Below are 60,948 nucleotides of genomic sequence, written 5' to 3' on the forward strand. Positions count from 1 at the left end.
AACTAAATTAAGCAGCACAACATTTTTCAACATTGATAATTATAATGTCAATCTTTCTTGAGCACCAAATCAGCAGATGACATAAGCCACGTTCACACTGTACGTTTTGACAACTGCTTTTACTTACAGGTGTGAGTCTCTAAATGTCCCGTTCACAGAGCAGCTTACAGTAGCATCTCGAACACTGTCTGTATGAATGTGCAACGAGAGTCAAGTATATAGTCAAGTATTTAATAATTTTCAGGACTCACAACCGCATTCTCAGAATATTTGCGCTGTATGAACGGAACCGTACTGGACAACTAGTGTGTCACGTCATACAGTGCGAGAGAGCCGCTCTGTTAAAGGGTTAGTTCACCCAAAAATGAAAATTCTGTCATTAATTACTCACCCTCGTGCCGTTTTACACCCGTAAGACCTTTGTTGATCTTCGGAACACAAATTAAGATATTTTTGTTTAAATCCGATGGCTCCGTGAGGCCTACATAGGGAGCAATGACATTTCCTCTCTCAAGATCCATAAAGGTACTAAAAACATATTTAAATCGGTTCATGTGAGTACAGTGGTTCAATATTAATATTATAAAGCGACGAGAATATTTTTGGTGCGCCAAAAAAAACAAAATAACAACTTATTTAGTGATGTCGAATGATGATTCGGATCGTGTGTCAAACCGCCAAACTGCTGAAATCACGTGACTTTGGCGCTTCGAACCTCTGATTCGACACGCTGATTCATTACACTCCGAATCTTCCTGAAGCAGTGTTTTGAAATCGCCCATCACTAAATAATTTGTTATTTTGTTTTTTTTGGCGCACCAAAAATATTCTCGTCGCTTTATAATATTAATATTGAACCACTGTACTCACATGAACTGATTTAAATATCTTTTTAGTACCTTTATGGATCTTGAGAGAGGAAATGTCATTGCTCCCTATGGAGGCCTCATGGAGCCATCGGATTTCAACAAAAATATCTCAATTTGCGTTCCGAAGATTAACGAAGGTCTTACGGGTCTGGAACGGCATGAGCGTGAGTAATAAATAACAGAATTTTCATTTTTGGGTGAACTAACCCTTTAAGGTGTTTTGTGTGTGGTTTCGCTTTCTGTAACTTACTGCGACAGAGATATGAACTGTGCGTCATCTTAAGTTGTTAGATCCAGTCTGTTCTGTTCTGTTCTCCACCAGAGCGGCTCCAGTCGGTTTTGTGTTTCTTTTCCAAATTCAAACGCTGTGTCATGCGCGAGACGTCGCAAAGAACGTTACACGCGAGTGCAACACTTAAAGACTCCGGCTGGCGCGTGTTTACATGCTGCTGTTGCTTAATGAAGTTTTGTTGGATGAACTCGCGGTTCAGTTAGTCTCTTGTCATGTCAAAAGTGATAATACTTTTCAGTTTTATGGACGTCGCCATCTTTGATATTACGTTGGTCATTGTCGTTATGGTTACTAGTAAGAGAATATGTGCTTGACTCTCGTTGCACGTTCATACAGACAGTGTTCCAGACGCTACTGTAAGTTGCTGTGTGAACGAGACAGTTCAAAACTCACACCTGTAGGCCTAAGTAAATGCGGTTGTCAATCCCAAAAACTGACTGTGAACGTGGCTTTAGAAAAAATGAGTAACACAATATTAAAATTCTAGTAACTTTTCACTATTAGCTAATCAGTAGCTAACTACTATTTTTAACCTTACAAAAACCTCAAAAGCTTACAATTATTTCAGTCATTATAAAGAGTTATCATGTTTTTCACTTTAGAATACTGATCCAAATAACTAGTAATTCCTTCTGAAGGTTTTGGTAATACTTGAGTCATTCCTATAGTGGGTCCATGATCTACATCATGCATTATTCACATTAATTATGAATCTGTATATTGTAGTTCAACTGAGCGCTATTACTTAGGCTACTAATAACAGAGTTTCGTGTTAGTTATAGTAGTTACTAGAATGTTAACATTGTGTTTCTCATTTGTTCCTGTGTGGTTATTCATTAATGAACAATATTCTAAAGTGTTACCCAAAATTCATACATTCCTTGGAAATTTAACCAATGGCCTTGCTGTTTTTAGCTCCACACTCTACTGATTAAGCTACAGTAACACTATTTAAAAGTGAATACTATCATTTCGCAGCCCTTCATTCTCTCTTATCATACCACACACACACATACAGGCATTGTGAGTGTGTAGATCAGAACGCTTTGATAAAGTCTGTGTACAAATTGTTTTCTGAAGTCATAGTCCACACGTACATATAACATTACCCCACATTTTCTCATCCTTTCATCTATTTAGTAGGATTTGTCTCTCGAGAATTTATTATTTTTTTCTGCATTCCATGTCTTTTTTCACTAAGGATGTAGGGCATTACTAGTTGAAACTTGTTTGAAGTAGGAAGTCTTTATTGACACAGAGGAGACGCAGAGGAGAAGAAAGAGAGTGAGAGAGTTAGTGGAAGAGATAGAGAGCATATGAGGTAAATCTCTAGAGTGCTAGTCATTTGCAAACACATATCTGTCCCGGTGTCCTCGTTTTCTATGTTTGAATAAGTGTGTGTGTGTTTTGGGTTTATTTAGCTATCCTTTGGAGACATGTGTGTCTACAGCAGTTATTTAAATATGATAAAATCTCTCTTTGAGGGCATTTGAGGATGCCCGCATTTGGAAAATCAGTAACAATTAGCTTTTTATAAAAACAAAAGAAGTCTATGATGTCCTCATTTTGATGTCCTCAGTATATATGTGTTAGTCTCTATATGTGTATGATTAATTGTTGCATGAAAATAAATGAGAAAAGCATACAAGTTCCGCACACATGGCACTTCTTCAGAGCTCTATCTGTGGAGAGGCAGGGGCACTGGGACGCATGACACAGGTCAGCTGTATAAAATAAGATGAGATGGTCAGCTATAAATACATGGCTGTTGTAAGTAAATGCTTTCTTACCAGGGACATTGTTTATCTGAAGAGCAAATGTGTGTTTTGATGTGGAGAAAGAGAGAAGATGGAAAGAGACACAGAGAATGTGAGCTGAAAATTACTGAAAAGCTCTCGAAGTTCATGAATGATAGATAACCTGCAAGATGCTGTTAGTTTTAGTAAACTTTCCTTGTTCTTTCTGATACATAAAAATAAATACAAAACTTTTGGAGTGTTATTTCACTCCTATAAAACTTGTTGTTCTTTGTGTGTGTGTGTGTGTGTGTGTCAGTATAGACCTACTTGGGAAAGAGAATACTTCTATACTATTCTTACTGTATGTGAATGTGTGTTCTCTTTTGTTTGCATGTGCACCGCAAAAAGTTATTTTCTTACTCACTATTTTTGTCTTGTTTATATATATATATATATAGGCATATATTTTTTCTTCTTTTAAAGGGTTAGTTCACCCAAAAATGAAATTTCTGTCATTAATTACTCACCCTCATGTTGTCCCAAACCCGTAAGACCTTCGTTTGTCTTTGGAACACAAATTAAGAAATGTTTGATGAAATCCGAGGGTATCTGATCCACACATAGGCAGCAACTTCATTGCACCTTTTGAGGTCCAGAAAGGTATTAAAGACATCGATAAAATAGTAAACGTGACTACAGTGGTTTAACCTTAATATTATGAAGCGATGAGAATACTTTTTGTGTGCAAAAACAAAACAAAAATAACGACTTTATTCAACAAATTCATCTGTCTCCTGTCATACTGCTACCCTATTTTCATTGCAGAGCTTCAGTGTTTATGTATGCCTGAATGCAGGCTCAGTATACCCCTCGGATTTCATCAAAAATATCTTAATTTGTGTTCCGAAGACAAACAAAGGTCTTACGGGTTTGGGACAACATGAGGGTGAGTACTTAATGACAAAAATTTTATTTTTGGGTGAACTAACCCTTTAAGCCAGTGGTTCACTAACACATTCCTGGAGCCTCCCCAACACTGCATGTTTTCCATGTCTCCTTAATCAAACACACCTGATTCAGATCATCAGCTTATTAGTCGAGACTCCAAGACCTGAAATGGGTGTGTCAGACAATGGAGACAATGTGCAGTACTGGGGAGGCTCCAGGAATGTGTTTGGGAACCCCTGCTTTAAGCTAAAACTTACTTAATTTTTTCAGAAAACAAGACGTAATATTTTAAGACATTTTGCATCTCAGGTAAATGTTTTAGAATATTTAGATATTTGTACTTGAAAACTTTTTGTAATTGAAAGAAAAAAAAAACACATATATGGCATTACAAAATGTGTTTAAAGGTTTGTATGTCTTTAAAAACAACAAAAGCACAGAAAGCTTGACAGTTTAATGTCTGAACATGTACCGTACACATTTCCAGCTGCTAGTCACACACACACACACACACACACACACACACACACACACACAGGTTTGTTTTGCTATCAAAGTGAGGACATTCCATAGATGTAATGGTTTTTATACTGTACAAACTGTACATTCTCTCCCCCTACACTACCATTACCCCTAAACCTACCCATCACAGAAAACATTCTGCATTTTTACATTTTTAATAAAACATTGTTTAGTATGTTTTTAAAGCTATTTTAAATATGAGGACTCATGAAATGTCCTCATATTTCATGTTTACGTCGTAATACCAGTGTAATACCCATTTCATTATACAAATTTGTGTCCACACACACACACACACACACACACACACACACACCAGGTGCTGTAAAATGAGTCCTTCAGTGTGTTTTATTTCATAAATATGTTGTTTCTCAGTACATGCTCTCAGTCGTCTCTCTCCATCTGTCTCTCCGTATCTGTCTATTTGTCTAGTTGCTTCTCTAGTCTGCCTCTGCCCATCTGTCTCTCTTCTTCCCTCCTTCCTTTTCTCATCATATTCAAGCTCTTTCTTTCTCTCTCTTTAGTTCACCTTGAGATGTCTTTCTCCATCCCTATGTGTTTTTCTCCACCCCCTATTTCCACACTAATTTTTCCTCTCTTTCTTGGTATGTAGGTTTGTGCCTGCCCTGTGCCCTTGCTACGCTTACTTGCTCTCTTTTTCTCTCTTTCCCAATATTCCATCAATCATTCCTCCCTCCCTCCTTATTGCTCTCTCTCTCTCTCTCTCTCTCTCTCTCTCTCTCTGGTACAGTGCAGAGTGCTGAGTGGTTCACTATGTGGTTACTATAGTAACGGCAGCAGGGAGTGGGGGATGTGCTGCTAATTTAAAGACCCACCAGGGCCGTTAGCCATTGATACAGTTAAATTAGATATTTTTTTATCCTAATGTAATTATTATAATTGTTATATAAAGGTTACACCATCTGCCGTTTGAACTGAGAAACATCTCTTGCTATTATACAGTAAAGTGTCATTGACTTTGATCAAGAGTCATAACTGTCCTACTTAGCGCAGCGCAAATGTTCACCATATGTCCATTAAAACCAACTAGACAGCACTGTGCTAACATTAGCCTTTCTGATTCAGACTCAGAGCACAAATTATTTCTCATTATTATTTTCACATTCATTTTCTCTAGAGCGATTTCAAAAAACCAAATCAACCAGCTCCAGAATGAATCATATTACATTATAAATTAATTACATTATAAACCTTTATTTGTTCAAATTAAATTTCAGAATATTCAAATATGCACAAATATCAAAACTGGTCTGTTGTGCTCTATTTCTTAACATTTAGCGTTGACTGCCCATCACAATGCTAGTAATGTATAAATAGCTTTGCTGAGGTAATTCTGAAAATGAATTGTGATCTCTTTCACCACTAAGTCCAGGAGGAGGAACCTGTGCTTGAGACTAGAAACTTAAACCTGTTTGCCTTCATCACTCTCTTTTTCTTGAGTGTGCCATCTTGTAAAATATAGTATCATTCAAAAGTTTGCGGTCACTGGGGGAGTTAAAACTGTTAAAAAGTTAAAAAGATGTTACAAATGATTTTTATTTAAAATAAATGCAGTTATTTTAAACTTTCTATTCATCCAAGAATCATGAAAAAAAAAAAAAACACTATTACGTTTCCACAAAAATATTACATTTTTTAGACTTTTTTCAAAAACATTAGAAAATCTTACCAACCCCAAACTTAAACATTAGTGAATATGTATATCTTGTACATCTTAATGTGCCAATTGAATCACAATGATGTAGAATAATCGTTTATTTATAAGGCTGGTGCACATTGTTTCTACAAATTTAATGAAACTTCACTGTAGAATGGCACGTTAAGTTACAAGGACAGTCTCTGTAGAGAAACTTGCTCAAGGACACATACTGGTTATAATTCAAGCATTGCCCCATACAACCTTTTTTTTTTTTTTTTACCAACCCAGATCTTCAACCACTAAGCTACACTATCCAATATGCTAAAAATAAGCTGAGGGACTCGGACTGAGGGCTATATGAATCATTCTTTAAGGATGAACAGAAAATGCCATTGTTGCAGCATTAGTAGCTTAACACATCTGATAGGGCCTAAATTAAGTACACAATACTGAATGTAAAATATATGTACTAGCTCTCACAATGTGTGTGTGTGTGTGTGTGAAAGAAAATGTATGTTCGCATGCATCAAGACCACCCTGCAATGTAATAACGTCATGGCTGGTTCTAGAGCAAGGTTATTGTGAGTGAAGGACGGTCTCAGCACAAGTGTGTGTGCATTTGTGTGTGTGTGTAGGTGTGTGCGAGGATGAGAGTTAGACAGACTGAGGACAATTTGTGTGCTCAAGCTGCATCTGTTGAGAGAGAGAGAGTGTGCGTGAGACAGAAGGGTGGAGATGTTTCGCTCTAAATGGCACACTCACAGGAGACCAGGCTATGCGTAAAGCTTCAAGGTGTTGTACTTCTCATCAGGACACTCACGCTGTGTGTTATATGTCACATTAGTATGCTGCATGTGTGATTGTGGGACTGAACTTTGATCACGCACATCTGCTCTGTTCTTATCTGTCACTATGATTGGATGAGTATTTTTGTGTCTAGATTTGTGTGTATGTTTCTCCATTTATTATTCCACTGAGTACAGATTTAAACTTACAAAAAGCTGATAAGAGAGCAGAGATGGGGATAGAAATGCATACATGCACAGTCCAACACAAACTCTAATGGTCTTGATGCAGTATGCCAGTTATCATCATCATGAAACATATGCCTTCACACACACACACACACACACACAAATGAATGAATGCTGAAACATGAAAGGTGTTCTTGAATGGCCTACACAGATATTTTCAGTCAGTGGCGTGCACAGGGGGTGGGGGGGGGGATCAGAGGGGGCCTGAGCCCCTGCCCCTTTGATCGTGAAAGTGCCCTTTGCGGTCACATCGCGGTGCCCCTGCGTTCCCATTTCTCCCACCCCCCGGAACGCGATTTCTACCGAGGGCAGCCGTCAATTAGGACACTTTTCCGCTCACACTGTGTTGCTTTCTTTATCACAGAAGAAGTGGATAAGATGTAGTATTTTATTTTGATAATCCCTACACAATATAACATTAGGCTCACAAGATTTTTTACTTTTATGAAAACAAGGATTTGTGTCACATTGCACAAATTTTGACTGGATTTTGCAAGATGGGGATAGCTGCAGGTCAGAGTAATGGCTGTGCTGAAAGGGGGCAGGCCAAAAGGTAAATTGCTACAACAGAAACTAATCCCTAATCCCACCCCACACCCTGACAGATAGCTTTCGAGACCTTTCGGCACGCACATTACTCCAACCTGCAGATACCCAAATTTGAATTTTGCTGTTGCAGATAGATTTCCAAGGTCTGTGACCAAACCCCTGGATCATGGCCAAATCGGTGCTCGTTGCAGTCGCCGATGCTCGTTAAGTATGAGCAGGTCAGTGACGTGATCTGAGCAGTCTCGAGCAGTCACAGACACTGCAATATTTTCAAACCTGTTTGATATTATCGCCACGTGATCTTGTAGGGTGTGCAATGCAACGACAAGGTGGACCTAATCCAGTCAAGTGCAGATGGTATAAACGGAAAAATCTTGTAATCATGTATGAATTTATGTGAGAATTTTTTTTTTTTTTGATTAGGACTGCCTCTTGTCTTGACCAAATATCTTGTAGTTTGTGCACCTCATCAGCGTCGTCTTGTGTAGTATTTGCGCTGCTATGACAAGATGATGACAGATGACAAGAAAACTTGTTTAGTGTAGTATATGAGCACCACAGCAATTCAGCTAGTCTTACAGTCCTGTAGTGTAAGCTTGCCCTTAGCGGAACTGAAGCAATCAGAATAAACATAATTCAATGTGTTCATCAAATGTCATTGTTGTTACCGGTGAGTCTAGCCATGGCGTCAGTGCTGTCTCAAATCGGACAAAATTTCAAATCAACATGTACTGCTTGAATTCAAACACACCACATGAATTCGATCACACCTAGTGAATTTTTTCAAACAGGTTTACCCATCTTCCATTGGTTGTACAAACAGATAGTCTCACACCACTGGTTGAACCAGTGTTACAATGTCGGGCTGGTCTAATTAAAAAAATTCTGAACGGTTTAAACTTTTTTTTAGGAAATATAGGAATGGTTTAAATTTTTATTCTATATTAAGCTGAAATAGACAAATGTTTTTTAACTTAAAAAATGAAACATTTCAGCTTTAAATCAGTAGCAGGTAATTTAGAAATGCTAAATACCTGTTTACCTCTGCTTCTTACAGCAATTACTCATTATTTTGTCATGTTTTGTGCATGTGTGTCTGCTTTTGATAGATAGAGGGAGAAAAACAATTTAACAGTGTGCTATTTGTCAGTCTTCTTCAAAATGAAAAAAATGAACACTAATCCTTTTTTATCTTTTCACTTTTCTTCCTTTCTCTCTTCAATCCTGTTTCTACCATTGCCTTTCTCTTCCTTGCCTCTTTCTGTCACTTCCTTTCTCTCCCCCAAAGGATCCTGCTGACAGTGGTGGTGATATTCCGGATCCTGATTGTGGGTATAGTGGGAGAGAAGGTGTATGAGGACGAACAGATTATGTTTATCTGTAACACGCTGCAGCCAGGTTGCAACCAGGCCTGCTACGACAAAGCCTTCCCCATCTCCCATATCCGTTACTGGGTTTTCCAGATCATCTTGGTGTGCACGCCCAGCCTCTGTTTTATCACTTACTCAGTGCACCAGTCTGCCAAGCACAAAGATCGCAGTTACACCCTCCTGCACGGCCCGTACATCGACCATGGACATGGACCGAGCCGCAAGCTTCGCAACATCAATGGTATCCTGGTGCACCCGGAAAGCAAAGATGACCGCGACTGTCTGGATTTAAAAGACATTCCTAACATTCCGCAGGGGGTCACGTACTCCAAAAGTGCCAAGATTCGTCAACAGGAGGGCATCTCCCGTTTTTACGTCATACAGGTGGTGTTCCGGAACGTTCTGGAAATTGGCTTTCTAGCTGGCCAGTATTTCCTGTATGGATTCAACGTTCCCGCCATGTTTGAGTGTGATCGCTACCCCTGCGTGAAGGAGGTCGAATGCTATGTGTCACGTCCCACGGAGAAGACAGTTTTCCTGGTGTTTATGTTTGCTGTTAGCGGGATCTGCGTGGTCCTAAACTTGGCAGAGCTCAACCATCTGGGCTGGCGGAAGATTAAGGCGGCAATCCGTGGTGTCCAGGCTCGCAGAAAGTCCATTTGTGAGATCCGGAAAAAGGATGTTTCCCACCTCTCATCTGTGCCCAACCTGGGCCGCACCCAGTCTAGCGAATCGGCCTATGTCTGACAGCGAATAGGGGAGGGGCTTAGACGAGGTTGGGAGTGGCTGGTAAGGCGACGGCCACGCCCTGTGCTGCAGACTTGACACTGCTAATTTTATGCATAGATCGGACAGGGTGAGAGAGGGGTAGGGTGAAAATAAAAAAAGCAAATGAACCAGTGAGGACTGTAGAAAATCAGATTTGGGATTCTAAACTTTATGGACAATAAAACTGCTTTTTCAGACTTTATGATGAGCGCTTGAGAACAGAACAAGGGCTCATACTTGGTACACAAACACATTTACACCGCAAACATACACACGCACACATACTGATATCCCTGAGCCCCGCTGAACAACAAAAGTCTTCCAACAGAAAAAGAGAAATTTAAGAAACAAAATTGAGTTGCTCAATGTCAAAAGAGATAGAAACAGAAAAAGATGGAGGGAATGTTCAGCATGTGACTCAGAAGCATTGTAAAATATAAACAATTTTCTCTAGGGTCAATGCTGAGACATCCCTCACATTTTGAACAGCCAGAAAGAGAAAAAAGGAGGACAAACAAAAGAGTATAAAAATGTACCTCAGCACAAACTCCTCTACGCCTCTCCCCCAATTGCTTTCTTTCATTTCATTTCTTTCTTTCTTCTTTCTCTGTCTCTTTCTGCATAGTTTTATAGATATAGCTATCAAGTATACAAGGCAAGAAGAGAAAACGAACATTCATCTTCTGATAAGCTACCCCCACATTTGCTGGAGGGCCATAAGAGACTCCATCCGCAAAAATCAACACTGACACACCACAGTCCTCAGTCCAAATTCCTCTGTTTCACCAGCCCCCCAATCATTACTGTACATATCTTAGAATATTGATATTGCAACATCCATGTATTTCACACACTGAAGTGTAGCTTTTGCAATTATTTAAAGAGAAGTACACATTGATTGCCAAAAAGAAAAGAAAGAAAGAAAAAGAAAAAAGAAAAAACAGAAAAAAAAAAACAATAATTGTGTTGTTTATCTGCATTTGTTCTGTAATGAACAAGAAAAATAGTGATTTTATACTATGGGCATTTCCAGACAAAGGCATGTTATGATGCATCATTAGAATGGCTAGATAGTGTTACGAGCTGTGTATAGAAACAGACTGTTTCTTTTTTGCACCCAGTATTTTTGAGGTGTATTCTGAAGCATGCGGGAGGAGATCTATAGCTCTATGGGAATGGCAGAGAGAGTCTATACCAAGTAAGGCTCCAATGCAGCAATAATATATAAAAATATATATAAATTATAAATAAATTTATGTCATAAAAATAAATGAATAAACTATTAAAGAAATAAATGAAATATAGTGCCATGAAGAGTTCTTCTTTACTTGTTTGTGTGTGGATATACGTGTATTTCCATCCAAGTGGGCATACTGCTGGAGGGTTTTTATCCGGACTGCAATTATTGCAGGGATGAAGGCAGTGAAAGCATAAATCACAGACTCTCTCAAACCAATATACACAGCACTGGATCACCTGCATAGATGCATAGATAGTTTAAACCTAGAGATGAAGAGAGTGTGTTTTACTTTGACCCAGTTGGAAAATCAACACACACTAAATAGGCTGACACTAATTGGGTTTCCATCTAAATGTTTGACATTTTTAAGTGAATTACTAAGAGAATGTGCAACGTTACATGTTTTTATCAGCTATGCACTTTATTTGAAGGACCCTCTTCTGTTGCCGTTTTTGTTGTGAGAATCAGCGGAAACGCATTTCCAAACAGTAAAAATATCAAAAACGAATTTCTCCATCAGCTCAATTTTGACATGAGAAAATCCACCTCAGCCTATGAATTTGGGAAGTTCATGCACATATCTAGCTTTTACATTCAGGATTTCTTATTTCAGAATTTGCATACAAATTTATTGTTGGATAGAAAGAAAAGTGTTAGCCATGAATAGCCAAATGAATCCATGATCTTACCTGAATCATTAGCAGTAAAGAGAGAAGCTGCTAAATTAAGACATTTGAAATGAAATGAAAATGAGTATAGATAAGACAGTGTAATAGTCGCTAACTAATGTGGAATGAGTCAGAGCTGTTAAACAAGCTAAGTATAGCTCCTATTGTCTGTGCTGCTGGCATCTCTCTTCATATGGAATACAAATGATCTTGCACTGCAGCTATGTTTTATTCAGGATCAGTGCTGTCCTCAAAGTTATTTCAATTTTAAATCATTAATACTGTTAAATAAATGTTTGGAAATAGGTCTTCTATCATATTTATAGTTTTTTCTTTTAAGTGATCGTAGCCCATTCTCAGAATTCTAAAAAACTTTATGGGGACATTCCATAGACATCATTCTAACCCTAAATCTACCTTTAAATTGGTGGTTCATTATGATTTCACTTTTTTAACTTTAGTTAGTGTGTAATGTTGCTGTTTGAGCACAAACAACATCTGCAAAGTTACGACGCTCAAAGTTCAAAGCAAAGGGAGATATAATTCTTTTCAAAGAATTCTCTCTTTAAGAACTCGAACAAACGGCTGGTAGGGACTACAGCGAGCTTCTTCCCGGGTTGGTGACATCACTAACTCTAAAATTTACATAAACCCCGCCCCCGAGAACACACAACAAAGGGATGAGGCCATGTTATTGCAATATAGTAAGTAACACAAATGAAATAGCATGTCATAAAAGCAAGATGACAACATAAGTTATAACCGTAATTAAGCTAACTATACCTGTTCTGTCTTCATGCTGTATATATTCTCTGGCTCTGTAGGATCTTACAACAGTTCCCACATGAGCGATTCATAGATTATCATGACAGAATATGCTAATTAATGACTTTAAGATATCCCACATCAGCTACATAAATTAAGCAACTAACCATTCAGAAAAGTCTTGTTGCATTCTACATGTTTTCACTTCTTCTTGAGTCTCTCCATGTCCGACTTCGTTTTAAACATAAAAGGCTGAACAGTTTCTGACATTTTCAGTGAGTCTTTGTGAGGTGATCGGCACTGCTACCAGTACTATGTGCTAACACTAGCTCTTGAAACCGTGCCCTGTGCTTAGGAGCAGCAGCTCATTTGCATTTACAGGGACACACACAAAAACGGAGCGTTTTTGCTCACCCTCAAAAAGTGACAAATTTAACATGCTATAAAAAATGATCTGTGGGGTATTTTAAGCTAAAACTTCACATACACACTCTGGGGACATCAGAGACTTATTTTACATCTTGTAAAAATGGCATTATACCACCCCTTTAAACCCATCACAGATTTTTTTTTTTTTTAATTTATAAGCTGTTTTCCTTATGGGGACCAAAAAAATGTCCCCACAAGGACAAGGATTTCCATATTGCCATCTTTGTGGGACATTTTGTCGTCATAATTGGGGGTTTACCAGGACCACACACACACACACACACACACACACACACACACACACACACACACACACACACACATTTGTGCTAACATGGTGAGGACTTTCTGTTGACTTCTGTTGTTTTTATTGAGTCAAACATGTTTTCTTTCCACTACCCCTAAATCTAACCCTCACATGAACCTTTCTGCATTATGTTACTTTCATTTAGACATTATTGTGTTTATTAAGCTGTTTTCCTCCTTTGGTCCCCACAAAATATACAAAACCTGATCCAAACACACGTGCACACAATTATTCTAACAGAACTCTTCTTTAAAGGGTTAGTTCACCCAAAAATGAAAATTCTGTCATTTATTACTCACACCGTCGTTCCACACCCGTAAGACCTTGGTTCATCTTTGGAACAAAAAAAAAGAATTTTTTAATGAAATCCGAGAAGAATGTGACTCGTCCATAGACAGCAACATAATCACCACTTTCAAGGCCCAGAAAGGTGCTAAAGACATTGTTAAAAAAGTCGACATGACTGCAGTGGTTTAACCTTAATTTTATGAATCACTGCGCCAACTGCGTAACAGACTGACAGGGAAGAGGAAAAATTATTTTTGTTTTGTTTTTGCGCACAAAATGTGTTCTCGTCGCTTCATAAAATTAAGGTTGAACCACTGTAGTCACGCCGACTGTTTTAACAATGTCTTTAGCACCTTTCTGGACCTTGAAAGTGGAGATTATATTGCTCTCAGATTTCATCAAATATTTCTTAATTTATGTTCCGAAGATGAACAAAGGTCATACGGGTTTGGAACGACATGAGGGTGAGTAATTAATGAAAACTGGTTGGTAACTGTAAAACAAATCCAAATGAATCCCAAATGTAAACTCTGCAACAGTGTAGTCAGTGAGAAATCCTGTCATAGAAATAGCTGTTAAATTAATTTCAAGCTGTTTTCTTAGTATAAAATCTACTTTGCGTCAACACTGACATCAGTTTATTATTTTGTGACTCACGTCCTTACTAAGAAATGCATGCTGCTGTGATCACCAAGTTGTACTGAGGAACACTTAGCGTTTCAATAATACCAGAAACATCTATTATTTACTCTACTACAGTGATACTGCAATCACACTCTCCTGTACACACCAAATGACTCAGCATTAAAAATTAACTCTTACTGGAAGGGTGAAAGAGAAAGGCAAAGGCAGAGTGTGTGCAGCTGTAAATGAAATAGAGAGAGTCGTGTATTTACCTGTTAAACAAGTGAGAATAAAAGATGCACAGAAAAACATGAACCTATCTGACCTTTGATCCTGCTGACCTTTGACAGTGATGCAAAATCTATTTTGGTCTTTAACTAAAAAGCAGTAAAGCAACAGTAAGCAGGAGGAGCAGTGGAGACTTGGTCATCAATGTCATTTTGCTTTGTGATTTCCTGATGCTTTTTGACAAAAACTCACTTATAATTAATTATAATATATTATAAACCAGTGCAAAAACACACAAGGTGAAAAGTGACAATTAATTTTAATAATATAACCGGGGGAAAAGTTTCACTCATGTGAATATGATGAAGAGTATAATGTTCAGATTTAACTGTAATGAAATTGACCTGAAAATCCATTAATGAAAACATTGATTCACTGAGAACCAGTAAAATGAGAAATCAATATATTGAAATCAATCAGTATATTCTACTCATACGTGAAGGACACACACATACAAACACACACACATACAATGCGGTCTTTCCCACATTTATATGCAAAAGATCACAAAGAATTTATTTCTAAGTGATCTGACAAGAGGGGATTCGCTAAAGAGAGAGAGAGAGAGAGAGAGAGAGAGAGAGAGATGAAGGAAGAAAGGAGAAAAAAGGAAATCAGAAAGAATCACATCAGAGGAAGAAAGCAGACCTAAGTGCTCACAGCTAATCTGCTGCGCTCCAACTCCCAGACAAAACTGCACAGTCATGCATACACACACGAGCGCTTAACAAACTGTCACTTCAGCTTCACAGGTACAGTGCTTTAAGTAATCTAGACTTCTCATGATTTCCCCTGTGAGTGCCAGTGTGCTCTTGAGATCCTGAATCTGTCTGAAGTATAAACACAATCCCTTTCTACCACACACATTAGAACCAAAAACGCAGTGTTTGCTTCAGAAGGCAAACACCAGAAATATTTATTCTCTGGTACAAGAACCACAGAGTGATGAAAGTGTGCTCAGACTGGTATATAATAGCAAACATCATCAAATATTTACCAGAAGAATCACAGTCTCAGCCCAGCTGTACTTGAGCAGCAGAACCAGACGTTACGTTTCTTACATGACTCATGTGAATGATAAAGAGGGAGTGGGAGAGATGATAGATAGAGACAGTAAAGATGTCCTGACATTCAGAAAGGGATCTTAAGGTGAAGACTACCACATACACCCATCAATAACACACACACAACCAACACATACATATTCATTTAAAAACCCCATTAAATCAAAATGAAAGTTGTTTACACTTTAGAATACTGTTCCGTCATTAATGAATAACTACACAGGAACAAATGAGTAACACATTATTAACACTTTAGTAACTACTAACAAGAAACTCTGATTAATGAATTAGTAATAGTGCTTAGTCAAATGTGGTAGTTCACTATTAGCTAATCAATAACTATTTTTTTTCATATCTCCCAGAGAACTACAAGAACTACTATATGTAGGTAAGTGAAAGTCATGGTAACCCACAAGTAATGACTCAAGTATTACCAGAAATCCTTCAGAAGGAATTACTAATTATTTAGATCAGTATTCTAAAGTAAAAAACATGATAACTATTTAGTAACGACTGAAATAGCAGTATAAATCATAGATTGTAGAAAATATAAATCATAGATTGTTATGGAAGTCAGCATTTTGGTACATTATCAGTTTGGAAGATGTGATCCACACTACATCAGGAAAGATGCCACTGCCTATTGGCCTCACTACACTGACAAGCAAATGCTCCAAAAATAATAGGCTAAAATTGAGTTGTGTGGAAAGTGTGGGGTACACTGAAAAAAAAGAATCTTGTTTATTTTCACATGTTCTACAATCATCGATTTGGAATTCCAGGAAAGAAACAATGTTAAAGATTTTCTGAACAGTCTTTTTGAAACACTAAGACATGGTTTCACTATGTGATAGTCAGATAGTGAAAATGCATTTGAATGTGTGTGAAGTTTCAGACAATTTGCCAAAAATAATTTACCCTAATAGGACAAAGTAAGTTATAAATGACGAAGCCCAAAAAAAGGTCAAAGGTTAGATGTAGAAAACTAATTTTGAAAAATGATTTTAGACTTAAATATATAGTTATTTTTTCTAGCTGTGATTTCATAATTAGTCCCAGAGAGGGCTAAAGTGAAAAGCATAACTCTCTAATGACTGAAGTCATTGTAAGCTTTTGAGGTTTTTGTAAGTTTTTGGATAGTAATTCCTTTCAGTGGATGTAGTAACACTTGAGTGGGTTAACATGATCTTCACTTTAGAATACTGATCCAAAAAATTAGTATTTCCTTTAGAAGGATCTATTAAAACTCGAGTCAGTACTTTCCAAAACCTTACAAAAACCTCAAAAGCTTACAATTATTTCAGTCATTACTAAAGTCATCATGTTTTTCACTTTAGAATACTGATCCAAATAATTAATAATTCCTTCTGAAGGATTTCTGGTAATAGTTGAGTCATTCAACTGAGTCATTCACCTCAATCAACTGAGCGCTATTACTTAATTCTTTAATCAGAGTTTCTTGTTAGTTAATAGTATAAATGTTAATAGTGTGTTGCTCATTTGTTCCTGTGTAGTTATTCATTAATGACGGAACAGTATTCTAAAGTGGTACCTAAAAGTCAATATCATACAGTACGTAATGAAAGCCTATTTGTGATTTAGAAAGGAATGAGCCTTTTGATAAGGCCCATCCAAACTTCCTGTCAACAAATGGAACTTGCCATTTCATGCGTTTTTAAATTATATGACTGATTCAATTTGACATAAATTCTCCCTAAATGCCCGTATACTTCAAAAAAAAAAAAAAAAAAAAAAAAGAAAAAGAAGAAAAAAAAGTTTGTTTTCTCCAAATGTGAGGCAGTGGTCTACCCACCTTATTTTTCAACGCATAAGTAAGCTATTACCTGAATGTGTGAGACTTCTGTTTCATTAGACACTATAACTAGAACAACAAAGTGCAGTAAGTGGTAAATCTATTAGTGATACAAATCAGTGATGTGATTGGTGAGTTTTTGAAGAGTAGACTATAGTGGACACTAGTCATGTGTAGCTCATTATCAGTCTTAATTAGGTCACTTCTAAGCTCAGGGGACCTTCGTTGTAATCAACGTGTCAGAGAGAGTAATGTGTTTATTTTTGATTACTCTTCATTTAGCTTCTATACAGGACTGAAGGGTACATAAAGGTTAGCATAAAATTAGCATGTGAAGGTACTGCAGTGGGTTTGCGGAGAAGATATTTAAAACATACTGTAGATAAGTTTCATGATATTTCTAACAATTTAAATCAACTGATTGGTTAAACTTTATTTTGATACTTTAGACATTCTACTAACTATAGTAGCTTTGCATGACCCTGGAAATCAATTTAAGGCAATATATTGGCCATTCAAGTTCATTTCTGTCACTGCTGTGAACTGACCACAGCACAAAAAAATGAGGAATATGAAAAGTTTCAGTGTCAGCAGTCCACGACCAGCCTAAATCAACCATTGTACCAGCACAAAAACACACTCAGCAAAATATTGTGTATCGTTATCAACAAAATCTCTACAGAAAATATCAAAATATCAGTTTTTGTCAATATCGCACACCCCTATTAGGGATAGCAAATATCATTTGCTCAGTATCAAAACAATAGAAGTCAATAGAACATCCCCACCAACAAACATTTGTGTGAGTGTGTATACTTAAAAAAGCAAAGCAAGGGAGAAACGGAGAGAGAGAGAGCACAAGATGGCGGCGTCTTTGTAAATTAGAGAATGGGAGCAGTCAGGTATAACAGCAGCTGGAATAGTTACATAATGCCGATACAGCTCACCTTATCTCACATGGATAAATATGAGCTTTATTATCACTATCAGGATGTGAAACATTGCATGTTTACTAACTGAACGTATAAAGTCCACTAATGCTGCTTTTGTACAAAATAATATTCAACTGGAAAGCAATATCTATGTGATGAGTATTTGATTGTACGCACACCTGGATGATAAAACAATGATTGCTGTTTTCCCGAAGAGAGGGTCTTTATCATAATGAACTTGTTGGGTCTTCTCTGCAGTGCTGTGATGGACTCTGACTGTGTGGGCTGAGCTAGTTTTCCTCTACTCAACATTCACAAGCTAGCACATCGTTCCAAGTCCAGAGGCTTTTTATAGAGTAAACAAACCAAGCAGTTTAAAATATTCTTTTTAAACACCATAAAACCACACTCCAGGCAAGGGGTCCTTTTGTGCAGTCTAGATACAATTCCCTAGTTACAAGGCTGGGATGTTTTTTACAAGTGTATTGTTCTTTTGTGTGTGAATGTTGATTGTATATAGCGCAGTGCAGCACTGCAGTGCTGGTTCAGAGTTAATACATGACTGAGAGTGTAACTGAGATTAGGAGCCTCTTATAGTCTGGGTGTAAAGCGGTATGTGTGTGTGCGTGTATGTGTGTCTTGAGGAATGACCAGAGAAAAGTGCAGTGGCAGCAGATCTGGTCTGCAGCTCAGCATTCACCATCAGCCCCCTGTCAAAGCTCAACCCCACCCCTAGAGAGGGATTCTCCTTCAGCTCCTCGCTTCCATTTCAATAATCGGCATGCTCATGCTGAGCAAATTTGAACAGTACAAGATAATACCTGAACCGCCCATCTCTTCTACATTCACACACAAAGCAGACTTTCACAATCAATTAGTTCTGCGTCCAATTTTACACAATTTTTCCATCCATCCATCTACACATTCACACACACATTTTTGAACGGCCATTGCAGGCAGGCTAAGAATTAAAGATGTGTGAGATAAACATACACATTCTCACACTTAATACTGAGCATACTTTTCTTTCACTGTTATGGGTTGTTGATCAATAAAAAAAACTTTTTTTTTTTTTTACTAGGTAATATGAATGAAGGCCTGTTTCACTGATACCAATACTGATACTGATGCCTAAATTTTTTCTTTAATTTATCTGGGGATAAAATTACTAATTATTGCCAGTATATTACAGCATTTGAAAGCCAGACCTATATTATCAGATTTGTTTATCAGATGTGTTTGTATTAACAATTACAGAACATTAAAGAACAACTTTTAATATAAGTGAACAATATTAACTTAAACTCATTATAATAAATGTAACCAACCCGATCACATGAGAATGCGTATCAATAGTACGCGAGTGTAATCTCGTAGAATATATATACTACGCCAAAATGAGTTTTGGCATGCATATGATACGCAGTTTTTCGCGTGCATATGATAGGCTACGCACTTTATGGCGTGCATATAATACACTTGGTAGTTTTGGGTAGGGAAGTAGTGTGGGGTTTGTACGCCATAAACTGCGTATCATATGCACGCCAAAAACTCATTTTGGCGTATATTCTACGAGATTACCGTTGCGTACTATTGAATAGGTTCAATGTAACATATAGCCTATTTACAGTCAAACCAAAAATTATTCAGACATTTTTTATATATTTTTACTAGTGGGTGCAGGACACTATAGTTAATTTATGTAATTGAGGATAGCAAATTAAAGTAAACTGTGACATATTATACCCAAAAATTCTTCATACAGTGGACTACCAGTAAAATTGATAAAAATTTGGAACCAAAAATTATTCAGACATTTTGACCTGACCATGTTTTGCTTAAGTGTTATCTGACATAATTAAGATTATTTTTTTTCTGACAGTTTAACTCTGAGACCATTTTTTTAAACTAGTGAATAAATTCATGAATGAAATGTTCAAGGTGTCTGAATACGTTTTGGTTTGACTGTATGTGTGTGTGTGTGTGTAGCATATTAAAGATTAAAATGTATTAATATAATTTATATATATTCTGTTTAATCATTTTATATTTGTTCAAAATTATATTATAATATAATTTTATATTATATTAGTTGCACTTCTCTCAGGAAAATGTTGCACACAGCTCTATTCTGAGATCAATAGGTGGACTCTGTAAGGCTGCATAAATTAATTGCAGGGCTAATCTTATTTCCTAATTGCTCTTGACAGAGACTGCAAACATCCATCACAGTACAGACCACAGCACAAAGGACGTCACAGTGAACAGAGCAAAGCACAGTCTACGGTACAGTGCAAAGAGAGGAGACCACAGGCAATGAACGATTGACAGAGCAGTAGAGCACAGCGAGGTGCGGCGAGAACAACTTATAAGTCAAAGTAAAAACATGCCTATCATGCCTCTGTCTTCTTTAACACACACTCCCTCTCTTCTTGAAGGAGATTGATGGGTATGGGAGTGGGTTTCTTATCAGAAGCATAAGGAGTCTGTCTCGCTGAAAAAACTGCAATGCAGATACACAGAGACTGAGAGAGAGAGAGAGAGAGAGAGAGAGAGAGAGAGACAGAGGGAGAGGCAAACTTAAACTCTGTTAGCAATCCCCTCAAATTCTATCAACATCCCATTCAGCCCAACACCTTTTAGGATCCTCATATGCCCATGCACACGTCTGTTTTTCTATCATGGGAGTTTCTATTGACTTCTATTGTTTTTATACTGAGCTAATGATATTTTCTATCCCATAATCCTGCCCTTAAACCTCAAAGATTTTTTTTTGCATTTTTTAAATTTTATTTTTAATAATCACTTTTTATTGTGTTTATTAAGTCATTTTCATTGTAGAGACCATTGGCTACTCTTAATGTAAATGATTTAGGGATTTACTCTTTCTGCTGTGACATTTATTCCTCAAAATGTACACAAAACCTACACACATACACACACACACACACACACACACACACACACACAGAGAGAGAGAGAGAGAGAAAGACCTTCAAAACACCTTTTGTTATATTCAATGACTCTTTCTTTCATTACTCTCTCCAGCTTCATAGTCACTCTGAATCATCCTTCCCTCGATCTACAGTGGCACTTGTGATTAATACAGGGCAAAAAAATTGTCCTTGCCTTGAACCATTTTACAATTTGTGCTGTTTCTGGTGTGGAACATACACACTTTCAAACACATTGTTACACATTAAACATTATCTGCTTCCTAAACACACACACACACACACACACACACACACACACACACACACACACACACAGAGAGAGAGATTTTTCCTTAATAAATACAAACTAGAGCACAAAAAAACAAACAAACAAACAAACAAACATAAACAATGACATCATCCTGTCATTGGTTAGGATTAATTCTTTTGTTTACTAGAGAGAGCGGCACAAATATGAAATTAATAGATACACTGCCACCTGGTGTCTGATATGTTTAAAATACCACTTTCTTGCCCTGTGAGTTTTTTTCATAGCTTTCATGAAAAAAAGGCCAGTAGAGATAATTGACAAAGGTAAATCTAGATAGTGGAGGTCAGGGAGTGTTGTAAGACAGGGGGTGAGTTGTAACACCATCAGTTTAACAAATTAGAAATGAGCTACAGTGATGAAACCACTATCATATGACCACCATCTTCTGAGATGGCGGCAGAAGTTTGAAGACTCTGTGTGAAATATAAACGATATACAGCATAAAAAGTTTCTCATATATAAAAGAATGGACATCCCTTAGAATTTTAACATATCAGAACATAATAAAAATCATCTGGTCATTAGCAGGTCTTAAAATTAGGTAAATACGTCCTCCAATGTACAACAACAAATGACATATTAAACCATGTCATTATTTATTTAACAAAAATAAAGCCAAAATGGAAAAGCCATGGGTGACAAACTAAGTACACCCTGTAATTCATTTGCTTGTAAGCCACTTTTAGCAGCAAAAAGTTGAAGGAATCATTTTCTATATGACAGTATCAGTCTCTTGCATCGGACATTGACTGGGCCATTGCAACACCTTGATTCTTTTCTTTTTTAAGCCATTCTGGTGTAGATTTACTGGTGTCCTAGGGATCATTGTCCTGTTGCATGACCCAATATCGGCCAAGCTTCAGCTGTCGGACAGATGGCCTCACATTTGACTCTATATACTTTGGTATACAGAGGAGTTCATGGTCGACTCAATGACTGCAAGGTGCCCAGGTCCTGTGGCTGCAAAACAAGCCAAAAATCATCAACCCTCCACCAGCATGAGGTGTTTGTGCTGATATGCTGTGTTTAGTTTTCGCCTAACTTGGCACTCTGCATTATGACCAAACATCTCCACTTTGGTCTCTTCTGTCCAAATGACTTTGTTCCAGAAGTCTTGTGGTTTGTTCAAATGCAACTTTGCAAACCTAAGCTGTGTTGCTGTGTTCTTTTTAGAGAGAAGAAGCTTTCTCCTGGAAACCCTTCCAAACATGCCATACTTGTCCATCTTTTTCTAATTGTACTGAAATGAACTTTAACATTTAACATGTAAACTAAGGCCTGAAGAGTCTGAAGTGTAGTTCTTGGGTGTTTTGCGATTTCTCTGAGCATTACACGGTCTGACCTTGGGGTGAATTTGCTGGGACGTTCACTCCTGGGAAGATTGGCAACTGTATTGAATGTTTTCCACTTGTGAATAATCTTCCTTGCTGTAGGACTGTTTGGAAATTACTGTATAACACTTCTCAGACTGATGGCAGCAACAATTGCTTCTCTAAGATAATTTCTGATGTCTTTCCTCCTTGGCGTTGTGGTAACACACACCTGAAGGCTCCGGACCAGCAAACTGCCAGAACTTCTGCTTTTATAGAGTTGGTCACACTTGCTGATGATCAATAAATCCAAGGCATTTGATTAGCAGCGCCTGACTGCTACTTAGCCTCTTAATTCTTATAGAAGCAGTAAAGGTTTACTTAGTTTGTCACCCTTGGCTTTTCCATTTTGGCCTAGTTTTTGTTAAATAAATAATAACAATATTATGTGTAATATGTCATGTGATGTTGTTCATCTGAGGATGTATTTTCCTAATTTTAAGACCTGCCAAGGACAAGATGATTTTTTTTATTATGTCCTGATACATAAAACCTTAGAATTCAATAGGGTTTTTATTTTCACATGACCATATAGGCTATTTATATATATTCGCAATTATCTGAATTATAGTGCTACCTATCTACCTGGCAGACAAAAAATTGGGAACAGGAGAGTTTGAGACGCACAGCGTATTTCCTGGTCTCCCTTATCGTTGTCTAGTACGCTGTTATATTATTAATCTAAGACACCCAGGCTGCATATAATACAAAACAAACAATTAAAAGACGGATCAAATGACCACGCTGTTTATGCGCCTTGCATTTAATGACAGCTCAAATGAATAACCACTTGAAATTCCCCCAACAAATGCAACGCGATGGAATTCCCAAAGAAACTAATGTAACCGACAATTAATTATGTGCGTGCTACGCATGCGCGCCTCGACCCCTACGCATGCGCACTCCCCCACGGTGTCTGGTTACAAGAGTGGCTTTGGGAATTCCCCAGGAAAACACCTACGCATCCACACGGCCTTTTCTGGACAAACTGGACAACAGTAAGCCGCTCACAAGGTGAGCAATCTAGTTTTATAATGCTCCTGACATGGAGGGAATCTGAGGCTTGTGCGACAGCGCTTGCCGCTGTTGTTTGGGAATTTGTTCAGAAAGAGCTCATCTTGTTCCCCTAAAAACGATCCATCTGGATAGAAGCGAAAACGGCGTAAGCAGATAGCTGTTTGTCAAGAAAAGCAGTTTCTCTTATTACAGCTGGCGTCATTTCAACGAATGATTCATATATAAATGGAGGGGACGCAAGATATTCACGGTGAATCCCGAAGACAGAATGCACGGCCTGGACCGAGCTACACTGTGGAGAAACGGGGCGCCGTGGACGCTGCCCCGGAGGACTGGTGTGACAGCGGACTAGACTCCTTAAGCGGGGTCGGACTCGGTTTTGAGGGTCCCTACGGCACGTACACAGAGGCCGAGGAGATGTGGACATCTGGTCGATCTGTGTCTGACATCCCACCTTCGGACGAGTCCGACAACAGGAGCACCATGGATTGTGTGTCGATTGGCGGCGGAGAGAGGCTCGACTCTGCCATCGGGGACTCGATTAATGAGGATGCGGTGGTGGGGTGTCTCTCCGACGGGATCGGCACCATGATCCTAAGCGAGCCTGCAGGTACAGACAGACTGGCGGTCTCAGACACTGAGGAGGGTCGGACTCGGCAGCGGAGAGAAGAACTCTTCAAAACGCTCAACTTTCTGACAGAGGACGGTGACACGTAAGCCTATGTAGTTTTCTGTTGCCTCTGTATGTTTTTCAGGTTGGAAGGCCATTGTATTTAGAAAATGTGTAAATTTTCTTTTTGTCTCTCAGGGTACTTCATTTGGCGCTGATTCATGAGCAGTGGGGTGTTGTTCAGTGCCTGCTTGAAGATATTGTGTTGGACAAGACCTGCACTCCTTACCTAGACATCCAAAATGACCTGGGACAGGTAAACGCAAACCAGTGTTGCCAGATCTCTCTTGAAAAACAAGCAACTTGCTCTGACTGGACAGCACCTATGGATCAAGAAGACTTGCTTTACTTCCAGTAATCTGATTTATTGTTGCATATAATAATGCATATTAAATCAGGCTAAAGTGCATTTTGCACTTTTTTTTTTTTTTCACGTTCGAGAAGACGTTTCACTCATATGTAAAGATGAGTGCAATTTCACTCATTTCATTAAATCCTTCTGCACAGATAATTAAAATTCTCTCACGTACAACCAGTGGCGGATACTCAAAATGGATGATGGGTGGGCCTCTAAAGGTGTGGGTGGGCTGGAATAATTCTTATCACCCTATGTTTTTTAACCGTTTTTTAATTTGGAAGAAAAAAAAAAAGACGGACTGGTCCCTGCGCTGCACTATAAATACATTTCAGAAGACCCCTTGCTCACAAATAGTAAATGCAAATATTTCATAACCATGCCATGGCGGGCCAGACTGAAAACCTACCCATAGCTTACCTTGTATGGCTGATGTCTGTTCTAAACAAGTCAGAGTTGGCTGGGTTTTGCATTTTAAGATGCTAAATATCTTCATAATTCTAATTATCTGTTCTCTTTCAAAAGACAAAAGTGTCAAGTTGTTACGGCGCCCTGTCATCTTTGCTAGATGTGTTTCTTTCTTAAATGCGTCATAGATAATGGTTTAGCCATTTTTGTAATAACATAAAAAGGACGCTGCTAGTTGGAATCCGAATATTGTCGCGAATAAGAACATAGGCTAACATTTACTACTGGCATAATGTAACTGAAGTGACGAATTATTAGCATATTCCTATTAATATTAGGATAGAGTTCCAATACATGACAAAAATCACATTTAAAAAAATTATTATAGACTTGTCAAACGTTAGAAAATTGTATTATTTAAAAAATGTATTTCCCTGGATCTGACAGGGTGGGCCAGCTGTCACCCCTGCATACAACCAAAGACTTAGAAAGACGGAGCTCCTATTAGTTATGAATGGGAGAAACTGCAACACGCAATATGAATACGCAATATGACACGGAATACGTCCCACCTTCTAAGCAAAAGAGCCAATCGCTGATTGATAACAAAGACTATAGAATAACACAAGACGTGTCACTCGTATTGTTTTGAATGGGAGAAAGTGTAACGCGCAATATGGCGGAATAAGTCCCGCCTTCAAAATAAGAGCCAATCACCGACTGGTAAAGTCATCGCGTCACTGCAGTGGCCGTTAGAAGCACCGGTTTCTATAGAAACAGTCAGATGTGCGCCTCCAAAACGAGGCACAAGAGACGCGCATTTAGGTCTGCACATGCGCATTAGCTTGATCCAGCCTAAAAAATACAGTTTTTTTTTTTTGTCATGATTCGAGCGTTTGGAAAAAAAATTTATGAGACAGTTGTTGTCAGATTTCATTGGTGATTTCAAATATGAAATTTAATCGAAAGCTTGGCAAACAGCTTTGGAGAATTTGATGTTTCCCCATTCAAAGAAATAGGAGTTGCACTTGCATGCCCGAGAGGCGTTTCAAAGATGGCCGCCGAGTGAAATGACTTGGTAATGACTTGGTAAGTCATTGCATTATCGCAGCTGCCATTAGAATCTCCGGTTGCTATAGAAACGGTCAGTGTTCTGAGACCCACGCTTAGGACTGCACATACGCATTGGCTCGTCCAGCCTGAAAAATAAGCTTTTTTTTTTTTTAATGCTATTTGAGAATAAAAAAAAAATTCACATTATATGCCAAACATTGTGAGTTCTACAAGCAGTTTTTGAGATTTCAGGATTCCCCCATTCAAGTAGATAGGACTTGGTCTTGGATACCTGAAATAGCTGCCCAGAGGCTTTACCAACCTGGCCGCTGAGTTAACAGACTTTCCTTGATAGGGACTTTGCTTATAGTAAGTGTATGTGGCAACACTGTTGTGCCACCAATGTAATTTTTTCTACCCTCTCTTCGCTCAGACTGCTCTACATTTAGCAGTCATCGTAGACCGGAGTGAGTGTGTTCGGGCACTGTTGTGGAGTGGAGCCAGTGCAGAGATCCAAGAGAGGGGCGGCAACACACCTTTACACCTGGCTGTCCGAGAGCTTCGCACAGAGTGTGTGAGAGAGCTCACCAGCTGCTCCCGGACCCCACCGGCGCACCTAAGTATCACCAATTATGCAGGTACAAACTCAAGCAAACACATTTTCACCCTGATTAATGTTTTAATCTCATTCATTTTATCAATATAAATCTCTGTCCTTTCCATTCATCCATACTATCCCTTTCTCTGTCCATCTGTGTCTTTAAGGTGTGAGTGCACTGCACCTGGCTGTACATAGGGGCAATTGTGACATCATGAAAATGCTGCTGGAAGCAGGAGCAGATGCCAATCAAAGGGTGATTAATTACTGTTCGATTTAAATTAGGGATGCTAATGATTAATCAACGATTGATTAATTGTTGATAATTTAATTGTCAAAACTTATTGATCATCAATTAAGCAAGGTTATGCGCACACGTGCTGTTAAACCGCGAAACAACCGCGAGGAAAAATGAAGCCATTTTACGTTAAAAGGCTAGTTACATCTTAGCACACCTACAACAGGAGTTCATTATTGGCCGGCTCCTGCGTTAGCATCACACGCATGTGTCATGCTGCTCACGTGTTACAGCGTCGGCCAATACTGAGTCGGCGTTCTGACGTAGAACCTGGAAGCGCTGGACGTAAACAGCGTAGCAGTAAGGCAGGAGAAGATATTGTTGAATAAAGTCGTTATTTTTGTTTTTGCACACAAAAAGTATTCTTGTTGCTTCAAAACATTAAGGTTGAACCACTGTAGTCACGTTGACTATTTTAACGATGTTTTTACTACTTTTCTGCACCTTGAATGACGGTAATTACGTTGCTTTCAATGGGAGATAAAAAACCTCTCGGATTTCATCAAAATTATCTTAATTTGTGTTCCGAAGATGAATGAACGTCTAATGGGTGTGGAACGACATCAGGGTGAGTAATTAATGACAGAAATTTCATTTTTTGGTGAACTAACCCTTTAATTGTTCACCACAAGACTAGTAATGTGCACTAACAAAGTAAATAGGGTCAGTTTTGATTTCATGATGACTTAAAGGCTAATGATTAATCAATATTGTGTAAATTGACATCCCTAATTTAAATTCAACCATAATCTTCTTCATGAGTATTATATTTCAGTTTTCAAAGCTTTTTTTTTTTTTTTTTTTTTAAATCATTAATTGTGGCTTTGTAGGATTTGGGGTCAGGTCGGTCTCCATTGCACTGGGCGGTGGAAGGTCAAAGGTCAGCAGTAGTGGAGTTATTATTGAGCGCTGGCGCATCTGTGAATCAGCGCTCGTATGCAGGCCACACCCCATACTACTATGCCCGTTACAGACCCAGCAAAGAGGTGCAGGCCATACTTAGTGTCTATGGGGCCACATACACACAGGACGATGAGGAAGAGGAGGAGTACATTGAGAGCGAGGAGGTTCGAGCCAAATCCACACACATTTACTAACAGGATGCTTAAAAGTATGTTTCTGTACTTAACAATTCTCTGTCTGTCACAGGAGGAGTTTGATGATGTCATCATTAATGGACAGCGAGTGCTGTAGCTGTAAAACATGGACACTACTCTGCCATTAGACCCAGCTCCAGCCGAACGATTGTGGTGTCTGAGTATTTTTGGTGGAGGCTATTATGTGTGTCTGTGTGTGTGTATATTGTTTTAAGGTACAGTATGATGTCAGTATGCTGCTTCTGGTTCAAAGGAATACATAGCTAAATTCTGTTAGACATGGAGGATCTAGGTTATTTAAGCCTGACATCACGCAAAGTCTTTTTAAAGCTATAACAATGGAGGCAGCTTTTTATTTAGTAAAACCTCTCACTGGCTCATCTTGTGTATGGCATAAGTAAAGGGGTAGTTTGCCTAAAGATGAATATTGTTACCATTTACTCATCCTCATGATGTTTCAAACCTGTATGACTTTGTCTTCTGAAGAAGAGAATTTTAATTTTTCAAATAATTTTTTTTTTTTTTTTTTTTTTAATGATGTTTGGACAACATATCTATCAAATCTTTAAGTAAAATATCTTCTTTTGTGTTCCACAGAAGAATTAAAGTCATACATGTTTGGAATGACATGAGGATGAGTAAATGATTTCATTTTAGGGCGAACTATCGCTTTAAGAAATTCCCTGGATGATAGCAAACACCTTAGGCAAGCAGCATGGCTGCAATACTCCCACTAGTGGGTAGATCAGTTATGTCCACAACATGACAATAAAGGCTTGCTTTCTTTATTTTTAAAACTAAATTATTAGCCAGATTTAGCTGAGGAAATCTTGAAGAGAAAATGAATGGTTTTTAATAAACTGTTTACTTACTATTACTGTTAAACCAACTATTGGCTGTGTTTTTTGAGTGGAGTGTCACTGTTTCCATGCATGGTGACCTCCCAGTTGTCTATTGTGTGTTCTCAGTGGGTGTTTATTTCTTCTTTCGTCACATGTAATGGGTGTTAGGGTTGAAATAGGATAGACAAGAGGTGGATATGCTAAATGCAGAGACTGATAGTAGGTCAGACAGAGAGGATAAACTAAATGGATAAAAATTACAGACGTCATAGAATTCTACAATACAAATGGCAACAAACTTAAATCTTTGGATTGAATGCACAGAAATAGAATTGGAGATAAATTCTTGATCTAAGAGACACAACTAACTGCTTACAGTTACACTCATATTATTTGAACTGTGAAGCATTTAACAAACATTCCAAATTACATTAAACGCATGACAACGCAATTACTTTTCTTGTCTTATTAAAGCATTTATTTTAGGTATAATTTAAAAAAATATATAATATAAAAAAAATCAGATCTGATTAAACTGGTTCTGTCTGACAGACTGTTTTGTTTTCAATTGTTACAAAAGTGGAGCATGATCTCTATTCACTCACACTGATGCTATTGGGGCATTATGGTTGTAGGCATTTACAGTCACCCATTTTTAGGCCTATTTTTCAGATTTTCTGTTTGTTGGGGTGAGTGTGAAAATTTCTCGATGATTGGTGCCCCCTGTTGGTAATACAGCCACTCCTTTGGAAATCAGGGCTCCTGATCAACTTGTACTTGTCCTCTGTGAGTTGACTGTATACTGTTGAGCAGATTAAGTTTGTCCTGTTTTAAATTACTATGTTAATGGTTATTCATCCATTGAAAATGTCATTCTAGATGTAAGAAGAAAGAGAGGAGGGAGTAACATTTAGAGATTAATGAAATGTGTGTAGCCATGTCTTAAACATTGAGAGGGAAAATTTATTTTAGGGGAAGCTGGATTTGCATTTGAATGTTTATAATCTATGTGTAAACAAACAAACCGCAGAGTGACGGATCTTTCCTCTCATCTGTACATATTTCTGTTTACTCGGTGATGGGTGAAATGACTGAAAAGCTCTTAAAAACCATTCAAATGGACAATAAACAATAATGACGAGAAGACTTGTTTTATTTGTCTCATGCACTCAATCACTCAAATACACACTTTTCTCTTGATGTAGCTGCATCTTCTGTCTTATCTGAACCGAAATATTGCGGAATGGATATAATGTGTGAATGTCTGAAATGACACTTCATTCAAAAGAAATCATCCTGATTGGATTAGCCTGCTTTGTTTTGTTTTTTTTCCAACATGTCTGCTCTCCTTTTTTATACACACCCTCTAAGAAGTAACTTAATTTTTTTTAAATAATATTTACTGCCACTCAAACAACTTTGTAGTACTTGTCCCTTTTTTAGGACGAATAAGCACATTCTACCCCCATTTCTGTTTTTCTCATTTTTTAAACCATGACTCATTACTGTAATAGAATTTAGACAGGTATTTTTGACAGGAATGAAAATGAGGCTGTGAGGAACAGAAGTGTGTTTATTATTAATTTAAAGTTAAAAACAAAGTATCACATATTAAAAATATTAATATAAGAATTAGAGAATGTATTTAGCATTACAGTAATAAGAATTGCAAGGTAAAATTCTTCTGAAAATAATGTCACAATAATCATCTTACCCCCACCACTCAGTATGGTCTTAAATTCAATATGATTTTTAATTTCATGGTTCACCCTTCCAAGATTCTGTTTGATTAATCTATAAAAGAGCTCAGGGTCAAAGGTCAGCTCAGAACCCTTTAGCGGTATGTTCGGTAGTTTTTCTCCAGCATGCACAGAGTTACAGATGATCCAACACCAAACCCAGCATACAGCGGTTCAGAGAACTTGGCCTGAAATCTGTGGATGAGCTCCATTGTCTCAGACACAGTGTAAAAGGTTACAGATCCTCCAGCGTAATCCAGGTACACACCGATCCGTGTGGCACGAGCTGCACCCGGCAGATCTTTATCCATCTTATTGTGCCAGGCGGAGTATCCAGAGTCTGAACACAGGAGGCTCCAGGATTTATCATTGTATCCCAGAAGGCTGTTGGAGTTCTTACCTTTGCGGCTGATGCTCTTGTAAGCAACTCCAATGGAAAATTCACCACTCCACTCTGCCTCCCAGTAATGCCGCAATCCGCTGAGTGGCTCCTTGCAAAGGATCTGGCAAAACCCATCGAACCGCTCCAGGTGATCTGGGTAGAACTGGGTTGTTCGCTTTCGGATCACCCGACGATTCCCATCTGAAAGAACTAGCTCTTTATAGGCGGTGTTGATATCAAATGTAAGTTTACAAGAATCTGTGAAATAAAATTGTAGAAAAAATAGGTTCATTCAGCATTTAGCACTTATTAATTCATTCATGTTAATTGTCTACACACTCACATCTGAGGAAATCCAGTCTTGATTTAGGCTCTGGGAAGTCAGTTCTTATCGAAGCTGAAAATATAGTATAAGCGATACATAAATGAGTAAAGTTGTGTTATAACATACTTTATTCTAAATAAACAGAAATGTAGAACCTCAAGTGCTCTTACCATTCAAACGTCCTCCAGACCGCGGAATCAGGACATAGACTGAAGTGTCACTCACTGAAAAATCATGCAAAATTAATAGTAGATAAAATATAGCATTATGTACACTATGATCAAAAGTCGAGTTGACTTTTTAAATTTTTTTTTTATTATTAATATTGTACATTTTTATAAGGACACATTAAATTGATCAAAAGTAAGAGTAAAGACATAATGTTACAAAAGATTTCTATTTCATATAAATGCTGTTCTTTTAAACTTTCTATTAATCAAAGAATCTTTAAAAAAATGTATAATGGTTTTCACAAAAATATTAAGCAGCTGCAACTGTTTTTTGAGCACAAAATCAGCATATTAGAATGATTTCTGATGGAGAATAAATTCAATTTTAAGGCCAATTCACACTGCACCGACCAATGCCGACAGACACGTTTTTTGAGTTTTCTCGGATCAGTGTGTTACTCCTCTCTGCATCTGTCAGCACTAGTTTTCACCAAATTAAAATAGAAAACAGTTATTTTAAATTACAGGTATATAATAATATAACAATATTACTGTTTTTACAGTATTTGATATTAAAAAATGCAGTCTTGGTGAGCGGATAACATTTTGTTTGCTCTTGTCTGTGTCTGATGCAGATCAATGCTTTCCACCTCTACTTAATAGTTATTATTATTTTGTGGATTTTAGATGTAGATATTACAAAAGTCAAAAGAGGTCCCATGTCTTTTCTTAGCCTCTCGGTGATTAAACATTATAATCTTCGTGGTTACCTCGTTTGGAGATGTTTCCCAGCTCTTTTTTGCAGATGTCGTCCAGGTGTTCTTTCATGTCAGAGACGGTTTTGGTGATCTCACTGAAGGAAAACTCTGGGTTTATCAGCACTTTGGGCACCATGGGCTCCGGTGCAACTGACAGAGTGGGAAAATTCTGCACAAATAATGAGGACACCTCACAAAATCTGCACTGATAAGTATCCAGAATGATAAAAAAGAAAACTAGTTAAATGTGATTGGCTGTTCTTTACCTGTAGGAAGTGAATGTTGTCCTCTGTGTCAAGTATTTGACGTAGTTCAGCATCTCTCTTCTGAAGCTCCATGATCTCTTGTTCAAGTCTTTCTATGTAACCCTGAGCCTGTCAGTACATGAAATCTATCACAGTCTGAGAGCGGGAACAGCAGCTGTAGTAGCTCTATAGGTACAGTACGCGTGTCTGTACCTATAGAGATGTCTTTTTTTTCATGGCAACACTTAAATTGAACTTAACAACAAAATTGTTTTTCTCACCACAGTTCCCCATTAAGCAACTGGGGTTTTAAATAGATGAAATGAATGCATCACTGATTTTAATTCATTCACATCTCAATGTAATGTGTATGCACCTGAGCCATGGAGGCCTGTAAGTTGGCTTGTATGAGCTGGCTTATCTCAGCATGCCACCGCTCTACCGCCTGTAACATCTCGCTGAAGATTTTATCACTGTCAGTCTGTGCCCGCTGTGCATTTCCCTACAGAGAAAAAGCAAAATAGTTTGAAAAAAATACTATGGAAGTCAATGGGGGCCTATCAACAGTTTGGTTACCGACATTCTTCAAATTTTCTTCTTTTGTGTTCAGCAGAAAAAAGAAATTTGGAACAACTTGAGGACAAAATGATGACAGAATTTTCATTTTTGTGTGAACTACCCTTTTAATTCACACAGCCATTTCATCCGCTTTTTTTTTTTAAGTTAACTACCATAGTACAATGCATCGTTGAAGAAACTAACCAACTAGTAATGACTGATTCCCGAAACCGTAGTAACATGGTCGCACTTCTGTCGTTTAAACCACATTGGTTCAACAATTTAAGACTGTCATATCATGCTCAGGTGGAAAAGGAAAACTTCTGCTAGCTAATTAATCTATTTGAGATCTCCAAAATGCTTCTGTAACAAACATGGCACCTAATGACTACTGTTTTTTGTTACATGTCATTTTGCTTTATTTGATTTTTTTATTTTTTAGCTTTATTTGAAGTTTATTCATCGCAGGTTCCTTCATACGTCATAATCTGGAGTTGCCTTGCATGTTTTACACACATGCTGATTGTTGACACTGATTGTTATATATATTTACAGTAAATAGAATTAAATATAATGTACTGAAGGTTAGCTTGCTTATTGTGCCCAAGATCATGATATATTTAACTCCACATGCCATTTGTCAAGAAACTACGCCTCTTATCACAGCTATGTTGGTAACAACGGAACTTGCGACCATAATTGGCTAACAATGCTTTTCGTGTTTTCCATGTAGGCCTACTACCATGTTCAAATGACGTTTTTACTTTTGTAAATCTTTTCATGGGCAATAATGGATCAATAATAATACATCTCATTGAAATTTGGGTCTAGGTTAGGGTTTGAGTTGTGGTTTTGTCTGAAAAGTAAGAAGTACAGAGCTATAATTACACTTAAACATAAAAGCAAGAAATGTTTCACCCTAAAGCTTCTTTGGGACTCCCCTGACTGGACTAACCTTGAGAACATCCACATTGTGTCTGAGTTCTTGAAGTTCTTTCATTCGATCCTGGATAATGTGCTGAACCTCTGTCTGAGTCACCACCAAGATTTTCTATAATCACACACAAAAATGTAAGAAAAAAGAGAGATCTGAGAGTCTTCATTAAAGCAGCGGTTTGCTAGACAAAATATTTATTCAGGCAGATCAAGAATACAATACTGTTATAATAATACAATAGTCCAAACAATTACTTTAGGTCTGCGTCAAAGAAATTAAAGGATTAGTTCACTTTCAAATGAAAATTACCCCAAGCTTTACTCACCCTCAAGCCATCCTAGGTGTGTATGACTTTCATCTTTCTGATGAACACAGTCGGAGATATATTAATAAATATCCTGACACATCCGAGCTTCGTAATTGGAGTGAACGGGATCAACGAATATGAGCTGAAGAAAGTGTCTCCATCCACATCCATCCATCATAAACATATTCCATGCGACTCCGGGGGGTTAATAAAGCCCTTCTGAAACAAAGCGATGCATTTGTGTAAAAAAAAAATATCCATATTTAAAAAGTTATTAAGTAAAATATCTAGCTTCTGCCAGACCACCTTCTGTATTCAACTTAGGAAGAAAGTGTAATGCCTCTCACAGTTCAAAAAGCTTACGCTACGTCCCACACCTTCCCTATACAACTAACGTAAAAAGCTTAACTGACACGACGGCAGTTCCGTTTTTTCGTAAGTTGAATACGGAAGGCGGTCTGGCATAAGCTAGATATTTTACTTCATAATTTGTTAAATATGGATATTTTTTTTTTTACGCTTCATTTCAGAAGGCCTTTATTAACCCCCCGGAGCCGTGTGGAGTATGTTTATGATGGATGGAGGCACTTTCTTCAGCTTCATACTCATTGGTATCACTGCCATTATCAAGCTCAGATGCGTCAGGATATTTATTAATATTTCTCTGATTGTGTTCATCAGAAAGAAGAGAGTCATATACACCTAAGATGGCTTGAGGGTGAGTAAAGCTTGGGGTAATTTTCATTTGAAAGTGAACTAATCCTTTAATAATTTTATTCATCGAGGAGGATGCATTAAATTGATCAAAAGTGATTTTTACATTGTAAAAGTCATATACCAAATTATTCTTACAATACACACTTTTGATAAGAGTATCGAAACCTGTGACAGTCCATAGAATATGAGGCATAGAGTAGGGCTAGTTGTCGATTGATTTTTTTAAATCTAGAAAATTTCTCTGAATAGGTTAATTTTTCAAAGTCAAGGCAGATACCTTAAAGATTTATCTTCAAAAAGCTATTTCTGTAGTTATTGCCGGGAAACAACCAGGTAAACCAGTTTAAATCAGTTGTGACAACTTTCCCTGACTTTTACAAAAAGGACTTTGACGTTTATGAAAAATATCAATTTTCCTGAGAACACAGTTCAACCTTTCAGTTAAAAATCTTCCTTCAGTGTACAGTTGACTAAAACCCCGAAATTCACAAAATCACAAAATTAAATTTTTAAGATGTTTGAAAGCAACATAAAATTACTGATAGAGAAAATGCATATTTGTTTAATTGGACTTTTGACTCAAAAACTGAATAGTTTCTCAGATATGACCCCTGTGACAACTTGCGACATTGTGATCTCCTCATGTCTCACCTGTTTCTCTGTGCGTTCATCATCTGCACTGACTATGTTGTGGCTGCGGTGTTCTCTTACTGTACACAGCACACAGATGCACATCTGGTCTGAGCGGCAGAAAAGCTCTAAGCCTTTTTCATGCTGTGGGCAAATCTTCCGATCCAGGTGTCCTGTCTCATCCACCAGTTTGTGTCTTTTAAACGTGGCTGATTCATAGTGAGGCTTGATGTGCGTCTCGCAGTAATAAGCCAGACACATCAGACACGACTTCACCGCTTTGCTCCGCCGACCGGTACAGAAATCACACAGCGCGTCACGCTTGAAGTACGGAAACGGGGTGAGCTCACGTGGGGGCGGCCGAGGCTCCGGGTTACCTACATGGGGTGCGTTACGTCTGAGTATGGGCCGAGGAGTGAAGGTCGCCTGGCACTGCGGGCAGCTATAAACGCCGAGGTGGTCAGAATGGTCCCAGTAGATCTTAATGCACTCCAGACAGAAGGTGTCTCCACACGGGATGGTGACGGGGTCTCGCTGGGAGTCTGTGCAGAGTGGGCAGGTGTAGTCCAGGTAGTCGGATTCTGCCATTTTCTAAAAGAAAGCTGTGAGAAAGACAGGTGAATTGAAAGAGCAACTGAAGCAGGAACACACCTGTATTTATAGATTAGAACCGAGGGTGGAGGTGCTGAACTACAAGCACTATGAGTTTAGATGAGGGTTTATGAGGCACATGTATCCTGTTGCAGGAAGTCACTTAGAACACAATTAGAGCAACTGTTATACCAAGCATTAAACTTATAGTTCACCCAGAAATGAAATCCTGTATGATTTTCTTTCTTCTGTGGAACACCAAAGAAAATATATTGAAGAATGTTTTAGTTCATACAATGAAAACAACACTGGATGCTATTGACTTTCATTGTATGGACCAAAAAAAAAAAAAAAAAAGAGATATTTGTTTAAAATGAAGAAAGTGTAACGCCATGAAAACAGAAGTTTCATTTTTCGGCAAGCTGTCACTTTAAGGTTCTAATAGTGCAAATTCTAACAAATATAGTCAAAGATAGCCAATGTGCTCCCTCTCTCTCTCTCTCTCTCTCTCTCTCTCTCTCTCTCTCTCTGCATACATGCACTGCAGCGAAATGTGAAACTGTTTTGTCAGTAAATATGGAAAGAGGTTAGAATAAATTTGTCTAGTCAGTGCTTGCATTCTGTGAGTAAACTACTGTGACATGACAGCACAGTGTGTACTGTACACACAGCCTAGTGTCATGCAGGTAGATCACAAACACACCTACATGCTGGATCTGAGAGCGGAAGAATTTCAAGGTCAAACTGTCTGGTGTCATGAAGGGAAATTCAGCATATTTCTCTGCTCTTGTCTTATGACAATCTTCCTGGCACCTGATAGATCTGTTTTATACAAAGGGAGTACTAAAATGATTGCTGTTATTTTATTTTAGAAAGTAGTCCAAACACTGTTTTTGTGTATTTTTTTTGTGTCAATTATTTTTTTAACAAAAATTATTTTAGAAATGTAATAATTTTCATCTTTACTTAAGCTTTAGTATCCTACTTATTTTTCAACAGAATTTTGATTCACACTGTTGCAGAGTATCTAAGTAATATTAAAGGGTTAGTTCACCCAAAAATGAAATTTCTGTCATTAATTACTCACTCTCAAGTCGTTCTAAACCCATAAGACCTTCGTTCATCTTCTGAACACAAATTAAGATATTTTTGGTAAAATCCGAGAGGTGTATGACTTGTCCATAGACAACAATTTAACCACCACTTTCAAGGCCCAGAAAGGTACTAAAGACATCGTTAAAACAGTCCATGTGACTACAGTAGTTTAACCTTAATTTTATCAAGCGACTAGTATATTTTGTGTGCAAAAACAAAACAAAAATAATGACTTTATTCAACAAGATCATCTTCCCTTTCATTCTCATATGCTGTTTACGTTGTATAAACAGTGCAGGCTTCTGGGTTTTATGTCAAAACACTGACTCATTATTGGTCAGCTCCTGCGTCAGTATCACACACATGCATCGTGCTGCTCACAAAAACAGCGTCGGCCAATACTGAACCGGCATTCTAGAAGGTAGATCCTGGAAGTGCTGAACGTAAACAGCGTAGGAGAATGACACAGAAGGGAAGAAACTGTTGAATAAAGTTGTTATTTTTGTTTTGTTTTTGCGCACAAAAAGTATTCTTGTCACTTCATAACATTAAAGCTAAACCACTGTAGTCACATGGACTATTTTAACAATGTCTTTACTTTCTTACGGGTTTGGAATGACATGAGGGTAAGTAATTAATGAGAATTTTCATTTTTGGGTGAACTAACCCTTTAAAGGGATGAAGATAAAGAAGATGCATACCAATTTTCATGGATTTTTTGCACTATTGCAGAGTTATAGTGGTTTTTCAGTTGTAGCGCCCCTGGTGGATTTTTTTTTAAAACTTGGTGTGTGTCAAAATGTCCTGTTGTCTATGTGTGTCAAGTTTGGTTAATCTAAAAATCCTTACAAATACAATAGGGTTCTAGCACTTTGTGCTTGGACCCCTAATTATAATAATAATATGATAACAAATACCAATATCAAGCTGCATAACATAATGTTTTTGTACTGTTAAAATAACTGGAAGTGGATGTTTAGTTTAGTTTTAGTGAGTACTCTTATATTCATGTCAATATGAAACAGTTTATTTACTACGCATAGACATCTCTTGACGTTTTTAGAGAAAGTACTTTTTTACTTTTTTAATTTGTCATTCACTGTGGCTCATGTGTATGTGGGTAGACATTTCTAAAGCTTCTTGCATCTTAGTTATCTATAGCTTCAACAAATAATACTGTAACCTATGAATTAAATTGATGTTTTTAATAATTTTGACCCACAGGATTCTTCTTCAGACCGTCTTTGCAGCCATTGGATGTAATATGTTAGCAGTTCTTCAGGCATGCTGTAGAGGGAGCTCTTGCAGTTCATACAAAGCAAGGTTATGTTATGTTATGTTTATAATTCAGCAAGGTCTTTTTCCAGTACTGGTTTTAAACTGTTAAAATATATTTATTCAGATACAAATACATAAATAAATAAACCATTTATACTAAGGTTAAATGTTTGAGGAAATACTGGAGATGCTCATTCTCAATCTCCATTAATGCATTTGAGTTATTTTGTATTTTCATTAGCTCATTATTTTTCACTGATTTCCTTAACGATAACACAGCGTGAATTACAAATTATAGGCCATGAGGTTAACTGTAATAAATCTAGAGTCTTCATCTCTCTGAACAGGGAGCATACTGTATGTACAAGACCAAACGAGGAACTAATGAGCTGATTAACGAACAACAGGCGAACTGAATGAAACTGACACAGACTAGCAACTAGGACACACCGGCAAGCAGGGATGAACACAATGAAACATAACATACATGTTACACACATTTACATTAACTGGAATACAACCAAATTCCAGTTAATTTCAGAATTTTCTTGTGCATGTAAACAGTCACTGTTCCTCTGTGTTGTCAGAAATGATGAGTTGCTGTGAGTGATTCTCTGTCTGTGGTTGTGTTGTCAGTAAGTGGTGAGCTGCTCAGAGCCATTAGATAGAGATGCACTGAAGCCATTAAAGCAAATAACATTTAGAGCATCACAGTCCAACAACATGTGTGTACGTGTGTGGGTTCACTGTGTAACATCTGAATGCTGCTCCACTGAGACTGATGGGAAAGGGTGTGGCAGCAGAGAGAGACAAAAACAAAGACAGAAGGAGGAGAGGACGAGGAGGGACAGAAGGTTGAAAGTGAAGGAGTATTTAGTCAGCAAAGTAAAAAAGAGGACAAATATGAAGAAAAGGGTCCAACAGGCAAAGAAAATGTAAATAGCGGGAACACAAGAGGATATCTGGCAGAAAGAGAGAGAGAAGAGCGAGTGAAGTCATCATTTGTGCTGGGCTGTGCTCTCTCCTCCCCTCTGTCTTGCGTCATTGTACACACACACACATACTTAGCACGGGCAGAGAGGAAGACGGAGAAACACACACCCACATTCAGCATCCTTTCAGTAGCATCTTAGCATCAGTATCTAAGATTGTCCACCTCACTGTCAGGTAGGCTGAATCTCTCCTTCTCTTTCATTCTCCATAACACACACCCATCCATAGTCATTTACGTTATACCTACAAGGCCAAACAAGCCCAGCAGGGATTTATGCATGAGACGAGACATAGTTAGCTTGTTTTTATAGTACAGTTTTCAGATAATATAGAGCATCTGAATGTATTCTGCATATACAGAATAAAAGGCTGCATTACTGGTTTACCAGAATCTTTTCATGCATTTTTTGAGTAATTTTTGAGTGATGTAATGTATTTTTACTTTATTATTCTATAGGTTTATAAAGGTACATGCAGATGCAAATTTATGACTCTTTTACGGATTATATAATGTTTTTACGAATCAAAAATACCCAATATTAGAGAGAGAGAGAGAGAGAGAGAGAGCCAGTAAAGAAAGCTGAAGCTAATTTAGTAAAGTGGACTTCATTAAATTATGCCTTTTAGTGTGAGTAATATACATTTGTGTGTGTGTGTGTGTGTGTGTGTGTGTGTGTGTGTGTGTGTGTGTGTGTGTGTGTGTGTGTGTTGGGTCCTGGTAAACCCTACTTTTTCCCCACAAAGATGGCAATATGCAAAATCCTTAACCTTGTGGGGACATTTTTTTGTGATGTTTTTAGAAAACTTAAAACTGCAGAAAGTTTTCTGTGATGGGTAGGTTTAGGGTTATGGGATAGAATATACAGTAATATACATAGACATTATGTCTATGAAATGTGTCCCCATAAAACATGAAAACCCAACATGTGTGTGTGTGTGTTCGTGATTTATGAGGACACAAATTTGTATAATCTGTGATGGGTAGGTTTAGGGGTAGTGGTAGTGTAGGGGGAGAGAATGTACAGTTTGTACAGTATAAAAACCATTACCCTTATGAAATGTCCTCACTTTGATAGCAAAACAAACCTGTGTGTGTGTGTGTGTGTGTGTGAAGTAAATGAGATAAAGTAGTACAGCCTTGAGTAAAACGGTACTATAAATAAAAATAAATTAAAAAAAATCATTAAAGGGTTAGTTTACCCAAAAATGAAAATTCTGTCATTAATTACTCACCCTTATGTTGTTCCAAACTCGTAAGACCTTTGTTCATCTTCAGAACAAAAATTAAGATATTATTGATGAAATTTGAGAGGAATATGACTCGTCCATAGACAGCAATTTAACGACCACACGTCAGAACGCCGGCTCATTATTGTCTGGCTCCTGCGTCAGTATCACATGTATGCGTCGTGCTCTTCACGTGACCATCGGCCAATACTGAGCCGGTGTTTTGATGTAGAACCTGGAAGCGCTGAACATAAACAGCGTATGAGAATGACACAGAAGAGAAGATATTGTTGAATTAAGTCGTTGTTTTTGTTTTGTTTTTCGCACAAAAAGTATTCTCGTCGCTTCATAACATTAAGGTTGAACCACTGTAGTCACATGGACTGTTTTAACGATGTCTTTAGTACCTTTCTGGGCCTTGAAAGTGGTGGTTAAATTGTTGTCTAATATGGACGAGTCACATACCTCTCGGATTTCATCAAAAATATCTTAATTTGTGTTCAGAAGATGAACGAAGGTCTTATGGGTTTGGAACAACTTGAGGGTGAGTAATTAATGACAGAAATTTCATTTTTGGGTGAACTAACCCTTTAAGATGTTAAACAAAATCATTAAATGACATATTTCCGCTACAATATCTAATCCCTCACATAACAAAATGCTGCTTTGTACCAAAGATAAGGATATGTAGTGATAAGATAAACAGTTGTTTATAGATGTTACCATATCAAATATTTCAGCACAGCTGGAACGCTGTATTGACCAGTGTTGTTATTGTTAACTAAAACTAAAATTAATAAAATCTTTTTTTTTTAAGATTGAAATGAAGCTGAAATAAAATTAAAATATAAATAGTAGATAAAAACCTTAAACTTAAAAAAGCCAATTTAAGATATTAGTAAAGATATATTAGTATATAATAGTAAATAATTATAAGTAACTAATAGTGTAAAAGTAACTATAATAGTAGGCTATATAAAGATAAAACTGGACCAATCAAAAGCCAGGACTAGAAAGATCCATATAATGTTGCAATAAAACATCATAATTTTACATTAAAAAAAAAAAAAAAAAAACCTCAAAACATCTTTCTGTCTCTTTCTCTGCTAGATCTGACAGCATGGCTGAGGGTTCAGGTGAGGTGTCCCTGGCAGAGCTGGAGACAGCGTTTCGTAAATTTGCAGTTTATGGTGACACCAAAGCAACAGGGAATGAGATGAATGGGAAAAACTTTGTTAAGCTGTGTAAGGACTGCAAGGTCATTGATGGGAAAAGTGTCACCAGCACGGATGTGGACATCGTCTTCAGCAAAGTCAAGTATGATTATTCACACTACGACTGATAGCAAACAGTTTTATATTTAATCTTGTGCGTTACAATGGATGTATGCATGACTGGGCCTAACTTTGTGTCTGCTTATGTGTCTTAGGGTTAAATCAGCACGTGTCATCACGTTTGAGCAGTTCACTCAAGCCATGGCTGAGTTGGCTACAAAACGTTTTAAAGGGAAGAGCCAGGAGGAGGCAGTACAGCTTCTCTACGGTCTCATTGCCGGCAAAGAACCTGCCAACTTTGGTGTCACTGTGAGTACCAGCCAATCAAAACAGTCTGTTTTCATAGATTAAGCAATAACCATGTACAATAACCATGAATATTTTCTCTCCACAGAAAGTGGCAAAAGCCTCTGCCGTGGACAGGCTAACAGACAGCAGTAAGTTCACCGGTTCTCATAAGGAGCGTTTTGATGCGTCTGGAAAAGGAAAAGGCCGTGTTGGGAGGGAAGACATCCCTGACACCAGTGGATATGTTTCGACATACAAAGGCCAAGGCACCTATGACAGCAAAGTAAAAGAGGACAAATGAGAGCGGAAAGGATGAAAAGATGCTTTGTGCATGACATAATGTGTATGTCTGAAGTCTTCCTGGTTTTATTTCAGCAGCTGGGTCATGGCTTGCCTGCAAAAACAAACCCCTGACTAAAACTTTGCACGGATACCCGTGTATTTATCACTTTTATATCAGCAAATACTTCAAAATTAATAGCGTGCTGCCGTTATAAATCATAAATACCCTTTGGTGATGCTTGTGTTTGTTTTGAAACTGGTTCTTCTTACCACCATGTAGCAACCTGTCTGTCCATACCTGATAGCTACCCAAAAAACATTCATTTGAATCCCACAAATCCCACAAAGCTTTAAACAAAAGCGTTTGCTAAATGTGTAAATTAGTGAAACACTCAACACACAAAGCAACACTCCTTTTTAAAATAAGAAACAGATTGGAGTTGACAGATGAGAAGTCATACAACAATCTGTCATCATCTTACTGATTTTTTCATGTGATAAAAAGCAGTCTCTGACTTTCATAAATTAACATCATTTACATTTTTATGACTAAATAAAACCAAATAAAAACAGTTAAAGGGATAATTCTGTCATCATTTACTCATCCTCATATCTTCTGTGGAACATAAAAGAAGGTTTAGAATTCAAATGTTTTTTTTTTTGTTTGTTTGTTTTGTCCCTACAGTGGAAGTCAATGGTAACCATTCTGATTGGTTACCAAAATTCTCCAAAATATCTCCTTTTGTGATTCACAGAAGAAAGTCTGTAACACTGTATAACTATAAATGATGCATAATTACATTAAACTAACCCTAAACCAAACCCTAAGCCTATAGTCTGTACATGTTGTTAATTAATATTACAAAGTACTTAAATTTTTTATAATTACACTGCAACAAGGACACCTTAAAATAAAGTCTAACCCGAAAGTCTTACAGGTTTGATGAGTAAATGATGGCAAATTTTTCATTTTTGGTTGAACTATCCCATTAAGTGCTTCTTTCTTTCTGCTGGGGTTAATATGTTTGCTGGATAAATGAGCTTTATTGTGTGTTTCAGCTTTGTTGCACTGAGATGTCTATCAGACTGTAAACACTAAACTGAGTCGACGCAAATAAAGTCAAATAAAGAAATGTCATGTGGGAATACTTTACTTAAATTACAACACACATTATTGTGATGTTTTGCATCATTTCTGACAGTCTTGTGTTGTATTGTAGACAGAGGTGTGGTGCGTTCCCTTGAAAAGCTGTTCTGGGGCTTAATTCAATAAGAAACAGAGATCCTTTCCTGGGAAAGCGCCTGTTTGATTGCTCAGAAAAGATAGCAGTTTGCGGTCAGTTTCATCATATTTCATGGCTTTGATACGTGGCTTTGTGTTGTATTGTGTGGTGTTATAGTTTAAAACTCAGTGGGGTTTTGTATTTCAGTGTATCTGAGGTAAGTCACAGTTACACAAAGTGATTTCCCCCTTGTTGTAGTTTTTTTTTAAATTCATATTGCCAATGTAAAGCTCTTCCTTACAAACACACACATACACCTGAATCTCCCTTCCTGAATACAGAAGAAGGAGGAGTGCTGTCAGAATATAAAGCTGAACACAACACAGACTCTGATTTTCACTTGCTCCCACTGAGACTCAAAAGGAAAACAGAAACAGCTGTGAGACATGAAAGGTGAGAAAAAAAACAAACTGTAACAAAATTGGCAGATCATAGGACCTGATAAACATTCAGGGAAAGAATACCATTTAGATGTTGCTTGTGTGTCTTAGAATTAATATAGTTTTGAATAAGATAATATTTATTTTGGTAATATTTTATATAAAATGTTACTTATTTTACAATTAATTCTGAAACTCGTACTGGAAACTCACAGATACTTCAGAAATTATTTTATTATTAATTTAAAAAACAATTTTAACAAAATAAACATCAAGAAATCATCAAGAATGATTAGTACAGATTTTAAACACTAATACACATCTAAAATTTAATAGGCAGAAGCATAATATTGTTTCAATTTGTTTATATTGTGCTGGAATCTGCAGACTTCTCAGATTTTGTAGGAAAAAATATGTGGAATTCTAAGGAATCGATTTTCATAACGTGTTTAATGGAACTGAAATGACTGCACTCTTATTGGTAGCTGAAAGAATGATTAAATTATGCTCAAGAGGAAGTCTGCAGATGTAGTTTCCATGTGGGCTGAGTTATAAGTGACAGATTTGTATACACTTGGTCTCATAGTTCTGTTTTCATGAGTTATGAGGCTTAAAATAAACTGACTCGGAGCCATACAGTGTGTATAATGGTATCACAACAGTTATGACAGAATGCGATTATACCCTTTGTGAACAATTTAATCAGGAAAAAGTGTTGTGCTGTTGTTTGTGTTGCCGCTGGTGCTCGGCCAGCAAAGGACCTACAACTGGGACGCGCCAGGACAAACCCTCCCTCCAGATCCCATCAACCGTAAGAATCATCACAACTCTCCTTGAAAGTCTTAATAATACTGTAATAATGTATAAATTAACAGCATAGATAGATACCTTTTGCGACTAATATCTTTATTCCTCTCTACCTAGCGTGCCTGACTGACCAGGACTCATGTGGTTGTTGTGTGATGCAGAGGAAAAAATGGCAGTTAGAAGAATATTTAAACTCTAGTATGAATTCACTGGAGGATTCGCTGGCCAGAGCACAAAACACACTGAGAAACATTAGAGGTACACACACACACGCTGCTGTCTTTGAGCACAGACATCGTCTCAAGCTCAACGGACTCTGGATCTTTAGATAAACATTTTAAAATGTAAAGAGCAGACATTAACTAGGGCAAAACAAAAGTGGCAGGCTTTAGTTTTCTAGGACTAATAAAACAGAAATCTGACTAGTCTTCTTAAAAGTCCTGTTTTGAAACTACAAAGAAAAAAAACATTATATTGGAAAAAAAACTGCATTTGTGTTATATTTTTACATATGTGTTTCATACATGTTCTTTGTTACCCTTTAGAGAATCGAGTGGCATTTTCTGTGGGTCTAACCGACAGGAGACGTTGTATTGGTCCAGTGAGGACGGCAATAAATGTGGTCTATCAGAGCATCTTTATCAACATTGGAGAGGCCTATAACTCATCCACTGGTGTGTTCACGGTTCCACGGTCAGGCGTGTATAACCTGGCATTTACCGTGTTCAGCGACGCAGGCTCACCAGGTGCACTGCTCTCCATCTGTACCAGTATCAGGAGGAATGGTGTGGCTCTAGCAGCACTTAGGGAGGTGTATGGTCAAGACCAGGAGGACCAGGCCACAGCTGTCTTACTTGCACAGCTCAGCGTAGGAGACCGTATTACCATCAGTCTCCAGACTGGCTGCTGGCTCTGTGATGATCAGAATCATTACAACACATTCAGTGGATTTCTGCTGTATGCTACAGAGTGAAGCACACAAACATAGACTATTAAACCTATATTAGTGAGGAGCTCTCATAGATGCAATGGTTTTCATACTATCCTAAACCTAAATATCACACAAACCTGTTGACGCTATTAAATTTGAAGCAAAACTTGATTTGGCAAATTTTATTTCAGTTAGTGAGGATCACTTTAAATGTCCTCACATGTTAGTTTTCAACATGTTTCACTATATTTGTAAGGGTGGTTTTTAACTATTTGACACACTCACACACACTTATTGTAAGATAGAAGAATGTTGAACTAACATTAATAAAATGTTGAAATTTTAGAATTGTTTTTTCATCATTTACTTTCTCCTTCCCTCAATCTTTCATCTCTATATAAAATATTTAGTTGATTCTGTACACCCATCCTCTCTTTAACTAGATTCAACTATTTTAAATTAAATTTAAAAATGTCTCTTATATTATATATTTTATGAGGTTTAATATGATGGTTTATGTATAATAAATAAATGTAACAAAACAGTCTGACATCAGTGGCCTTGTGATAACGCATACCAAAGGTAAAAGTCAATACACAACGCACTAAGATCCTAAATTTCACATTTTACTTAGTAATAATTAATAATTCAGCTATGTACCTATACATATTTATCAAAATTTTTATTTTACTGTATTTTATTGTTTTATTGTTGTTACTTATACAAATATATTTAAGGAGTAAAGTTATAAACTTAACTCGCATATATAAATACATATAAACACTGCTGAAATCATTGTATAAACCAGACATCTATCTATCTATCTATCTATCTATCTATCTATCTATCTATCTATCTATCTATCTATCTATCTATCTATCTATCTATCTGTCTATCTATCTATCTATCTATCTATCTATCTATCTATCTATCTATCTATCTATCTATCTATCTATCTATCTATCTCTCTCTCTCTCTCTCTCTCTATATATATATATATATAGGGGTGGGGTGGTTGTAGTCGTTAATAAAAAAGAGTTTTGCTAAATGGTGACAAATGGTGTAAAAAGTCCACACATTGCATTTAAATGAACTCCCATTTTGATTGGTAACAACAGTCATACATCATTTCATGACGACAGACGTAACACGAAACTGTCATTATTTTTTCGCCTGCTAGAGAGCGCATGACTTTAAAACGTAAATATAGGTCATAATAAGGTGCTTAAAAAACGACCTGTATGGTCGTTTTTTTTTTTTTTTTGGAGCACCTGTTAGTGGGTGGGATATATTAGGGACAAATTATGATGGCTATACGACTGGGTCAGAGCATCTCCAAAACTGCAGCTCTTGTGGGGTGTTCCTGGTCTGCAGTGGTCAGTATCTATCAAAAGTGGTCCAAGGAAGGAACAGGGTCATGGAAGAAGGCAAGCCGGCGGAGGCAGTGTGATGCTTTGGGCAATGTTCAGCTGGGAAACCTTGGGTCCCAGTAGTATAGGCCCCACCTCGCAACTTACAGGACTTAAAGGATCTGCTGCTGACATCTTGGTGCCAGATACCACAGCAAACCTTCAGGGGTCTAGTGGAGTCCATGCCTCGACGGGTCAGGGCTGTTTTGGCAGCAAAAGGGGACCAACACAATATCAGGAAGGTGGTCATGTTATGCCTGATCGGTGTATATATACAGTTTTTATACAAACCTCACACTCAAACACCAGAACCACACACCATCTGCAGAACCATACAATAATTCTCGGCCTTCGACTCAGTTTTCAATTTTATAAAACACTTTTTTCAAAACACAACACACAAAAATCTAACAGGAAGTATCTTGATTTCCTTTTTCAAACACAACCATTGTTTCTGTCCAACTACACATGGTTGATGTATTTCTTTTCTTTCGTACTGTGTAATACTGTATTCACAATCACAAATGCTTACAGTAAAAAAATAAATAGTTTGGTTTCAATCTTGCTTTTGTGTTTACTGTGAATTTTTCAACATCTCTCTGCCAATTAGGCCTACTTACAGTCTTGTACAGAAATGTACATAGGAGCTCATGAAAGAAGAGCTTTAGGTTTTGAGTAACTGTGTGTATATAATATATCCAAAAATAGAATATTAAGGCAAATGTGTTTGCAACGTAAGAGAAATGTTTGCTTTTGATATGTGTTTGTGATATTTTGAATGCAGTTCTTCATTTTGCAAAAGATTTGAGGCATTTTGCATTTTGTGTGTGCAATTCTTGGATTTGTGTGTAAAGTTTTGAAAATGCATGTAAGTATGTATGTAATTTCACTTTCAACATGCACTAAAACTACCAAAACACTTCATGCATGTGTCAAATCAACTCATTCTTCCATAACAATAGCAAAAGTTATCATTCAACAAACACTTTGTCACTCATAAAACAACCTAAAAAAACACTAACAACAGGCAGCATTATACAATGTTTGCTTTTGTAAAATGTCTTTAGAAAACAAGAATGAGACTCTCTACTGCGTATAATTAATTAATAATTAATATGTAATAGTATGTTACATATTCCATGTTTACATTATATTACAACATTATTCCTATGTTTCCCTTTTTGTATATGCTTGTCTCTATTTATGCCATTATGGCTAATGTTAGAGACCTACCTATCTTTTTCCTGAGTGGCATCAGTAGCCTAAACTAACACACAAAATGCCAGTTACTCTCTAAAAGTCCCATAATTTGAATACTTCAATTTAATATTAAAGTTAGAAGTGCGTGAATAGATATAATAGATATAATGTGTTTGGATTTATATGTATATTCGTTAAACACCCCCATGTTTATTCTGTAATAGTTTACTCCATTTTATTATTGGACTGCCTTTAAGCACCTTTAATTTTTTGGCACCCCTTTATATGAAAGAAAGCAAGATGGAGCTACACAGTTTTTTGACCGGAGTCAAATTCTTTGCCCGAGAGAAGAAGAAAGATTATTGCCACTACACTCTCATTTCCCATTTCATTCTGCCATATGATAATGCTGTAATTTGAGAAACTTTTGAGTGATTAATATTTTTAACATTACGCAGATGAAGTTGCGGAATTACATCACTGGGATGAACCATATTAAACCAAACAACACAATACACAAACATGTACTGTTTTTCATCTCACTGAAGAACAAAACATTACTGCTCCATTGATAATAATGTTGTTGATACACCCATAACGGATAAGATCAACCAGTTGTTCACACAAACACATGTGCAACCAGAACCAGCTGACCTACTGATACTATTGTCCCTTTTCTGTTTTATCAGTTCTCATCTCCTCATAACACACATCTGGGAGTTTATTGCAGTTCCTTGGGATTTTATATCAGAGCAGCTATGTGTACAAATATGCACACACACAAACATACACACAATAAAGTCTGATGGGCATCAGGGTGGGACGGCCCTCTGTGCCTGACATCAACACAAATCAAAGCTATAAGCACCAACAATTAACAGAGCAGATATCACTGCTCTTCACACCTCTACCACACAGGGAGTGAGCAGAACTCAGAGTGTTTAACAGGGGGGTTTTTGCCAATAAGGAGTGCCATTGCTGTGAACTTAACAAAGGACTTGAAGAAACCTAAACAAACCTAGTTTGACTGGAGTAAAAGGTTACACTAGGCCACAGAAAAGGTGAGTATTCCAAAGAAAATATGTGTATATAATATTATGATGAATTATTCTTTGTAGGTTGGAAACAGCTTTTTATATTTGTGACAGAAGCTTTCTCATCAAAGTCACCAAAATAGTTTTGATTACAATAAAATAAAAAATTACCTAACAATTCAGTTACCACAAATGACTAAAACTGTAGCATGAATGGTAATGCCATTTTGAATATAAAGCTGCAAATAAATTTGGAGAAATGTACATGTATATTTGAATATGTATGTATATTTGAAAGATTTTGAGTTTTGAAAATCAGTAAAATAAGCACATAATTTCAGACTTGGATGTTTTGAATCAGGACCTGCTACTCTAAAGAGGTCACTCTTGTTACTCAAATTGAGCTTTGTGTTCAAAGCCGAACAAAGTAGCTCAAAATTCTTTATATTAAAAGCTCAAGCTGAAATGTGTCATTTTCAGTGTTAAAATACTTTGGCTCAATGATACAGCAACAATACTCTTTTTGTTCATACAGTTATGGATATAAAGTGTCATTATGTGCAGTACAGAGTTGTTCACAAGGTGTACATGCAATAAAGAGCTGCTTCATAGTTGACTATAAAGTTTTGTTTCCCAAAATCGAGGAAATATATCCATCACATAGAGTGTTCTTTTTTTCTGTTTTAAGTACTGCTACAAACAATTCAGTGCATGAGTGAACTGTCCGAATTAATCAAATTGAATCACAAACAATTTCATGCCTTTTCTTATAGTTTAGATTTAAAAGAGTGTTTTGTTTTTGAATCTGGCATTGCTAGTTCTGATTCCAAACAGCTAACAGAAAACACACATGGCATGAGTGCTGAAATATTACAAGTGAAAATTACTCTCTCAGGTCAGTATATGGTAATTTTCATTGTCAGGCAAGGATTTATCAGTTTAACGCCCCAGGATGGGATTATGTGTTTGACCCACCAATGAAGGACAAAGGGGGTGTTCGAAAACCTGAATTTTTTTTTTTTTTTTTTGGCAATTCCATTCCATTTGGTAACTCAAATGACACAACAAAGTACATGCAGCTTAAAGAAAATTTTCAGTCTGTAAAAAGATCCTGTGATTACATTCATCTGTCTGTTTTCAAGCACTGCTGGATGTAAAGATGAACACCGCAGTCATCAGTGTGTGTGTGACCGTTGTGCTGTTTGTCACCCGAGAGACAGCCAGCGTTTCTCCAGAACTGCAAGCAGCAGCAGGTCTGAATGTTTCATTTTTTCTCTTTCTTTTCTAACTAGACAGCACTGACCCCTTGTCCCTCTCTCTTTCAGATGCATGGCAGGGCTCTCTGCCGTGTGGAGGCTGGAACTGTGAGTGCGCATTCAGGCAGCAAAGCTGTTGTTGTGCAGCTGCACAGATGGACAAGCTTGAGGAGCACATTTTTAATCGCCTCATGAACATCTGGACTGGACTGTTAGAGCTTGAGAAGCACATTATGGAGACAGCAGGTCACTCCACTCATTCTACAGATCACATTATGTTTATCTGACATTTATATGACGCAACTTTATGTACATGAATCTGTTGATTCTTATTTATCAAAAGTTTACGCTTCTCTATTTGTTATTGCAGATGGCAGAATGGTGGCATTTACTGCTACTATGTCTCAGATGTCTGGATGTTTTGGCCCCTTTACTTGTGATGTGCCCATTCCCTATAGCAATGTCACACTCAACCACGGCAATGGATACAACCCTGCACTAGGTACACAACACCACCTCTTTCTCTCTCTCTCTCTCTCTCTCTCTCTCTCTCTCTTAAAGGGGACCTATTATGCAAAATTCACTTTTAGATGGTGTTTGAACATAAACGTGTGTTGGCAGTGTGTGTACACAACCACTCTATGGGGCCGTTCACATATCGCATCTTTTGCACACTCAAGTTCGTTATTCCAAAATAGAAGCATGTGGTGCGATGCGCTCGTCTTTTCCAGGCGCATCGAGATGAAAAATTCTCAACTTTTCAGAATGCTGCAAGCTCCCGAGCACTTTGGAAAGAAGGAGAAAGCGGCGCAACCATGCTTTCCACAAGTTTTTAGATGCGACATGCGAACGGCCCCTATAATGATAAAAATCCAACCACTCCTTTTTTATGCCCATAAATCATAAGCAGTGTCTCAGAACAAACTGTTTGCAGATTCTACCTTTTGTGACATCAAAAAAATGCCTAGGCCCCACCCACGACTGCTGACGGACTCTGCCGTATTAGTATAGTTTCCGCCCTGCACAAATTGTACACAGTCCCTCATTTTCTCCAGGCCAAAGCAGCTGTAGCGACAAGAATGTTGCTTAAGCAACTCGTGTTTTGTTGTTTGATGTAAGAGTGAACATAACAGTCTTCATATACTCTCGACATCAGAGCCACTGAAGATGCTGTGGATTAGTTTTATTTTTGAAGGGAATACGCCCCCATATACCTAAATGTCTGCATGAATCATTTTACACCAGATTGCTTTGTACACAGGGACAAAAAGGACAAACAGGTTTTGCTAAAAAGTTGTTACTCAAGGAAGGAACAGTACAAACTGTTCGTGATCCAGCTTATAGTCTCTGGAGCGATACTGGTTACAGCAGTAATGAAGGGGAGAGCATGCATTTTATTACAGTTCATCTGATTTGTTTTAAGGATATACTGTAAAGTTTACCAGTTTATTAAGCCCCTCCCCGAAAAGGCATAAGGTCTGTATAGATTTGTTTACTGTTAGGTATAGTGTTTTTGTGTAATTCACTGTGTGTTGATGATGCAAGGGAGAGAGAGTTTGTGGATAAGACTTTAATGCGCACATCTTGTACTGTGTTTATTTCAGCTCTTACAGTGATTTTCTAGAGTGAAAACAGACGCGTTATCTTTTGTGTGAAGTACAATAAACATCATAAAACTCATCTGTAAAGTTTTGGCCCTCATTCAGACGGGGTCTGGTACAACAGGCTTGTACTAATAATGGATAAAAGCAAGATGACAACATAAATTATAACCATAATTAAACTAAATTATACCTGTTCTATCTCCATGCAGCATATGTTCTCTGGCTCTATAGGTATCATTGTCTGACTCAGATTCAAACTGAACGCTGCTACTGACAGTTTCTGACATTTTCAGTGCGTGAGATTGTCCTGTTTTGTTGTTGTCGGTATGCCAGAGCATGCAAGTTGCAAACTCACTGCAGAGTCTATGATGACCAGCTCCGCCTCTCTGGACATCCAGTAGGGTGGAGAGATAGAGTTGTAGGTAGGGTTAGGATGTGGTTGTACATTCACTCCTCCTCGCTGGATGTCTAGCGAGGGGGGGGCTACACGTAAGCTCCACCTATTTGCTCTGCGGCAAGCATCTTCTCTGAGCATGAGCTCTTGAAGCTCTGCCCTCTTCTTGAAAGGGGACCGGAAACACCATATCATTTGTATTTAAAGGGACACACACACAAACTGCATTTTTGCTCACTCCCAAAAAGTGGCAATTTTTTTATGAAAAATGATCTGTGGGGTATTTTGAGCTAAAACTTCACATACACAGTCAACAAAGTCAGTCAACAAAGCTTTTCTGGTAAACATATATAAAATAGGCAAAGAGTATACAGTACTTATAGTACTGAAATAAACAATACAAAACAGATAAAGAAATTAAAATGAAGATACAGACCCACAGGATGTGAAGGGGAAAAAAGGTATATGGTAAAAAAAAAAGTAAATTATAAAAATTAATAACAAATGTAGTAAAATTACAACACAATTAGAAAACAAATAAATAAACTAATACTATTTTTAAATGTTAAAATGTTAACAAAATTAAATACACTAATAAAAATATTTGTAAAAAAATGTTGTAAAATATATAAATAAATACACTAATAAAGAATAAAGTTAAAAAAAAAATCAATATGTTGAAAAAAAATCAATATATTATAAAATTGGATCAAATTTAGAATAAATAAATAGACCAATAATTTTTAACTTTAAATATTAAAAATGGCACGATGCATCTCTTTCTCTCTCTCTCTCTCTCTCTCTCTCTCTCTCTCTCTCTCTCTCTCTCTCTCACACACACACACACAAATGCACACATAATCAATCTGTTTCTGACTCACTCAGGTATCTTCACGGCTCCTTGTGCGGGCGTCTTCTCCTTCAGCCTTACGGTGTACTCAAACAAGGGATCTGAAGGACAGCGTTTGTACCAGAGGGTGGCACTAGTGAGACAAGGCCGTTCTGAGGCCGCTACGTGGGAGGACAACAGAGAGGATGCCGAAGACAGCGCCACACAAACTGTCCTGTTCAGTCTCAGTGCTGGAGAGCAGGTTTACGTACAGCTCATGTCCGGCAGAGAAATCTGCGGGGACATGTGGGGCCAAAACATCTTCAGCGGATACTTGCTTTATCCTACTGAGGGCTAAAACAGCACAAAATGGCTGCAAACACATCCAAACATACACAAACACACAATGTTTTCATTATATTCAATAGAATAAACTAGGACTAGTGGAGACAAACTCATTGTTATGGCTTCTGTTTACTCTTTAAGACATATACACCTCCCATACATTCATTCAGACATACTTTTACACACATGCAGCTGTATCAGCAGTTTTTTTTTTTTTTTTCTTCACACAATTGCAGGCTATTGTAAGGATTTCATTTATCGTTACTGTCACTTTTGGTGAATTAAATCCATGCTGAATAAAATAATTATTCATTTCAAAGAAAAAACGTATTTGACCCCAAATTTTTCAACGAAAGTGTAGTTAAACCATCATTTGTGTGTGAATGGGGAACCACACCCAGAGCCACTCTGTGTTATCTCATCTCACATCAGACCAGTGAATGACACACACCCCTGAGACTGATGAATCTCAACAACTCAACAAGCTCAGCGTGAGGCCTCACTTCAATGCGCTGGTTTACAAGCTAACACAATGAACAGCATTTTTGAACTACAAGTAAAAGTTACTTGATTTCCAACATTAGACACCTAATATGCCTATATCCATCATCATCCATTACATCAATCCAACAATGCAGTCTCATAGCCTTCATTTACTGCAGACTCTCTAAGTTGACCACATTTACAAATACACCTTGAAATAGAGTAAGGTAAATAATTTATCAGTCCAAACCCCCTACACAGAAAACTCTTACTGAATATCATAGATACTGAACTAATCATATGCCTAAACTTGAGACAATATATTTGCTATTTAGAAAACAAACTTAATGTAGCCTATAAAACCGTACAGAGAATAGACAAGGTAACAGAAGGTCATCTTACAAAAACTAAACATAAAAGCAAAGGGAAGTTTCTCAATTCTGTTACTACGGAAGCAGAAGTCCGATGATGATATCATTACAGTTCACTTGGTCCAGTGATGTCATGACATGTCAGGAATGGTATGCGTGTCTGTCTGATGTTTTCTTTCTCTCACTTTTGCCACATTTACTTTCTGAGGCTTGTTTAATTCAGCTGTCATGTGTACATTTCCTGTTTCATCAAACCCTTTAATCATCAGCCTCCAAAGAAAATGCCAAGATATTTTCTCATTCATGCCCATGTCATTCCTCTCACCCTCTTCCCTCTGCTCTGGGCGGAGTGGAGGAGAAGGCATGTGAAGAAATTCCTCGCTCTGTCCAGACCGCTTCTTTTCCCTCTCCCAAATAAGGACGCACATTGCAATACAGGGAAACGAGAAAGGAAGGGAGGGGCAAAAAACGGTGAAGAGAGAGAGAGACTCTGAAAAAAGTCATGACCTTTTATGGATGTGGTTACCTCCTCTTTTGCCATTCTAGCTCTTGTCCTTCACTCCCTCTCATTCTCATGCTCCGGCTCGCTCTTGGTGAAGTCATTTCCATGAAGGTGGCACTCCCTGAACTTGGACCCTGAACTCTGTCATAAAGAGGAAGAGATTCTGTTTTATATAAACACACAGTTTGTGTGCACCACAGAATACGCATTTCTATATCAAGACTACTGAGCAGGGTTTCTACACATAAACTGGTAAGTACTTTACATATAAACCTACGTATTGCTATGTTAAAATGATTTTGTAAGGAATAAATATGTAATATAAACCAAGGTAGAGAGACAGAGTGAACAAGCGAGTAAGAATGACAGAGAGAGAGAGAGAATTTGAGTCTTTAGAGATGTTTTAGTGGTCTATAGAAAAGAATGAAGAAGTCCCATGATCTTAGTTTGTTCTTTAGAATTCTGTTGAATGCCTCTGCCTCTTTTCACATGTTCTGTGTCGGTAAAGTTTTTTTCTTGGCAGTAGCTGATGACATGTTGCAAGCTCTCTCTGTCTTTCGCATACACACATATTTTCAAACTGCGTCTTCCAAAACTAAATAATAATCTGGCTGCATGACGCACATGTTTTTTCTCTGCAAATGAGGGTTGTCCTTATTACTCCTCTGTCTCTCTCTCTCTCTCTCTCTCTCTCTCTCTCTCTCTCTCTTGTGAGATTCAAGTGAGAGTATCAGATCTCTGCAAAAATGCTTTTGGTTTTGAACTGAAACCAACTCCTCTAATAGATTCTGGTTTCCTGTGTTTGAAGACTAAGTATTACTGGTTAAAGCTCAGTTGACAATTTGATTTTTTTGATTTGACAAACCATAACTAAACTGAATATCACATAAAGTCATTCTTAATTATTTGTCCCTGCTTTTACCATTCAGAAGTGTTTGCTTACATACCACACCTCATCCTCAGCTATTTCTGAAGAGGGAGTCGTAAAGTTGCATGATATCAAGCCTGAAGCCAAACAGCAGATAAGGTGAAAATTCTTACGCAATCTGAGATATGAGGACAGAAAGGACAGTTTAGTAACTCAGTATGATTGCATCAGAGACTCCAGGTGTGCTTGTGTGTGTAACATGGCCCAACAGATGGTGTTCTAAGGCTTACAAATAAAGGAAATGCTCACCGGATGTGAACAAATTGGACTGTGATATGCAGAGTTTTTTTATTAAGACAAAGGAACACACACACACTCACACACACACACACAACACAACACACACACCTCCAAACATGGGCAGGGCAAGATGTAACTTGTCATTGTGCATATTCACCCATAGCAGTGACGTCTGAGTTTATGAAATATTTGTGAATGTCTGGAATTAAAACAATTTCATAGATAGCTCTGGAATCTGAGTGCAATAAACTAGAAAAAGGAGGAAACGGCGAGGAAAATTGCAAGACAGAGTGTATACTTTTTATGTTTGAATGTTAGGGGGTCAACTGGTAGTTCTGACCCTTCACTGACTAGCAAACAGGCCACAGTTTTCTTTAATTGATGAGGGTTGGACTTTGACAAATCTATCTCTGAGTTTTAGCTTGTATCTCTCTTTCTATCTGTATGAGTTTGCCTATACTGTTGTGTTTGCATTTTAGTTCATGATGTGGTGCCTGAAACAGTAATGAATTCAAATGAAGGCCTGATAAATCAAATATGGCCTGAAAGGCTGAAAGGTCATAAGAACATGTTGACACAAAAGCGAGTTGCAGCATTTTTAAAACTCAGTGGTCATCAGTTTCTGATTAAGATCTGAGATGTCCGTCTCTTTGCTAGTTCAGAGGTTGTGTTGCTACATGCTCTGTTAAGTACGTGTTCTGTCTGAACATACACTTCAGTGAACAGTGCATCCAATATTTGCATTGAAATGTTTTTTGTTCGTCACAGTTAGATATTCCTTACAAAGCTCAATCCTCTGCCTACACAGATTCAGTCTTTTTAACAGTAAAACCAAACCTGCCTGAACAGATCATGCAAAATAGCGTGGCAGCTTAAAAACACAAAGAGCACATTTGCTTATTCTTATACAGGTTTGGTCCAGTGTTATCGTTCATAAAATCTAAAAAGGGGTGTGTTTTCTCAGTCAAAATGGCAAATAAAGGTCCATCCTATGGTCTGAGTCGCGAGGTGCAGAGTAAGATTGACAAGAAGTACGATCCAGAGCTGGAGGAGCGGCTGGTGGAGTGGATAGTCGCTCAGTGTGGGGATTCTGTAGGAAGACCTCAACCTGGAAAACAAGGCTTTCAGCAGTGGCTTAAGGATGGATGTGTAAGTTACCACAGTCAATGTGTATCTGAGAAAACATTCAAGTTTTATATCTTTATATCTCTGAAATCTTTAAATTATACAAGGTTACATTATAAAAGTCTTTGTAATGTCACCACAACTGTTTCACAATTATAATCGTCTCTTTTTCTATTCTTTCTTTGTAGGTTTTATGTGAGCTGATTAACAGTCTCCATAAGGATTCAAAGCCTGTGAAAAAGGTCCAGGTTTCTGGAATGGCTTTTAAACAGATGGAGCAGATCTCTCAGTTCCTTGGTGCTGCTGAACGCTATGGAGTCACCAAGTCTGACATGTTTCAAACCGTTGACCTCTGGGAGGGTGAGCGCCTGTTTTCACATCATGTGTTCTTAAAGTAATCAGATCCACAATTGATTCGTCTGAATCAGAAACTGCCAAAAATGGCCTCATTTATTGATCTACATGTTTGTGTGTGGGTAGGTAAGGACCTTGCCGCTGTACAAATGACGCTGATGTCGTTGGGGAGTCTGGCTGTTACTAAGGGCGATGGCTGTTACCGTGGTGACCCCAGTTGGTTTCACAAGTGAGTGTTGTTGTAGTTTCCTCTTCCTGTTCGCAAAATGAACCGGCTGCCATAGCAACCAGATAACAAAAACAAGCCACTGTACTGGCCGATTTGCAGCTGTGGCTTATCGTCATAGCAACATGATTACAAACACTTATTGGCCAGACATTTTTAATGTGTCCAGCATGAGATCAGCAAACACAGATAAGTCTCACAGAAATATGGTATTATAAAACTTTACAAAAGAAAAGATGGCTATAAACAAACAGCAGTTATAAACATATATAACTTCATTGGCAGCCGAGAGTAAAAGTTGCTTAAAAAAGTTTGGGGTCGATGAAATGCACACCAGTAACACTGTAAAACAGTAACATTGTTTCAAACAATTAAATTTAAAATAACTGGATTCTATTTTAATATGTTATAAAATGTAATTTATTCCTGTGATGGAAAAGCTGAATTTTTGCAGGATTCTTTGATGAATAGAAAGTTCAAAAGAACAACGCTTATTTGAAATAGAAATCTTTTGTAACATTCTAAATGTCTTTACTGTCACTTTTGATCAATTTAATTCATCCTTACTGAACAAAGTGTTAATTTCTTTTTAAAAAATTCTCACTGACCTCAAACTTTTGAATGGTAGATTACAGTATGTGTGTGTACTGAATTGTTTGTTTTTATCTTTACATCAGGAAAGCCCAGGAGAACAAGAGAGAGTTCTCTGAAGATCAGCTGAAAGAGGGTCAGAGTGTAATCGGCCTACAGATGGGCACTAACAAAGGGGCATCACAGGCAGGCATGACTGGTTACGGTCGACCTCGACAGATCTTAAACAACAAATAAAGACCTGACAACCAGTGATCTATCTTTCTTGGTTCATCAGCGGGATGGACCAGAAGTATAGTCTCACTTAAACCTTCAGCAAACCTCAGCTGGACAACAACAATGAACAGAACACAACTTAAAGCAAAGTTTACAAACACATTGTATCATTTCAACCTAAAACTGCTTTACGTCCTTGCTTCAGAAACCAACCATTCCCCACACATGACATCCAATACATTCCACTAGAATCAAGTCTGCCTTAAATTCTATTAGGGCGCAGACAGACATACATTCCATTATTCTATTACATACATTCCAAAGAAATGCATTATGCTGCACTCCATGGGAACAAAATGCATGTAAATGGAATTCGGCCTTGCACAATCAGTTGTTTGTCTTGTCTTTCTGTGGATCTGATTTGTATGCTCTGCTCCAAATTAGCTCTATATCCCTGATCTAAAAATCAACATGAATCTAGGGCCTTTCATTGATATGTTAATACATTGTACATGAGTCACTAATAATTGATTTTGCTAATAAAATTCAGTTACATTTTGAAATCTCCTTGTGTTCATTTGTGTTCTAGCCTTGGCTTAGTTTCTTTGCCACTGAAAGCTTTGTGAAAATGCTGGCAGTTACAGATGCCAGATAACAGTTTTTCTCTCACCCTTTTAATCCCAACATATTTTTTACTTACTCTCTTTGCTTTCTGCTTTTAGTGACAACGTCCATGTTTTAGATGTGAAATAAAGAAAACTGAATTTTGAAGAAGGAACTGGGTTCAGAAATCAGGGTTATGTTTATGTATATGTCTGTTTAGTTTCATTGTGTTTTGGTTTAGTTTTTGCTGTTCCCGTTTTGCCTGTGTTCCTTAGTCATTAATTCCCGGACGCTTATCTTACCAGTATTATTATATGGATCTGAAAGATGGACACTGCTAAAAGCAGATTTAAATAAACTAGAAGTGTTACAAATGCATTGTCTGTGATGAATACTAGGTGTCTCTTTATGTGACCAGCTTTGAAATGACAACATCAGATCAGGTGTGGGAATCAGCCAACAGTCGAAGAAGAAATCCAAAAAAGCAGGCTGCAGTGGTTTGGTGGCGTATGCTGAATGAACTAATGACGTCTACCATATTGACTACTTTGGCTGCAACGGCCTGCGAACTGGAAGGTACAACAAATGGCGCCCAAGAAAACCTGGGCAAAACAGATCAAGGCTGACCTTAAAAACAAACAACTTAGCCTCCCTGATGCCAAATATAAAGCCCTTAACCGCCAAGACTGGAAAACCATTGTATAAAACTTTTGTGAGCCAGCAACACCTACAGCAGCTTATTGGCTCCAGGATAAATCCTGTCCAAGCCTTTGCTAACGGTTGAAGAAGAAGAAGAATGACAGATGACCCAGGGGATAGCACAAAATTAAAAAAGGGGAAACCTCTAAAATTACTATGCAATAATGTGTGTGTTAATTGAATGAGTATAACCTGAGC

The 60,948-nt window shown here is 37.6% G+C and overlaps 7 protein-coding genes across 8 annotated transcripts in view; 6 read left to right on the forward strand and 1 right to left on the reverse strand.

The window, feature by feature from the left end:
* gjd1a (gap junction protein delta 1a) overlaps positions 1–11,051 on the forward strand; it is a 15,582-nt gene extending 4,531 nt beyond the window's left edge. Inside the window, exon 2 of the mRNA XM_051892817.1 lies at positions 8,902–11,051. Within this exon, the coding sequence (XP_051748777.1) occupies positions 8,902–9,730 (829 nt within the window). The 3' untranslated portion in view covers positions 9,731–11,051. The remainder of the gene's footprint in view (positions 1–8,901) is intronic.
* A 12,659-nt stretch (positions 11,052–23,710) lies between these two features.
* On the forward strand, positions 23,711–30,288 carry nfkbib (nuclear factor of kappa light polypeptide gene enhancer in B-cells inhibitor, beta). The gene is made up of 6 exons (XM_051892816.1): positions 23,711–24,536; positions 24,632–24,749; positions 26,743–26,947; positions 27,075–27,163; positions 28,036–28,272; positions 28,355–30,288. Exons 1-6 carry the CDS (start codon positions 24,049–24,051, stop codon positions 28,397–28,399), a joined length of 1,182 nt encoding a protein of 393 aa, XP_051748776.1. The 5' UTR covers positions 23,711–24,048; the 3' UTR covers positions 28,400–30,288.
* On the reverse strand, positions 28,814–36,985 carry ftr84 (finTRIM family, member 84). Its single transcript, XM_051892815.1, has 8 exons — positions 35,934–36,985; positions 34,277–34,372; positions 33,140–33,265; positions 32,785–32,892; positions 32,531–32,687; positions 31,761–31,814; positions 31,609–31,662; positions 28,814–31,523 (listed from the first exon to the last, which is right to left on the reverse strand). The coding sequence occupies exons 1-8, from the start codon at positions 36,498–36,500 to the stop codon at positions 30,979–30,981; spliced, it is 1,707 nt and encodes a 568-aa protein (XP_051748775.1). The 5' UTR covers positions 36,501–36,985; the 3' UTR covers positions 28,814–30,978.
* A 2,891-nt stretch (positions 36,986–39,876) lies between these two features.
* tppp2 (tubulin polymerization-promoting protein family member 2) lies at positions 39,877–44,073 on the forward strand. The gene is made up of 4 exons (XM_051892823.1): positions 39,877–40,043; positions 42,207–42,413; positions 42,526–42,679; positions 42,765–44,073. The coding sequence occupies exons 2-4, from the start codon at positions 42,217–42,219 to the stop codon at positions 42,957–42,959; spliced, it is 546 nt and encodes a 181-aa protein (XP_051748783.1). The 5' UTR covers positions 39,877–40,043; positions 42,207–42,216; the 3' UTR covers positions 42,960–44,073.
* Positions 44,074–44,192: 119 nt separating this feature from the next.
* Positions 44,193–46,653, forward strand: LOC127512167 (complement C1q-like protein 4). Its single transcript, XM_051892820.1, has 4 exons — positions 44,193–44,616; positions 45,310–45,414; positions 45,528–45,668; positions 45,956–46,653. The coding sequence occupies exons 1-4, from the start codon at positions 44,610–44,612 to the stop codon at positions 46,381–46,383; spliced, it is 681 nt and encodes a 226-aa protein (XP_051748780.1). The 5' UTR covers positions 44,193–44,609; the 3' UTR covers positions 46,384–46,653.
* Positions 46,654–49,848: 3,195 nt separating this feature from the next.
* LOC127512166 (cerebellin-3-like) lies at positions 49,849–54,738 on the forward strand. Its single transcript, XM_051892819.1, has 5 exons — positions 49,849–50,011; positions 51,127–51,237; positions 51,310–51,486; positions 51,611–51,742; positions 54,124–54,738. The coding sequence occupies exons 2-5, from the start codon at positions 51,144–51,146 to the stop codon at positions 54,423–54,425; spliced, it is 705 nt and encodes a 234-aa protein (XP_051748779.1). The 5' UTR covers positions 49,849–50,011; positions 51,127–51,143; the 3' UTR covers positions 54,426–54,738.
* A 1,003-nt stretch (positions 54,739–55,741) lies between these two features.
* tagln2 (transgelin 2) lies at positions 55,742–60,011 on the forward strand. Of its 2 annotated transcripts, XM_051892822.1 has the most exons (6): positions 55,818–56,020; positions 56,698–56,795; positions 57,901–58,085; positions 58,250–58,421; positions 58,542–58,644; positions 59,319–60,011. In XM_051892822.1, the coding sequence occupies exons 3-6, from the start codon at positions 57,906–57,908 to the stop codon at positions 59,467–59,469; spliced, it is 606 nt and encodes a 201-aa protein (XP_051748782.1). In that variant the 5' UTR covers positions 55,818–56,020; positions 56,698–56,795; positions 57,901–57,905; the 3' UTR covers positions 59,470–60,011. The 2 variants fall into 2 exon arrangements, with proteins under 2 accessions (XP_051748781.1, XP_051748782.1); XM_051892821.1 differs by lacking the exon at positions 56,698–56,795 and having other exon boundaries at positions 55,742–56,020.
* The last annotated feature ends 937 nt before the right edge of the window (positions 60,012–60,948 follow it).

The sequence above is a fragment of the Ctenopharyngodon idella genome, chromosome 5 (genome assembly GCF_019924925.1).
Source record: "Ctenopharyngodon idella isolate HZGC_01 chromosome 5, HZGC01, whole genome shotgun sequence".
In the NCBI taxonomy this organism is placed as follows: domain Eukaryota; kingdom Metazoa; phylum Chordata; class Actinopteri; order Cypriniformes; family Xenocyprididae; genus Ctenopharyngodon; species Ctenopharyngodon idella.

What these genes read in the sequence shown, in the direction of transcription:
- nfkbib (XM_051892816.1), top strand. Translation starts at nt 24,049, where the DNA reads ATGGAGGGGACGCAAGATATTCACGGTGAATCCCGAAGACAGAATGCA. An exon ending in AAGTATCACCAATTATGCAG is followed by an intron (nt 26,948 to 27,074) that starts GTACAAACTCAA and finishes TGTGTCTTTAAG; the next exon opens with GTGTGAGTGCACTGCACCTG. An exon ending in AGTACATTGAGAGCGAGGAG is followed by an intron (nt 28,273 to 28,354) that starts GTTCGAGCCAAA and finishes TGTCTGTCACAG; the next exon opens with GAGGAGTTTGATGATGTCAT.
- ftr84 (XM_051892815.1), bottom strand. Translation starts at nt 36,500, where the DNA reads ATGGCAGAATCCGACTACCTGGACTACACCTGCCCACTCTGCACAGAC. An exon ending in ACAATGTGGATGTTCTCAAG is followed by an intron (nt 33,266 to 34,276) that starts GTTAGTCCAGTC and finishes TTTTCTCTGTAG; the next exon opens with GGAAATGCACAGCGGGCACA. An exon ending in TACAGGCCTCCATGGCTCAG is followed by an intron (nt 32,893 to 33,139) that starts GTGCATACACAT and finishes ATGTACTGACAG; the next exon opens with GCTCAGGGTTACATAGAAAG.
- tppp2 (XM_051892823.1), top strand. Translation starts at nt 42,217, where the DNA reads ATGGCTGAGGGTTCAGGTGAGGTGTCCCTGGCAGAGCTGGAGACAGCG. An exon ending in ATCGTCTTCAGCAAAGTCAA is followed by an intron (nt 42,414 to 42,525) that starts GTATGATTATTC and finishes TATGTGTCTTAG; the next exon opens with GGTTAAATCAGCACGTGTCA. An exon ending in CTGCCAACTTTGGTGTCACT is followed by an intron (nt 42,680 to 42,764) that starts GTGAGTACCAGC and finishes TTCTCTCCACAG; the next exon opens with AAAGTGGCAAAAGCCTCTGC.
- LOC127512167 (XM_051892820.1), top strand. An exon ending in CCCTCCAGATCCCATCAACC is followed by an intron (nt 45,415 to 45,527) that starts GTAAGAATCATC and finishes CTCTCTACCTAG; the next exon opens with CGTGCCTGACTGACCAGGAC. An exon ending in CACACTGAGAAACATTAGAG is followed by an intron (nt 45,669 to 45,955) that starts GTACACACACAC and finishes GTTACCCTTTAG; the next exon opens with AGAATCGAGTGGCATTTTCT.
- LOC127512166 (XM_051892819.1), top strand. Translation starts at nt 51,144, where the DNA reads ATGAACACCGCAGTCATCAGTGTGTGTGTGACCGTTGTGCTGTTTGTC. An exon ending in GCACATTATGGAGACAGCAG is followed by an intron (nt 51,487 to 51,610) that starts GTCACTCCACTC and finishes TTGTTATTGCAG; the next exon opens with ATGGCAGAATGGTGGCATTT. An exon ending in TGGATACAACCCTGCACTAG is followed by an intron (nt 51,743 to 54,123) that starts GTACACAACACC and finishes TGACTCACTCAG; the next exon opens with GTATCTTCACGGCTCCTTGT.
- tagln2 (XM_051892821.1), top strand. Translation starts at nt 57,906, where the DNA reads ATGGCAAATAAAGGTCCATCCTATGGTCTGAGTCGCGAGGTGCAGAGT. An exon ending in AACCGTTGACCTCTGGGAGG is followed by an intron (nt 58,422 to 58,541) that starts GTGAGCGCCTGT and finishes GTGTGTGGGTAG; the next exon opens with GTAAGGACCTTGCCGCTGTA. An exon ending in GACCCCAGTTGGTTTCACAA is followed by an intron (nt 58,645 to 59,318) that starts GTGAGTGTTGTT and finishes TCTTTACATCAG; the next exon opens with GAAAGCCCAGGAGAACAAGA.